At 39.0% G+C, this 72,089-nt stretch overlaps 1 protein-coding gene across 1 annotated transcript; it reads right to left on the minus strand.

The window, feature by feature from the left end:
• Positions 1–17,470: 17,470 nt before the first annotated feature.
• OTOL1 (otolin 1) lies at positions 17,471–42,184 on the minus strand. The gene is made up of 6 exons (XM_007086238.2): positions 42,141–42,184; positions 39,176–39,260; positions 26,765–27,136; positions 23,475–23,564; positions 19,239–19,310; positions 17,471–18,626 (listed from the first exon to the last, which is right to left on the minus strand). The coding sequence occupies exons 3-6, from the start codon at positions 27,126–27,128 to the stop codon at positions 17,728–17,730; spliced, it is 1,425 nt and encodes a 474-aa protein (XP_007086300.1). The 5' UTR covers positions 27,129–27,136; positions 39,176–39,260; positions 42,141–42,184; the 3' UTR covers positions 17,471–17,727.
• Between the last annotated feature and the right edge of the window lie 29,905 nt (positions 42,185–72,089).

A 72,089-nucleotide genomic window follows, 5' to 3' on the forward strand; every position in this document is an offset into this window, starting at 1 on the left:
TGACAGATTGAGGCGAACTGAACCAAACAAACGTGACTTTTGTCCTGTTCAGTGCTGTATCAGCCTTACCTAGAGTGACAGCTGAGTGTTACCAATTGGTAACCAACATGTGATAGATATCAGATCAAAATGCAGATTTTACAGAGAAAATTTTGAAAACTGGTCCCCTGACTCTTGGATGAGTCAGCCAGGCTAAGAATTTAAAGAAAGAAAGAAAGAAAAAAAAAAAAGGTCAGAGAAAGGATTTTAGTTGAAGGATTCTTTTGGACAAAACCACAGTGTCACCTTCAAATACCCTTCACCTAACTGCTCCCTCACCTCAAGCCTAGTAACCAGGGACTTCAATGAGCTACTCAGAGAGCCCAGTCCATGTGACTTACATCCCTCCTATTGGGAGACAGAGTAGAGCGGAAGCTGACTCCTGACCTGGGAAATCCAAGGGGGTGCACACGAGTGACTGACTACCGTAGGGGAGAATTACTGACAAGAGCTGGAACTGGCCCATACTCCCAGAAATAAGCGAAGGAACAAACACAAAAGTGTTCCCATGTACCTGCACTGACTGTCCACAAGTAAGAGCCAACTTGAGGTCAACATGAGTCTGGTCCAGAAGGCAGGAAAAGACTCAAGCAACAAAAAGCGTATGTGGAGTCCAGACATCCTAGAGCTCACAAAGGCGCAAACATCCACCGACATTGATTTGCAACCCCTGCTCTTCCCAAGACAAAGTCAGGTGAGAAATCCCCAGCAATGGGAATCATAGGAAAGAACCCTAGACAGTGAACTTTAAGTACCTGCCTGAGCCAGCTCACAGCAGCACATTTCAGGGAGGAGCTATCTCACCCCCTGCCTCTCTCCTCTCCCCTCTCTCCTTTCTTCCCTGCTAGGAATAATAAGAAGCTGGGACTTGAGAGAAGAGGTAAGGAAGAAAGAAAAGAAGGACCATGATTCTCTCTCCCACACAGGGGGCCCAGCTGAGGGAAAGGAGAGGATGGGTGACAAATCAGTTATGAAATGTGGGTTATTGTGGAGAACCGAAGATTCTAATTTCTGAATTGTTTGTGACTTGAATCCATTGTGGGCATGTCTTTTACTTAGGTAAAGTTCACTGAACCTGCTCACATTTTTTTAGTGAAAAAGCCTCTTCCACTAAATAGAACTTTAGGGAGATCGGGGAGACAAAGACCAAATTGCATTTTGATCGTGTCTCTCAAATCATTTGTTCAATCTATATGTCCATTCAATCTATAGCATGAAAATTTAACAGCATTTAGGAGGTTGCAAACTCTTGGCATGCATGCTGATAAGCCTAGGAGATAAGTTTGTTTCACTGCCAAAACGATATTTTTAATCTAATGTGAATGCCTTTAGGCAAAATAGACATCCTCCAGTTCAATCTCTGTGTGGCTTACACCCCCTCCCACCTACCCTTCAGAGTCAGCCCTTGATGTGCCTGCCTAATCAGTGAAGGCATGTGAGTTTGACATAGGAGTGCCTCCACCTGAGAGTAGCAGAGATGGATTTTATTTGGATTCAAGCAATTGAGTCAAAATTCTAGCTCCATTATATACTGGCTTAGTGACCATGAACAAGACAGTTAATGTGTCTGAAAGTTCTGATCTATAACATATATCAAATGTATGTCTTACCAGATTCCTTCAAAGTTAAATAAGATACTGTGTGCAAGACATCTAGCACAGAGTGATGGCCCAGTGAATATTAGCTTCCTTCTTCCTCTTTATTTTTTATTGCTCAGTTCATTAGATGAGAAAATAGGGTTGTATAAATAACTGTTCATTACATATACTGCTAGCTTTTCTTTGAGCTGTTTTGAAGGCTTTAGCAAAATTACATTAAGGGAAAATTCTACCTAATTATAAATAATAACCAAAAATTGAGTTGGCCTCAATTAAAACAATTTCATCCAAGATTCTTCAAAACATTAAAGTTGAAATATGTGGCAACAGTGTAATTAAAAAGTCAAAAGTCTTGTAATTGCCTTGTTTTTGCAGTGAGTAAAGGTAAATGCATGAAATTTTTTAATTCTCTCCAAAGGACTGTGTTTACCTTTCACTTGGCCTCATCAATTTTTATTTGTTTTTTACTGTCATATTAAGGTCCTTTTCAATGACTACTTCAATAACTGTAACTTCAGGGTGATTAAGCTTCGTCTTTGAGTGAGCAGTTTTAACTGCTGGCTTTTCCAAGGAATTTCACATTCTGACTGGCATCAACGACTCACCAAGTGAAGAGTTAGAATGGCTTATTAATAGATCGAATTCTAAATGAAGGTTGTATTTATGTTGACATGACTATAAATTAAGACAGTCAAAGCATCTCAGAAGGAAGAGTAATCCAAGCAGTTACCTTGTCCAAACATATATTCTGGATAGGAGCCTCTCAATCATCTCTCTGATAAATGATTCTCCCCCTCTGCTTGGAAACCTCCAGTGAAACAACTCACCATGACCGGGAGCATCTAATTAAATTTTAGGGCAAGTACAATTTTTAGACAGTGTTGTTGTTTTTTGTTTTTTGTTTTTATCAGAAACTGAAATTGATGGCTCATTAGCAGAGATCCGTCCAGTTGCTATATCAGATCCCTCCATTCAGAGCCATTCAAATTTTGTCTGCTTAGAGTCCTGAACCTAATGTCATCTAACATGTTAAGCCAGCTGGCAGTTGTCTCTAAAGGCAAAAAATTTGATCTTTTTAAAGGTGTGTGTATGTGCTTAACTTCTTTATGAATGATTTCTAATATAAGCAAAGTTTCTGGTCAGTGTTACAGATGGATGCTATCTGGTAAAAGTGGAATCCTCAACTTACAAGAGAAATCCCTTTTTCCACATCACTGAATATTCTTCAAAATGAAGAAACAACTAGAAAAGAAGCTGAGGAACCCACATAACCTGCAGTGACTTTTGTGATTGTAGCTTTCCTATTTAGCAGACTCCATGCTGAATGCCTTATTCTTACATAAACCTCCAGTCACCCCAGGTAAGTACTATCATTGTTGCCTTTCATAGTAAGGAAACAGGGAGAGAGACCACGTGCACAATTGCGTGCACATGTGAGAAAGAGAGAGCAATTGTCCAAATTTACACAAGTAGGAGGCAGGCTTCTCACACTATCAGTTGGTTCCCAGAGCGCAGTATCTTCACCACTGTGCAATCAATGGCTTTATCAGCAGCCAGTTACCCAAAAAATTTAATGCGAAGTTCCTAACCTATATTCTGGGTTTTCTTCTTCAGAGACTACCTATGCAATCCATAATCTACTTAACTCCTTCAGTCATGTTTTTCATAAGTTATACACATTTTAAGGTCTGGGTCAGGAACATGTGAAATCCAGGAGAGTAGTTCAAGATGGTTTCCAGGAGTATAAATGGTGCCAATGCCAGGTAAAACTGCAAAATTCATCCCTTCTTCTCTCTGTCTAGATAACACTCTCCACCTTACTCTCATAAAGAAGTCAGGATAGTTAGAGCACTGGTGGGAAGTTGGTCAGTTGATGAGCTCTTAAACTATTTAGGCTGTTAACGGACTGATCAACTATTGGAGACCATTTCTTTTATATTCCTGAAGCCTGGTGGTACCAATTATAACTAACCCTCAGCTAACAAATCAAGTAAGCTTCTCTCAGATGACAAGATCTAGGAGAGCTTTGCCCACCCCACCCACATGTAACATGGATCACCCCCCTCAACACCCACATGCAAACATACAGGCACACAGGCATTCATTCACACATGTGAATAAATGAAGACCAAACATGCTAAATCTGAAATAACATCCAACATTTAGGCTATACTCTCCAACCCAGGTAATCTAAGAAGCAGAATGGCCCCAGGATTATAACAGTGGACTTAATTACTCAACTTTTATTTTCACAGACTACTATCTATTAGCTATACCAATGAGAGGAGACAGGCTTCTAATGTACCTTGCTGGACCAACTATCCCTCATGTCCTCGTAATAGAAGCCCCAACATGACCGAACCTCCAGTAACCCCATTAGGTTCCTACTCCAAGAGTGGGTCTGGAATAACCTTAACCAATCGTTGTAATCCTATCCCTCTTTGCCAATGATTAGTTCAGCAACCTAGGTTTAAGCCAATTAACACACTCCATAGGTTCCCATGAAGACCATTTCTGGCTTAGGGATGAGCACTTGACCAAAGCAGACAGAGAAAGCCTGAAGAGTGGACTTTATTCCACTTACCACTGATGGTAAGGACATCAGTTCAGGAAACTTATTCACAAAAACCTAAAGTAAAACCAATAGTTTATTATTCTATAAAATTCAAGCTTGTAAGGTAGCTGTCCCCCACAAAGCTGTCAAATGGCCCAGCCCCTTTCTTCTACCTTACCACTCTGCCTTTTTCCATACCAGACTTCCATCTCAAGGACTAAGCCCACCAACAAACCCTCAGTCCATTACATAGAAGAGGAGATTTATCATAGAGATTTACTTACATGATTATTGAGGCCGCAAAGTCCCACAATCTGCCATCTGCAAGCTGGAGAAAAATGGTTCAATTCAATGAAGTCCACAGTCCTAATAACCAGGGAAGTCGATGGTGTAAGTCCCATTACGAGTCCAAAAGTCAGAAAATGGAAGGAGTACAACTGAGTAAGTCCTGGTCTGAGTTTATAGTCTCAAAAACAAGAAGCACCAATAACTCAGGGTATCCCAGTTCAGGCAAGGAGCAAATTTGCCCTTCCTCCTCCTTTTTATTCTCTTCAGGCCCTCAGTAGATTGAATGATGGTCACCTGCATTAGTGAAGATGATTTGCTCAGTCTGCTGATTCAGTGCTAACCTCTTCCAGAAACATCCTCACAGACACCCAGAATAACATTTTACCAGCTATGTGGGCATCTCTTAGCCTAGACAAGTTGACACATAAAATTAACCATCCAGTACGTGACAAGGAAGAATAGATATTGGGTAAAAACTAAAGTGTCTGACATATTGGGGGAGCATTATTTCCTTTGGGACAAGATCAAGGACGCATGTTTCCTTGGATGTTGCTGGCAACCATGTCATTACAATGAAAGATGCCAGCCTGAGAATAAAGGCAATGCACAGCAGAGCAAAGAGCCAAGAAAATAACAGAAATACAGTGAGTATCCTGGTCTCGTGGCTGGGGCCCACACTACCTCTTGACCACCTGTTAAGTGAGATAATAAATCTCTTTATTGGTTGAATTAGGTTTCCCATTAGTAACAGCTGAAAGGACCCAACCACATAATGTGATAAAAGGAGAAGGAGAGAAGCAATTGGACCCTAATTATCTCATAACAATTTAATGAGGGCTTTAATTTCTCTCTTTAGATGCAAGATCAAATTTCTCTACTAGTTTCTACTCTATCCCCTTAATACATTTTCTGTGGCTTCAAGAATACTAGCAAGCAGTTTTCTACAGGAATGTTTTACATCATCTATATTTAAAAACAGAACTAGGGGCACGTGGGTGGCTCAGTCGGTGAAGCGTCTGACTCTTTTGATCTCAGCTCAGGTTGATCTCATGGTTCCTGGGATCGATCCCCGTGTCGGGCTCTGCCCTGGCAGTGTGAAGCCTGCTTGGGATTCTCTCTCTCTCGCCGTCTCTCTCTGCCCCTTCCCTGCTTGAGCTCTCTAAATAAATAAACAAACAAACATTTAAAAACAGAACTAATTTGATGCACACAACAGTATGGGCTGCCTTGTACAGAATTGGGAGTCACTCTAAGCATGGTACACAATGATGCTTCTTAATTAGAGAGGTTCATTGTGATCTCTACATCTATTGAAATTACTCAATGGCTCAGTGTTAAGTAGTGGTCACTGAAGCTTCAGAAGTGTTAATAATAATCTACAATCATTATCGTTGCACGCTAAGAACAACATCTAATACCAGCATAAAATACAAAACTACCAGAAGGAATGGATAATGTGATGTTTTCATCACTCTATGAAATGTCCTCCAGTCACTTAAATATTTGCACAAAATACACTGCATTGAAGCTCTTCTAAGTTTTAATCCACAATACTATAACCAAGTTTAGCTCACAAGTTCATACCTCAGATGGAGATTTATAGTCACATAGCAAAGACCGATTTATGCTTTTTCCCACACACAGGGAAAATGACGACTTCTGTCACTTGTTAGAGCAGAAATTATGGCAATATACCACCTGGTTTTGCAGGGGAAAATTGGTTGGAAGGCACATTCCTCAACTAAATAAAACATAAAGACTCTTATCAGTAACATAGTAATTATATGTAGCTTAATCTACACGGCAAAACATTCACTATCTCTCCCACTCCATCCCAAGCTCCCCCGCTAAAAAAAAAATGTGTTGTCATGTTTGAAGACCTATGGGCCACTCTAATCCTGCCTGAAGAGCTAGCATTATCATATCAGATATAAATTAATGAATAACTGCACAGACATTTCTCACAAATGGATACCTCCAAATTCTGATAGCCTGAATTTGAATTTTTCCCACAGCAATCTCACCCCAACGCGAGCATTTCAGGTCATTACTATGTATCCACTTCTAACATCAACTTTTCTACTGTAACATGAAAGAAAATCTGAGAAAAGAACATTTCCTTTGAAATGTAGTATTTTCTAATGGCTTCTATCAGAACGCTTCTGAGAGACATTTCATTCAGTTTATCTGTAGAAATTATTTTACAAAACAAGTACATAAATACATACATGCATGCATATATACAAACATCGTGGTAGGCTGTTTTGAATAGCAAACATTCACCTACCATCTCCCACCCTTGCCCTATGGAAAAGTATACTTCTCAGCCCAGCTATGGGTTTGGTCAAATGACTTTCTTTGCAAATGGAATTTGAGTGAATATAATTTATACCATGTCCTACCAGAAACTTTTAGTGGAATTGCAAGTTTCGTCATTTGTTGAGCTTTAGCCCTCCACCATGAAGAAAACTTTTCCTAAGTAGCCGCTTCTTCCACTTAGGTCCCAGAATGAAAGGGTATATGGGACAGACTTAAACCCCGCCCATGACCATGACCTGGAGCCCAGACTAGCAGAGCTAAGCAGAGCTGAGAGAAGCTACAACCAACCTGTAAACACATGAGTGAGAAATAAAAGTTGCAAGCCATTGAGAAATGTGGGCGTTGTTTGTTACTGCAGAAAAAGCTCACTAATAGGAATATGATACTTACAGATTTGACCAGAAAACAGTCATCGGAAACCCAAAGGGAAATTTTCTTCCTGACACTTAAATAGGTTTGTCTTTTGTTTGATCTGACACTTCTCAGTAGAGCTGAATAGCCCAAAACTGCTACACAAGTCTTGGAACATCTGATGGTAAAGGATGGGAAATCCCTATTAAAAAGTGCAAAATTCTATAGTGATTATGATAGAATGAAGCCAAATTAACCGTGAGCCTAAACTCCTTCCATATTAATCCACCTCTCAATTTCTCTCACCTTAATATCATTTGGAAATGCCATTCCTATATTCTATTCTAAGAACTATTAAGGATAAGATAGGGACCCTATCTCCATTGTATCCCCCAGTGTTTGTAAGTACCATACACAGAATGGGTCTTACTTAACCTAAACAAGATGACAAATAGACAGATTGATTGATCTAGCTATTCCAGCCTATGGTAGATTTTACCTACAACATTTTGGGGAGAATCTACTTCACTAGATTCTCATCAAATGCGTTCCACATGGTTGCAGCCACCTGCTGCTATTTGCAGTTCTCCAAATTCACCGACCTCTTTCTAAACTCGGCAAATCTATCTCTCAGAGCCTCTGCCAGAAATGGCCTTCCTCTCTTTTTCACCAGAAAAGGACTTTGAAACATAGTTCAATGATATCTCCTCTGTCTTTCCCAATAAACTGTCAGCTCCATGAAGGCAAAAATGCATCTTTCTTGTTCAAAATTGTATCCTCAGCATCTAGCATAATGCCTGGCATGAGGTATTATTGCATGGAGAAATAAATTAATGCAAAAGCTCCCCTACTCCTCCCAGGTGACTTCAACCTCTTTTCTGTTCTGTTATAATTAATAAATTCTTTAATTAAAGAATTTGCAAGCTTGTATGATGATTATCAGAGCACCTGACAGTTACTGACCAATAAATATTTGAGGAGTGAACTATTGATGGTGGAAACAGACTGGATTCTCAAATCTGTGCCCCCATTCTGTTTTTAGCATACATAACTGAGAACTGGATCCATAAGGAGAGATTAAATAATTCAGTTTGCTTGGGTTGGACATCTCAGAACCATGCTTTCTTTTCCAGCATAATCTCACCTTGAGGATGGGCAGAGACTACTTGCGTCTGACCAAGCACACACAAACTTTTTTAAATTTCTTTCCACTGCTTTGGGTCCCTCTTTCTTATCACATAAATAGCCTTCATTGCTATTTATTTTTACCTTTTCTGGTCTTTTACCCTTATTTTCAAGTTCATCTTAAATCATTCTCCTCCCTATAAGATGTTAAACTCCACTTCCCAGTTTAATGTCACTAACTTCATAAGCATGCTTTGTAATCCCCTGGAAAATCGTTACTGCAATGTTAGCACTGGTTTCTAAGACAACAGTCTCCCTGGAAAACCACACTGTAAGGCTCCCAGGCTGTCAGTAAGCCACTGATGGTCAATCTTTGTTGAAAACAGTTCTGAAATCAGTGATCCAGGTATAACCCCATATTTTTTTATCCTTTTTTTTTGTGAAGCAATTATTTGTTGATAAATTTATTTTTCCTTTATCCAACATTTCTTAAAGCTATTTGGCCCAAATTCAAAGGAAACGTTTGGAAATGACAGCATTGTCGGACTTCAGAGACAAAAAAAAAAAATGTTTCCAATTGGTCATTCTTGCCCCCCAATCTCCTTCCAAAAAACTCCCCATCAACTTCCTAGTTTTTGAAATTCCAACATTAGCTATTCTGTTGGTAGGTTTCATTTCTTTTGAAGAGATAAATATCTAGAGGCTAAGGTAACAAACAAAGAACTTTTAATCATTTACATCTAAGCATTAATTTGCTTTTTTGGAAGAAATGTTAGTACTATAAAGATAGAGAACCATCAGGGGAGCTTACTTTTGAGAGTTTGGGAAACCTAAGAAGAGTGAACAAAAGAGAGGAGGGGGTTCAGGAAACAAATTGACTTAACTTGTAGAAAAAAAGAAGTCAGTTAAAACTCAAGAGTTTTGCATGTGGTCTAAAGAACTACTGATAACCCACTGAAATTTGGCAAAAAAAAAAAAAATTAACAAGCACTTCACAAAAGAGTATATACAAATGGCCAATCATCCTATGAAAATATGTTCAACATTTTAAGTACTACTTGTACACACAACAGCATGAATGATCTCCGAGAGAGACGGTTGAGGAGAAAAGCCAGAAATGAAAGATTACAAACTGCCTGATTTTATTTATATGAAGTTCGGGAACATACAAAATTAACCTATGATAATAGAAATTAGGGTAGTGGTTATGTTTGTGCAGTGAGGTGATTTGACTGGATGCAAGCACAAGGAAGCTTCCCAGGTACTGGAAATTTTCCGTATCATGACATGGTAGCGTTTTCTTAACTCACCATTTGTTTAAACTCCTCAAGCCATACATTCAACATTTGTGCGGTTTTCTACAGGCATATCATATCCCAATATTTTTTTCATGTTTTAAAAACAATCTGTGCATCCTTGGGTCACATGTTGAGAGTTACAGAATCCAGACTTCGGATTCTTTCCCTCAAGAGAAGCTGGTGAGGTGATTATTGAGATGCTTCCTAAGCTCAAGTGAATGCCTCTGCTATCTTTGTTTTTTGTTTGTTTGTTTTTTTACTTTTGTTAGGTCAACTTCTGATTTTCCCATAGAGTTCTTTAGTCCTCTCTTGCTTGTCAATCCAAGGTCTTAGAAACAAGATTTAGGATCCCACATGGTAACACCCAATTGTGAAAATGTTGTTCTTGGATTTTTTTTTTGTTTGTTTACATTTTTCACCTGCTGAGGCTGAACCTCTTGAAATAAATTGCTTACCTAGTACTCTGTGGGGTAGTTAAATAAGAACATCAATCAACCAACTGGCTGGATTAAGTGTTTTCTCAATTTCCCCTGTAATAGCCCTGGCATTTAGGTCCTTGGCCATCCCTGAGACAAAAAAGATGGAACATCCATTGTCCTCACTTAGTCGCCTCTTCCATTCGACTGTGACTTCCTTGAAGACAAGAAATTACCTCATTCATCTTTGGGTCCCTGGCACGGAGCCCAGTGCCTGGTACACAGTAGGTGCTCATTAATTTCTCTCGAATTAAAATGAATGAATAAGGCCTTCACAAACCTTTTGCCAGAGGCAATTTTAACTTGCATTCAACATCCAAGGAGAGTGGGCGTGCTGCTTTGGCAATAACTCTGACATTGAATAATCTGGATGTTCCAAATTTCTTGTTGCTCATTTATCCTCAAGAAAAAAAGAAGAAGAAGAAGAAGAAGAAGAAGCAGGGGAGGATCGTGTTTGTGGGCCTGGCAGACACATCTCAGACTCATCGCCCTGCAGGACGGATCAGATGAGGCAGCAGCAAGACCAAGGCCACCTGCCCTGCTACTGTCTTCTGACTGCTGATGCTGCTTTCATCACTGAGCCGATGCAATTTCCTGCCACTAACCCCGCTATGGTCCACTAGGAGGTCTCGTTTGTCACTGTCATTACCTTTCGTATCAGCAAAACATCCGTCTTTAGTTGGGCCCTCCTTCAGAGTTTTGTTCAGGTGTATAGGAAACTCCTGGTCAGCATGGCCCTCAAAAACAGTGGTTCCGGGTGCCAAAATATGAAGATGAATCCGTGCACTCTGGTATACTAGCTCTTTTAATACCAACTTCGACGAAAGGGTGAACCTCAACCTCATTTCAGAGGAAAAACATTTTATTTGTATGTATCCTTTATAAAACACACTTTTTTGGTATTGTTTGAAATAACTCTGATATTTCACAGGACGGCCTGGATTAAATGCATAGCTCCAATCCAACCAGCACTATCACCTCTGATATTACACTGAGCCTAAACCCATCCTGATTTCACCTCCCCTTCCACTCATAAGCCCATCAGCTGAAAAACTAATATGTATCTGACCCGAAAAAAGGAGTCTGAACTATACATAAAATGCATCCTCTCATATTTGACTTTAATAGAGCTGGTTTTCTTACTATGTGCCAGACACAGTTCTAAGAGTTTTCCAAAGATAAATTCATTTACAACATCAAAATCCCATTTTATAGATGAGAAAACCAAGGCACAGACTAAGTGTCTTGCCCAAGGTTGCGTGGCTAGTAAATGAAATTCTAACCCAGGACATCCAGTTCCTGAGTGCACGCACTTAATTACTACAGTCAGACCAGAACGTTCTTTGGACCTAAATGTCAGGCCCAAAGCTCCCAATAGTGCTCCACAATTAACTAATTAATTCTTCAGCCCTGGCCTAGAACAAAGGAAAAAAGTATGTAGGTGTGTGTATGTTCCTGTGCACGTAAGTGTGCAATGAACAAGTGGCCCACGAAATTCTGTCCTCTACCACTTTCTCTCACAGTTTATGTCTCATGGTCACCAGATGGGTCTCTAGAACCAGATGTTCAGAGAGAGTCTGAGGTGCAAGATGTTTATTGGGAATCAACCCCTGTGAAGGGAAGGAAAAGGAGGCAGAACTGGGCAGGGAAGAGCTGAACCACGATGAAGGCCCAGCAAAGCCTCAGTCACTGCGGAAAGTTCTGGAGTGAGGATAGCTAATCAGGGAGGCCATGAAGGACTCCCCACCTTGCTCGGTTACCAGATTTGGGCTGCCCTGAGAAAGGTATAACCTCAAAAGAGGCAGTTCTTGCAGCTCAGGCAGAGCCTGAGGGAGGTGAACTTAGTTCCCTTAGTGGGGCATCTAGTGTTTTCCTTGATGAGGATGGTGCACTTCTATGTCTGCCAAACTCAGAGTAAAAACTAACGCTTCACAATAGGCTAAAAGTCCTACACGATCTGTGACTCCATTACCTCTCTGACCTCACCCCCTACTTCCTGCAGTCCCAATGGCCTCCTCAGCAAGCAAGCTCCTACCTTAGGGATTTTGTTCTCTTACTCCCTCTGCTTCTCAGATATTCATAACTTGTTCTTTTGCCTTCTCTATATCTTAACTCAAATATTGCATCTCAGTGAGGTCTTTTCTGATGTCTATTTTAAATTCTTCTCACCCCTACCACCCAACTGTAATACTCACAACCTTCCATCCTGCCCCATTTTTCTCCATAGCATTTATCACCTTCTGATATACTATATAACTAATAGCTTGTCAGATTTTCACTCCTTCTCCTCATAAGCTCCATAAACACAGAGGGGTTTTCTCTCCCCGTCGGGCTCACTGACTCATCCTCAGTACCTCAGCCAGGAACACAGAAACCCGAAACAAATTAGTGACCCCACAGAGAGTGTGTGAGACTTCTGCCTCATCCGCTCCTTCTACAAGCTCAGGACAAGGCAGGTTTCCATGCATTTTCCTACCTCAAGGAAGGAATATGTACATCTCTCCTACTGTCTCTGTTAGAGGCAACATAATTCTTATAATTCAATCAACCATAAGTATGCTTTAATACTAGTTTCTAAAACAATGAAGCCCTCCTACTAAATTTTTCCACCAAATTCACATGGAGTAAACACTAGGCTGATCAGAACACCCAAGTACAGTCCCGATTATCAGTAAAGCCCTTGCATTCACCTGCAGTTTTACAAGAGGCCCACTCTTGCACCCCCTGCTGTGATATCAGTGGATTCTTGTCCCACTTCTCATTCCTTTTTCCACTTGGGGTGCTAGCCTTGAGAAACTAGGCTAGCACCATTCTTTTCCGCATTATACCAGGTTTCACTAGCCAAGCTTTTTAGAAAACTGTCCTGCTCCATTGGTTAAGAGTGGGTTCATGGCTCCCCCACCTAACAGATGGGTGTCCTTTAGGACTTGGGGTGATTAGGCCCCAAGGTATATAACGCTTAAGGCACTGTAGACACATAAAGCTCTGTGCTTGGTACATTGGTGGGACCTAGGAAACAGCAGTTATCATGACTCCGTAATTCCCAACATTTCTCTCTCCTGCCTGTCCCCATTCATCTTAACCATTGGCAGCTGCACTGCTCCCAGTTTTTCTTCTCCCTACATCCTTCCAGGTTTGATAGCATTCTTAAACCTTCAAGTTTATAGTCTTCTTGCCTCATTTGAAACCTTTTTGTAATTGGGTTTACAATTATAGAATATATTAATTCCCAGGACTCAAAACGGAGCTATTCGGGGCTGGAGTGGGAGATCGATTGGGCCCCCACTCAGAAGCAGGATCAAATCCAGATGACAGGAGACATGTTCCTCTTCCATAGTTGTAAGTCTCTCACAGCAGCCCCAGAGAACCCCTCAGAGTCCTATGTCCCAACCGGGAAAAAAAAAAACTGTGTAGCTCTCTGAGACATAAAACATAAAACATGGTATTTCGTGAAACCAGTTTCTTAATTATGAAATCAAAGTCACCATTTTATTTACTTTGCAACAGTTTGTTGCCTTTTAAGATGGAATCCTAAAGCAAAAATAATCTGTGAGCACCACCTTGTGGAAAGATCTACAACAACATCAATCTTTATTCATCGAACACCTATTTAATGTGCTGGTGCTGAGGATAGAGCAGGAACCGGACAAAAATCCCTGGCCTCGTGGAACTTAGTTTCCAGCGGGAAGACAGAAAATAAACAACATCAGTAAGTGAAACACATGATGTTTTAGAGGGTGCTGAGTGCTATGGAGAAAAATAAAGCACAGAAGAGGGACAGGGTATGCAAGGCCTTACTGAAAAGGTGATTTTGAACAAAGGCTTGAGAGAGAGAGAGGGAGGAGCCAGCCATGCAGTTACCTGCGATAAAAGCCATGTGGATAGAAAGGCACATGCAAAGCTGTAAGTGGAAATGTGCTTGGTGAATTTGAGGAATTAGCGTTGAAGGCACTGCCCAGAGCAAGTGTGGAGGAGATGGCAGGAAAGTGCGAGGGAAAGCAGGGACCACATCACATGGGCCCTTTCTGGTCATAGTAAGGATTCAGCATCTACTCCAGATGAGACAGGAGCCTTACGAGGCTGTGAGCAGAGAAGATGATACTTTTTTTTTTTTTTAAACAGGATTTCTTTGATTGAAGGAGTCAGGGGAAGAAATGGAGATACTGTTTTTGGACCCAAGCAAGAATGGCCCCTGCCCTGAGCTCCATGCTTTAGAGGGTTCTGCATAAAACAAACACACCGCATGTAAATTTATGATAGTACCCAAGGCATCTTTTCTAGAGATCAAGGCTCCATTCTAGCACAGCACAGCTTGCAGTCTTAAGTATTCCCATTACGATCAGTTTCAGGCCCTGGGGAAACTCGTCTCCACACCTCTTGCCTAATGTTCATCAAATAAAAGGTGATTGTCTCCAAATGCCATCAAGGGTAATGGGCGGTATTGCTGCACACATAGGAGATGGATACTCCTTTCGGGTGTGAAGAGGGTTTGAGCAATGAATGTGCTTAATTAAGAGAAATACAACTTATCAACTTCCTAAGATTGTATCTCAGGTGTGCTGAGCATCCATTTTCTTGCTCTCTTCATGTTCCTGTTCATCATTCTTGAAGTACTCATGACTTGCCCGATGTTTGCAACAGTTGCATGCTTAGTGGCTGGAAATATTAAACAATTCACATCTCTCTAAATTTGTATGTATGCAGGCCCACACAGAAAATTCAAGATGGATCTAGATTCTAGAATATTGTGTTAAGAGATGGTGGAAATGGCAGTAGAAGCGATCGTTTATATGATGAAATTTAAGTATTTGCAAAATTGTTTACCATCATGATAATGCATTATGCACAACCCTAATTACAATTTTTGAACATGGTATGTACTATTCATGGTTCATTTTTAAAACTTATTGTTAACCCAGCTAAGCAAATATTCTCCAAATTGAAATTAACGTTTAAAAATTAATTTTTTAGGGGCGCCTGGGTGGCTCATTGGTTAAGTGTCTCACTCTTGATTTCAACTCAGGTCATGATCTCACAGTTCGTGAGTTTGAGCCCCATGTCAGGCTCTGAGCTGACAGTGCAAAGCCTGCTTGGGATTCTCTCTGTCTCTCCATCTCTCTCTCTCAAAATAAAATAACTTTTAAAAAGTAATAATTTTTTTTCTATTTTTATATCTATTTTTATGTTAAATATAATTTATTGTCAAATTGGCTTACATACAACACCCAGTGCTCATCCCAACAGGTGCCCTCCTCAATGCCCCTCACCCACTTTCCCCTCTCACCACCCCCCATCAGCCCTCAGTTTGCTCTCAGTATTTAAGCGTCTCTTATGGTTTGCCTCCCTCCCTTTCTGTAGCTTTTTTTCCCCCTTTCCCTCCCCCATGGTTTTCTGTTGAGTTTCTCAGGATCCACATATGAGTGAAAACATGTGGTATCTTTCTCTGCCTGACTTATTTCACTTAGCATAACACCCTCCAGTTCCATCCACATTGCTACAAATGGCCAGATTTCATTCTTTCTCACTGCCGAGTAGTATTCCATTGTATATATAAACCACATCTTCTTTATCCATTCGTCAGTTGATGGACATTTAGGCTCTTTCCATAAGTTGGCTATTGTTGAAAGTGCTGCTATGAACATTGGGGTACAAGTGCCCCTATGCATCAGCACTCCTGTATCCCTTGGGTAGATTCCTAGCAGTGCTATTGCTGGGTCATAGGGCTGACAGTGCAAAGCCTGCTTGGGATTCTCTTTGTCTCTCTGCCTCTGTCTCTCTCTCAAAATAAAATATCTTTTAAAAAGTAATAATTTCGGGGGCGCCTGGGTGGCTCAGCTGGTTAGGCGTCCGACTTTAGCTCGGGTCATGATCTCACAGTTCTTGAGTTCAAGCCCCTCATGGGGCTCTGTACTGACAGCTCGGAGCCTGGAACCTGCTTCAGATTCTGTGTCTTCCTCTCTCTCTGCCCCTCCCCCACTCACTCTCTCTCAAAAATGAATAAATGTTAAATAAAATTTTTTAAAAAGTAATTTTTAAAAAATAACATGAATTATGTGGAAAACTTAATTATGAAAACATACACTTCGCTAAATTTAAGTTTTAAAAATAACATCTAGAGGATAAAAGTATAGTAATTCATTAACATCTTTCTCTGCTAGTCATCCAAATACCACCTGCCCATTAGTAGAACAGCCAGACACACACAATAGTAATTTAGTCATCTTTGATAGTTTGTTAACTGTCAGTCTTAAAAACCATAGCTTTTTTTTTCACTTTTTCAACATGAAAATATACACTAAAATAAGAGGATAGAATATATTTTCAATAAATATATTTTAAATATACATATAAATCTCAAAAGGGAATCACTTTTTTCAAAGTTTATTTGTCTGGAAGAGCGAGACCAGAGAGCTGCCTATCACCCACTTCCCAGTTTGACTCACTGAGGTTTTCAAATCGATGTGACTACACACCTTCATTGATCCAAATTTAATTTGGATTCAATAAATTAGTTTCTTTTAAAAATGAGGCTGCTAGGTTGTTATATATTCACAATTATTGAATATTCACATGGCAAGTGAATTCCCAAATACCCACCTGTTCAGTGAATAACCAGAATTAATTAGTATAGACATGATGATAATGAAGCCAAACAATTTATCCAAATTAAATGTTCTTCCATGAAGAAAGGAAGGGCTGAAATTTTAGATCAATAATGATTTAATTTTACTCTTGACTCTGTGGGGGACATTTAGTTTTTCTAAGCACTACAATTTGATGAATGGCTGGATCTTTGCTATGACTCAGCAATAGCTTTATCAACTTTCCTTTGTTTTTAAATGTTTATTTATTTTGAGAGAGAGAGAGAGAGAGCACGTGAACATGCATGTGTGGAAGAGGGGCAGAGAGAAAGGGAGAGAGAGAGTCCCAAGCAGGCTCTGTGCTGTCAGCAAAGAGCCCAATGAGGAGCTCGGTCCCACAAACCGCGAGATTATGACCTGAGCCGAAATCAAGAGTCCAATGCTTAACTGATTGAGCCACCCAGGAGCCCTTTTACAAACTTACTTTTTACCTTTTATCCAACACACATGGCCACCTAATACAGGATTTTTATGGGCAAACTTTTACATTGATTAATTTTGAAGATATTTTAGCTATTTTTTATCATTCTTTCTGTGCATTCTCCTTGAATTAAACTGGCAAGGGAATAGCTCCATTTTGTTGCAAGTCAATCCTAACAGTTTCTAAACTCTTGAGACATACCAGCCCATCATGTGTCACTTGTTAGCCTTACACTCACACAGAAAAGAGTTGCACACACCTATATGAGATATACAAGATATTTGGTAAGAATATATTTATTAATTACAGATGTCAATCATATTTTACATGCAGATATTATTTAAATGGCATGGGAAATGGCATTATAATGCTAAATGAAAAAAGCTAACTACAAAATTAATAGACACAAGTTTCCAATACATATAAATATATTTTTTAAAGGTGATGTCTTAAAATAGGCAGAGTAATTGACTTTAGGTTATACAATATTTTTCTTATTTTTTCTGTATTATTTTTATACTCATGAAAAACATAATGAAAGTTGTTCTTTTTAGTAACACTACCTGTGTTGCCTGACTTATTCCACTGAACCCAAACTACAGCGTTCAAGACACAGCTTATGGTGAAATTCCAGAATTTTCCTCTGGGTACAAAAGGAACCCAGTAAAAATGCTATCATCCTCAGGGCTGACATAGACCCCATTCCAATCTTTCGAAACTTCCAACCAAACTTGGTCCCCTGCACTTAATTTCAGGATGATAAGAAGAGACGCCTGGTCTATTTCATGGCCATAGAGCGTTTCTCTGGACTTGAACTGCTTCTTATTCCGGGCCACCAGGCTGATGCGAGCGGGTCTGCCCCTCACAGTGACATGGTAGGAAAATACATATGCGCCAGGAACACTACAGTTAAATTTGCCAGTGACAGGGCTGTAATTCCCTTGGTCATTATAGAGAACCTTGTCAAATTTGATTGGGATGTTCGGAGGAGGGAAAGGCTTCGATAAAGTGGCGCTGAAGGCTGACCGCAGCACTCTGGCCACCTCCCCCTTGGAGCCTTTGAAGCCCCGAGAGCCCTTCTTGCCAATAGATCCCCGGACCCCTTTGCTCCCAACCTCACCTTTTGGCCCCACAGGCCCCGCAAGACCAGGAGGACCTAACTCTCCCTTTTCTCCTTTAACTCCTGGATCCCCTGGGGCCCCAGGCAGGCCATCTGGGCCGCTTTTGCCTTCCGTTCCAGTATCTCCTTTGCTACCTTTTTCCCCTTTCAGACCCTCCTCACCTTTTTCTCCCTTCCCTCCCCTCTGCCCAGACTCCCCACAGCAGCCCTTTTCCCCCATCTCCCCTTTCTCTCCCTTGGCCCCAGGCTCTCCATTCAAGCCAGGTGAGCCCGCAGCCCCCTGGTCTCCTTTATCTCCTTGGGTACCATTTGCACACATGTCCCCTTTGGAGCCTTTTTGCCCCTTCACTCCTGTCAGTCCGATGTTTCCTCTCTCCCCCTTAGGACCAAGGCCACCTGAAACAGAAAGTTCAAATGACATTCAAGGATCACATTGAACAGAACGCTATTACCACAGAGCTCATGAAACAGAAATGACACCTACTGACTGAGACTGGAACCCCAACTCCTGTCTCAGCCACAGCTGTGCCATTTGGATCCTGCGGCTCTCTCACAGGGGGAGGAGTTAATGCCACCAATTAGTGACAACCTATATTTAAATCTCATAAATCTAGTTCTATTTTTTTTTTTGTACTTTTAAGATAAGAAACAGGATTTAGAACCACAGCGACCCATAGTAGTCCATTACCCTTTGTGTTTTGGCCCAACCCAAGTATTCCCCTACATCTCCACTAAGTCCATCCAAACCCAAAATCTCACAGGCAGAGAAGCTGAAGCTGTCTTTTTCCCCAAAGACAGCTAGACTGAGGACACGAGCTCAGAAGCTTTTATTTAGTCTCCAAACTACCTGACCAGCACTTGTTGCACTCTAGCAATCAGGACACTGAAGTATGAGAATAAAAGCAATTCGTATGTCCGTCTTACCTCCTGCATAAGTACAAACAGGAAGAAAATTAGGGGCTGTGCTGCACACATGACTGAACGCAATAGATACAGTTTACACTCTACCTGGTTCTCCGGGTTTTCCCGGGTATCCTGGGGCTCCACTTGTTCCTTGGTCCCCACGTTCCCCCTTAAGTCCTAAAATGATACCAAGATTAACTTTCTTCCAACTATATTAGTTATGGTATAACTAACATCCATTTTGCAACCATGTTACAATCCAACACTTCCTCTACCAAAATGGATAAAGGAAAAACGATACGGGAAAAAAATTTATCAAGCATGATTAGGAATATTTTGTTCCAGTTGATGGTGAACCATTTAAACAAGATTTGGGATAGTGCCAATCTCTTTGCACAAAATTCAGCTTTTCCCCCAGCATTCCCCTTGCTCTTCAAATCTCTCATGAAATTCATGATATTTTGTCTTGTTATTTATGTGTTTGTTTTTTCTTCTTATGAATCTTGAATAACAGTTAAAATATCCCCTTCTTTATGTTCCCCACAATGCCTAAAAAAGAGTGTCACCACCTTATAAACAGAGCACACGTTCTGCAATTAGCTAAAACTAATCATATCAAAAACCCTTCCCCGGGCACCTGGGTGGCTCAGTCGGTTAAGCTTCCGACTTTGGCTCAGGTCATGATCTCACGGTTTATGGGTTCGAGCCCCAGGTTGGGCTCTGTGCTGACAGCTCCGAGCCTGGAGCCTGCTTCAGATTCTGTGTCTCCCTCTCTCTCTGCCCCTCCCCCACTCATACTCTGTCTCTCAAAAATAAATAAAATATTAAAAAATTAAACAAAAAAAAAAACCCATCCAGGATAGTGAATATAAATACAAATATAAATATAAAATGCAAATATATAGTCCTTGACATAGAGCATTAGGGAAAAGCCAATTTTCATTGTGTTTGGAATTTTTTTCATATGCTCTTTGGACAAATCACAGAACTGTAAAAATTCATGTTTGAAAAGAAATCTAAAGATCTAGGTTTTGGGATATTTTCCCAGTGCCACAAAATGCATTTTTATACTGGACCTGCTAAAGGCCCCTCCTGTTACAGTACAACCACACTAAACTCATTTTTATTGAAAATGATAATAGCAGTAATAATAGTAGGAGGAATAATAGTTAACTTTTATTGATCATTTCCTTTGTGCCAAGTAATGTTCCAAGTTCTTAACAAGATTTTTAAAGAATTTAATCCAGGGGCACCTGGGAGGCTCAGTCAGTTAAGCATCTAACTCTTGATTTGAGCACAGGTCATGATCTCACAGTTTCTGAGTTCAAGCCCTGTGTTGGGCTCCACACTGAGAGTGTGGAAGCTGCTTGGGATTCTGTGTCTCCCTCTCTCTCTGCCCTTCCCTTGCTTTCTCTCTCTCTCTCAAAATAAATAAATAAACTGTAAAAAAAAATTAATCTGGTGGCACAGTCAGTTAAGGGGTCGACTCTTGATTTCCCATCAAGTTATGATCTCACTGTCATGAGATCCAGCCCAGAGTCAGGCTCTACATCCAGCATGGAGCCTGCTTGGTATTCTTTCTCTCCCACTCTCTCTGACCCTCCCCTGCTCGTGTGTGTGCATGTGCTCAAGTGCTCTCTCTCTCTTTCAAAAATAAAAAAATAAGTAAATAATTTTTAAAAATTAATCCAACCTTTTCAATTCAAAATTAATTCTCATTTGATATTAACATAGCCCCTTGGATAACAGGGAGACTCATATAACAGAGCACATTTCATCAATGGGAACATTTTTCATTTACAGAAGTTTATAGCATCTCCCCTCAAGAAAGGTAAAGCAGATATTTTTACCACTTTTTATCACAGAAGAAACTGAAGTATGAAAGTTTACAAATTCGCATACAGTCAAACATGACTGTATGTAACATTGGTTGGCATCAGTTTGCCAACCATATTATTTATGATACAACTAATATTTTTTTTACTTTTTTAATTTATTAATTTTTATTTATTTGGTTTTATAGATATAACTCCTTTCTTATGTGCTGAAAATTTTTAAATTTTACTTTCTTTTTTTTTTTTAATTTAAACCCAAGTTAGTTAACATATAGAGTAGTAATGATTTCAGGAGTAGAATTTAGTGATCCATCATTTATGTACAACGCCCAGTGCTCATCCCAACAAGTGCCCTCCTTAATGCCCATCACCCATTTAGCCCATCCCCCCACCCAATATCCTTCCAGTAAGCTTCAGTTTGTTCTCTGTATTTAAGAGTCTCTTATGGTTTGCCTCCCTTCTTATCTTATTTTTACTTCCCTTCCCCTATGTTCATCAGTTTTGTTTCTTAAATTCCACATATGAGTGAAATTATGTGATATTTGTCTTTCTTTGACTTACTTTGTTTTTTTGTTTTATTTTTGTTAGGGTAAAAGAAATCCCATGTCAAATTACAAATAATGAGAAGAGACTCCCCCCACCACCAAATTTCACAAGACCAGCTAGAGAAATCCCACATAAACTGCTCAGTAGTTTTCTAAGTAGCTGACCCCCTTCCATTACCATTCCACATAAAATTTACAATTTGGAAATTAACCCATAGGCCATCAGGAGAATATCTGTATCCCTTTGGAGAGAACCCAACTCTGAATGGAAGTGAAGGACTATTCTAACCCCTGTCCTTTCCAATACTCATATACCAGCCTTACTGCACAGTTATTCTGGTTCTCAATTTCAATTTAACTGCTTACATTGAGTTTACTTAATCAGGTTGTGATGAACCAGAATGCAGTCATTCAACTCATTTATTATTTTAACTTTCAATCTTAACCAAGAGTCCAAGCTAAGTCTGGAAATAAAAAGAAAGTAGAGTTGCCCCTTTATAGAGACTGGCTGAATGAATTTCTACTTTTGATCTTTCATCAAAGTGTAATCTTAAGAACCTTATCTTATCATACTTCCCTGTTTTTTTCTTCTACTTCCAGAAGTCTGGCTTCCAAAATGTATGAATCACTGGGGAGGTTCATCACTCATCTTTATTTCACAGGGCTTTCCGCTAACATAATTCAGCCACAAAAGGATTAAATGTTTCCGAGAATGAAAATCGCATAACTGACAACTGTGAAGGAGCTCTTTCTTACCTTAGCATCTTTTTGGAGTAATTACTTCACTGAATATTCTACTAGAAATGAGTTAGACAGTTCCTCAGCCATGTGGAAGGTGATGTATAGATGATATTAGGTCTTTTGACATGTGACACTGAGGCTAAAACATTTAACTTGATGGATAGATGGTATTTCTACAGGCTGGTAGTATTCACTGCGGAATTTTTAAATGTCCCGGTGAATCTATAACCTTCCCTCAATGTCTTGAAGCACTTAGAGAACCAGGGATTTCCCCTGGCTGATAGATCTATGGAATTACAGAATTTCTGAGCCGGAAAAGATCTATGAAAGCACACATAACCACAAATCTTCTTTGATAGTAAATAGGATATAAATAAATACCTAGTCTATTCCCCATTGATTTCCAGATGAGGTAAAGTGACTGGTACAAGGTCATCGCTACAAGCTTGATTTCTTCCATTTTAATTCAGTGCTCTTTCCACTCCTGATTGGAGTGAGCCAAAAAGGCATGTCATATTCTCCTTAGTAAGGATGCTATCCATCTAAACAGAATAATTCTATAGGGTTATAGCCTGCTCTAGTTAGTTTTATCTAATACAAAATTAATGTGTATCATGAGGAAGAGCTCACTCAGGAGTATACCGGAAAGGATCCTTCCCCAGAGACTATACCCTGTGGTTCCCAGTCACTAGGTCAGCTGTGTGGCCAACAAGACAGAAAAGATGTGTGAGGGGTGCCTGGGTAGCTCAGTCAGTTAGGCGTCCAGCTCTTAATTTCTGCTCAGGCTATGACCTCATGTTCATGAGATTGAGCCCCACATCAGGCTCTGGGTGGGTGTGGAGTCTGCTTAAGATTCTTTCTTTCCCTCTCCCTCTGCCCCTCCCCTGCTCTCACGTGCCTGTGCTCGCTCTCTCTCTCTCTCTCTCTTAAAAAGAAGAAAAGACAAGATGTGTGAGAGCCTACATGTGTGGAAGGGAAGGAGGGAGGGTGGAGAGAAAGAGAGAAACATTACCAGAAAACTTTAAAGTCCCTCAATAGACTATTTATAAAGTTAACATTTTTATATCAAATATAACTTGCAATATGCCTTACCAAGTTTTTTACATTTTTAAAAATTGATCCACCTGCAAGAATATGGTATTTACTTAGCAGATTGCTCTCCTGAAAAATGATACAGAACATGTCTTGAGTTTTGACACGAAATGGATATAAGTACCTACCCTTCTCTCCTTTCTGGCCTTTTGGACCTGGGGGTCCAACAATTCCTGGTGGCCCTGGGATCCCCATTCCACCAGCCTCTCCCTTAAGACCTGGAAATGAGATTTAAAACCATCAGGATAAAAAAAAATTCTCTTTTGAAATTCATTAGTTCTGGAAAAAAAAATTTTTTTAGGCGTCATTTCATTGAGACCAATAACTGTCAGAGTCTTAATAATAAAATCCGGGTAAGACTAAAACAACTACATAATCCTAAGGACAATATTTTTGTCTGATTTATAATTTTGTGCCACCTGAATAGATAAATTGAGCCCATTAGTCCCTGTCACTGGATTCATGGCAGCAGTGAAAGGATTCAGGGAAGCACTGCCATATCAAACAACAAGGACAAAATGATTATCTGGCTCTTAACCTCACGTGGACCACACTCTCTAATTGGAAGTAAAACCCAATACCTAGCATTTCTGGTTTTCTCATTCATTCACTTATGCATTTTTTCAGGAAGTATTGCTGAGGCCTCCTAGACACCAAGCACCATACGAGGTGTTAAGAATCAGCTATCAACATCCCAGCTGCTCTTTCCCTGGTGGAGCTGAGAGCCTGGGAGAGATAAACACTGAACAATAACCACACCAATAAGTAGAAATTATCACATTGCAGCTAGTGAGGCAAAGGAAAACAGGAAAGTCCCATTATAGATTGTGCTAAAAGAACCTAATTTATGCTATCAGAGGAGACATCCCTGGGAAAATGACAAATGAACGAATTAGGATTTTCTGAAACACAAAAAAAAAAAAAAAAAAAAAAAGAAGAAGAAAAAAGAAAAAAAAACAACCCCAAAATACATAGATGAGCATTTCGGGAAAAGACCATGGTGTTTTTAAGAAACTGAAAGACGAGCACAGTGGGTGGGGCGCCTGGGTGGCTCAGTTAGTTAAGTGTCTGACTCTTGGTTTCAGCTCAGGTCATGATCTCAAGGTTTGTGAGTTCGAGCCCCGCATTGGGCTCTGCGCTGGGGGTGCAGAGCCTGCTTGGGATTCTCTCTCTCCCTCTCTCTCTGCCTCTCCCACACACTTTCTCTCAAAATAAATAAAGTTTACAAAAATGATAATAAAATAAAATAGTTGGGTTTGAGAGGGTTTATTGTCATTTTCCAGTTTGTTTAATGTCCCTCTTATGCTAGATTTCTAACTTTTTAACCAAACAGCGTCTTTGAAACACTGAAACAGTAGAATAAATATCTATGAATCTCAGAAACAAGACCCTATTAGGCTGAGAAGAGGAAAAGACTCCTACTACAGCTAACTGGAAAAACAAACACAATTTATTGAGCACTTATTCTATCAGGTACCACAGTGAGTCTTTACGTGTATTACCTCATTCTGTCTCTTGATGACCCCATGAAGTTGGTACTATTCTTATCCCATTTTACTACTCTCTTTATTGTCTATTTATTTTTGAGAGAGAGAGAGAAAAAAAAGAGAGAAGCAGCAGGCGAGGGGCAGAGAGAGGGAGACACAGAATCCAAAGCGGGCTCCAGGCTCTGAGCTGTCAGCACAGAGCTGGGTGCAGGGCTCGAACTCAAGAACCATGAGATCATGACCTTAGCCGAAGTCGGACGCTTAACTGAGCCACCCAGGCACCCCTTAATTTTTTTTTTTTTCATTTATTTTTGAGACAGAGAGAGAGAGAAAGAGAGCACAAGTGTAAGCAGGGGAGGGGCACAGAAAGAGAGGGAGACACAGAATCGAAAACAGGCTCCAGGCTCTGAGCTGTCAGCACAGAGCCCAACACGAGGCTCAAACTTATGAACCACGAGATCATGACCTGAGCCCAAGTCCAATGCTTAACCAACTGAGCCACCCACTCACCCCCCACTTCTATTTTGTAAACTGAGACTTAGGTAATGACGCTTCCCAAAGGTAGGACCATGATAGACAAGACATTCTGAGCTCTTGAACACTCTGCTCTGTGCTGACTTGGTCAGACTAAAACATATGAGCACCCCAGGCAGGCAAATAATTTGGCATACGTCCAAAATGTTTGTCCTATGTATTTAGAGGAGAGACTGAGCTCTGAGAACTGTCCAGCTAATCTACCAAAGGGTAAAACAAAAGCTCTCATGTGACAGACCTACAGCCTTAGAAGACAGTTTAGCAACCAGCTGTGTTTACTTGACCAGGTCCTTGGAGGTCTTCACCCTCAAGCAGCTCACCAGCCAGATATGATACTAAGAGGAATTCTGGTAAATGTAATTTTCTCGGTATCATTGCATTTCCAATAATGTTTCAGCAATCCAGAAATCTTCATGCCCTGACCACTGCCCAGCAACTCTACCTTTTAATTCCAGCTCTGCATGAATATTGATCACATTTCCCAAAAGGTTCCTACTATAGGATGAAATGAATGAAAAGCTTAATGAGGGTGCACAATTTCTGCTTTTATAACTTTAAGTTCTGCAGGCAAGACATAACAAATATATATATGTCATTTTTTTTAGGGAATAGTGAATTTTAAACTGACACTCCTATCTCAATTTTACCTGAGTTCTCTGCTATATGACATGTAAAAGCTGAAATGTATTACAGTAAAACTCAGTATATGCATAATGTATATATTAAAGATATCTTAAATTTTGAAATATGTAACCATGATGTTCAATGGAGAACATTGTTGGGCAAGGATACAGTGTTGCCTTGGAATCTCAATGAAGAGCAAACTGAATCCTACCCCTTATTCTCCCCGTCCCAGACATGCCATTTCTAATCCTAACTACAAATAGCACTCCAGAAATCCATCAGTCAAGACACATTCTAACTAGCCAGCAGAATTTTCATTTACCCTTTTTACATCAGCCATTAACGAGAAGACTGTACTGGCAGTAAGTTTGTAATGTGAAGAACTGTGTGCCAGGGCTGGGGTCGGGAGCCTGGTTTCTGCTCTAGCCAGCGCTGTCCAATAGAACTTTCTGCACTGATGAAAATGCTCTGTATCTGTACCGCCCAATACAGTAGTCTTTGGCCACGTGTGGCCATTGAGCATTGGAAATGTGGCTAGTGTCATTGAGGAACTGAATTTTTAATATTAATGTTTATGTTTATTTTTATTAATAGCCACACGTGTGGCTGGTGGGCAACACAGCACCCATTTGCATTTGTCACAGTGTTACACCTAGACCCTGTCACCATTTGCAGGACAATGTAGAAACCTTTGGGACAATTCTACCTCCAATCCACCTCTCAACTCCAAGAATATCCAGGTAGGAAATATGGCTTCATGCACTTTCAAATACCTGGCTTTCCAGTCTCTCCAGGTTCTCCTTTTTGCCCTGGGACAGATGAACAACAATCACAGCAATTCAGAAAAAAATCAGCCGTGTCAAGAGTGAAGTTTTCAAAGGGGAAGAGAGTGGCAGTACCGAAGGCAGAATCTAGGGCTGGGGGGTTGGGGGTCGGTTCCACCATTTCAGCCACTTCTGTGAAAGGAATTTCCTCTTCTTCTGGAGGTGGGCCACTGGACGGCTTTAGACCCTTCGGCATCTCTTTTCCGTCAGATTTCTTCGTAAATTTGGGATGTGGTGTGGTCTTTGCTACTGTGTCCATACCAGCAAAAGCCAAAATAATTAAAATCGCACACAGCCAAGAAAACATCCACATAGTTGAGGCTGGAAGAAAGATATAATGGGAATATATATACACATATGACATGAGATCCAAATGTAATGATTAAGTGATATAAATATATAAGAAGGAAATATATAAATGCATATGAACCATAAGAATAAACAGTATGCATAATATTGAATGGTATTTTAAATGCATTTTAATGCAAATATGTACTTGAATCACAACAGGATATTTTGTTTACTTAAAATATTTATCATAAGGAAGATTTTGCTTCAATTCTCCTTTCTGGTTGTTTTCCTGGTGCTACATGTTCTAAAATATTGTTTTCAATCATTCAAATTATCTTGCCAACTAGCGAACATGATCTATAATAAATGCAACATGACTTAATAGCTCATATACCCTGTGGAAAACAAATATGTATAATTTCCTGACTGACCTCACTCAGATTTATAGGAATCAAATACATTTGTATTAGAGGGAGATGAAAAATATTGAGCTGAGTAGTTTATTCCAGCAAACTCAATTATTTCAAGAAAAAATACTGGTGAAAGGGTCCTTAAATCTACTAGGGATAATGGTCCTGTTGTGAGAGCAATTTTTTAGAATCTATTGTAATAAATGGAGAGAGAGGGAATAAAAAGATCATAAACTTGAATATATGCTATATCTTCCGATTCTTCACATGTCATTTAACTCTCCAATTCTTCACTTCATCATTTGAGGAGTTTTCCTGAAAACTCACATTTATCCTTGCATGATTTTAATGGGGCAGAGGGTGGTTATTCTTATTAAGGCTTTTATTAATCAGAGTGATATGAGACAAAGTTCCCAATGAAGTGAAATTGTGAAGTGCGGTCCCCAGCAACTCACAGCCGTTCAGATGCTGCCAACAGATGGCCAGGGGTAGAAATGCATGTTTTCTGGTTGGAAAAAGGAGCAGTATGAGGGTAAAGAGAATGGGTTAAGGATCATAATAACACCTACTATTTATAGAGCTCCTACTATGAGCAGCTGCCTTACATTCACCCATCTAATCAGTTCTCAAAACTGCTCTGCCAGGTAGGAGACACTATTCATCTTCACGAATGAGGACACAGGAACCAAGGGGTTCTACGCCTCATTCAAGATCATGCAATCAGAAAGTTATGAATTCAGAGCTGAAATCCAAGTCTGTTTAATTTCAAAGCCTCAGAGCACCGGGCTGGCTCAGTCGGTTAAGCGTCCGACTTCGGCTCAGGTCATGATCTCACAGCTCGTGACTTCGAGCCCCACGTTGGGCTCTGTGCTGACAGCTCAGAGCCTGGAGCCTGCTTCAGATTCTGTGTCTCCCTCTCTCTCTGTCCTTCCACTGCTCATGCTCTGTCTCTCTTTCTCTCAAAAGTAAATAAACATTTTTAAAAAATGCTTTTTTAATTTCAAAGCCTCAATCCTTTCCCACAAATCACATGGCATTTGTAAGGATGACACTAAAGAACAAGAAATCCAAGGGCAGGATCAGTGGAAGAATAAATCAGAGGAGATGAGAAAGGGCTCAGATAAGATGCTGCATTTCTAAAATCATATAAAAATCCCAAAATGCTAACTTTCCTTCAAGTTGTCTTCATTGCCATATTCACCCTCTCAACCAGTATTTACTGAAAATCAACAATGCCACAAACACTGAGAAAGCAAACGTGAGCCATGGTGTGTTTGTCCTTAAGGAGTGTACAGTCTGCTAGGAAAGATGAAAAACAGCAAAAGCAAAGAGGAAAGTGTGAAGGGTAAGTGATCGCACTGCATTTTCCCAAATATAGACCTGATGCCCCACTCTCCTCCAACCCCTGCAAAAGTGAGTGCATAAACCAGAGTTACTAAGCATCAATCAGCTAAATTCAGGCCCAGCAAAAACCAGACAACAGAAGTATTCCATTTACATATAAAATAGTTCAAGTTTCATCAATTCACACAATCGCTGTCAGTAAAACATTCATTTATTTGTTCAACAAACATTTATTTGAGCATCTCTGAAGTGCCAGGTCCCGTGCTGGGTCACAGAACATAAAGACAAGTAAAACCCAGCCCCATCCCTAAGGATCTTGTCTGCGCTGAACATCCGAACACAGCAAATATCCAAAGTGCAAAGTATCCAAAGTGAAATATTGGTAACTTCTAATTCTCTCGCCACTTTGCCATAAGAACTCAACTTTGCAGAATGCTGAGTATAAATGCTCTAAGACATTGCTTATGCTCTCTTAAACAAATGAAATCATATGGAAAAATAACCCTTTTTTTCCTCACTAAAACATGTCTGTGTTTTACCATGCATACAAAGTATTTCTGACCCTGAAAACATGTTATGATAGCCCCTCGGTAAGCCAATCCTAAGGTGGCCAATAAGAGAGAAGCTGATATAGTAAGAGATAAGCTGTTGGGATTGGGAGGAGAAGGGATCTAACACCAGGAACATGACAGGCATTGTCCAGGCACTTTATAATTATTATTTCAATTACATCACACATGAACCATGCAAGATAAGATTTACTATGCCCATATAATGGATTATAAAACTCAGGCACAACAAAAATAGACACAAAGATCAATAGGACAAAATAGGAAACCCAGAAATAAACCTACAATTATATGGTCAATTAATCTTCAACAAAGCAGGAAAGAATATCCAATTGGAAAAGACAGTCTCTTCCACAAATGGTAATGGAACAACTTTCCAGGAACATGGAAAAGAATAAAGTGGACCACTTTCTTACACCATACACAAAAATAAATTCAAAATGGATGAAAGACCTAGATGTGAAACCGTAAAAATCCTAGAAGAAAACACAGGCAGTAACTTCTTTGACATCAGCTGTAGCCACTTCTTTCTAGATATGTCTCCTGAGACAAGGGAAGCAAAAGCAAAAATGAACTATTAGGATTACATCAAAATAAAAACCTTCTGCACGGTGAAGGAAACAATCAACAAAACTAAAAGGCAACTGAAGGAATGGGAGAAGATATTTGCAAATGACATATCAGATAAAGGGTTAGTATCCAAAATATACTAAGAACATATAAAACTCAACACCAAAAAACAGATAACCCATTCAAAAAATGAGCAGAAGACATGAGTAGACATTTTTCCAAAGAAGACATACAGATGGCCAACAGGCACATGAAAAGATGCTCAACATCACTAATCATCAGGGAAATAAAAATCAAAACTACAATGAAATATCACCTCACACCTGTCAGAATGGCTAAAATTAACAACATAAGAAATAGCAGGTGCTGGTGAGGATGTGGAGAGAGGGGAACCCTCTTGCACTGTTGGTAGTAATGTAAACTGGTACAGCCACTTTGCAAAACAGTATGGAGGTTCCTCAAAAAGTTAAAAATAGAACTACCCTAGTACCCAGCAAATGCACTGCTATTTACTCAAAGGATACAAAATTACTAATTCAAAGGTATATATGCACCCTGATGTTTATAGTAGCATTATCTACAATAGCCAAACTATGGAAACAGCCCAAGTGTATATCGATCGAAAAATAGATAAAGAAGATGTGATAGTGATATGTATATATACACATACATGGTATGTTACTCAGCCATAAAAAAAGATTGAAATCTTGCCATTTGCAATGACATGGATGAAGCTAGAGAGTATTATGCTAAATGAAATAAATCAGTCAGAGAAAGACAAATGTCATATGATTTCACTCATATGTGGAATTTAAGAGGCAAAACAAATGAGCAAAGGGTGAAAAAAGAGAGAGAGAGAGATAAACCACGAAATAGATTCTTAACTATAGAGAACAAACTGATGGTTTCCAGAGGAGAGGTGGATGGAAGGATGGGTTAAATAGGTGATGGGGATAAGGGAGTGCACTTGTGATGAGCACCAGGTGATATATGGAGGTATATATCATATACTATATATATAATTCTCTGTATTATATATAGTACTGTATTATACACCTGAAACTAATATCACACTATATGTAAATTAACTGGAATTTAATTAAAAATTCCCATCAATGGATGAATGGATAAAGATGTGGTATATATATACAATGGAGTATTACTCAGCAATCAAAAAGAATGAAATCTTGCATTTGCAACTATGTGGATGGAACTGGAGGGTATTATGCTAAGTGAAATAGTCAGAGGAAGACAAGTATCACAAGACTTCACTCATATGAGGACTTTAGACACAAAACAGATGACCATAAGGGAAGGGAAGAAAAATCATATAAAAACAGGGAGGGGAACAAAACATAAGAGACTCGTAAATATGGAGAACAAACAGAGGGTTACTGGAGGGGTTGTAGGAGGGGGAATGGGCTAAATGGGTAAGGGGCATTAAGAAATCTACTCCTGAAATCATTGTTGCACTATATGCTAACTAATTTGGATGTAAATTAAAAAAATAAAATTAAAAAGAAAAAATACTTTAAAATTCAGGCACAGAAAGTTAAGTAGCCTGCCTGAGATCACAGTTTAGTAAGCAGTAGAGCTAGGATTAAAACCTAGGCCCATTTGACTCCAAAGTCAGCCCATGCACTTTCCACTGTCCCATGTTGCCTGGGGATTAATGAGTGACCATTGATGCTGCAGAAGGCATTAAGCTGAACCCTTCATGGAGCTCAGCTCTAGGCCTTTCAGTGGAAGAAAGATATTTCCCACTGAGAAGAAACAGGAACTTAATGGGAGACATGAAGAAGAGAGATGAGAAGTCTGGCTCTGATGGTGGAACATACTAGTGTGGAGCAAAGTTACAGAGGGAAACAAAGCACATCCAGCCAGAAACCAAAGAGCTACAGAAAAGAATGAGCAGAGCCACAAATGTAAGGAAGGTGCTTGGTGACCATATTTGGAAGTGTGAATTGTCCTCATATGTTTTCCTTGCATTGTGGCTTCCTGCTTCCCAATTTAAGTCCAGATGTTAAAGGATAATGTAGTTGGTACATTAAGACTATGATGAGGCTCCCCAAGAATTTGTACATGAGGAAAACATAGGCCCTTTGAAAACCAACAGAGGAAGGGTTGATAGCAAGCTGACAGTACATATATGTAATTTCTTTTCAATTGAAATTTTTTCATGTTGATGAAAAAACATAAAAACCTAACCGAACACAACTTCCACGAGTTAAGCAAGTAAGGGCTTCTAATCAAATTTTAAGTCACTGAAATAATAAAACATGACTCAGATGCTAACGCTGAAGTTTAATGCAGGTGTAAATCTTAACACAGTGATTAGAAGTAAAAATTCTAAATATTGCCTGGAACATAAATGTTTCAAGAGCAAAAAGTTAGGTATCTTTTGTTTCTATGTTCCCAGTGCCTAGCATAATGTTTGCGAATAATATGTATCCTATTGATGTTTGCTGTACTGAAATGAAGTAAATGTAATAGATTGCATTATTTTCTCCAATTTCCCATTCCACCCTGTATTCACGCTGTTTGAGATATGAATTTTGCACAAAAGAAATGAGGTCTGTACTCCAAACCCTTGACTTTGAGTTCAGCCATGTGATTTTGGCCAATAGAATGAGATGGCAGTGACAGGGTGCCATATCCAAGCCTAGGTTCCAAGAGCCCTTATGTGCTTCCACTCGGTCTCTTGCAGTTTGGCCATTTCCCTAGAATATGCATGGACAAGTTTGCTTGTCACAGAGAAGGATGAGAGACACGTGGAGCAGAGTTCAGGTAAGCTGCCCTAGTCAAGTACAATCTAGAGAGTCCCTAGCTGATCTTCAGACATACGAGTGAGCCCAGATGAGACCGGTTAAGGCCAGTCTAGACCAAACAACCCTCACGAATCCCACAGAACATGCTAGTTATCTACTCTTGTGCAAAAAAGACCTCAAACTCAGAAACTGAAAATAACTTTTATCGTAGCTCACAATTTCATGGTCAGGAATCTGGGCCTGGATCAGTTATGCGATTCTTCTGCTCCATGAGACATACTTAGGGTCACTTAGCAGTATTCAGCCATTGCATGGGATAGTCTGGAAAGGCCTCACTGCAAGTCCAATGCCTTGTTAGAAATGGAAGAAAAGTGGGCTCTCCAATCACCTGGCCTCTCTAGCGTGCCAGTTTCAAGATTGTCAGGTTTCTTCAATCATGCCTTGGGGCTCCCAAAGAGAGAATTCCAAGAACATGGAAGCTGCCAATCCATTTAGGCTATACCTAAGAATGGCACAACATCTGTGTTAAGTTTCATTAGTCATGGCAGTCACAGAGGCCAGCCAGACTCAAAGGGAAGGGGCATAGCCTCTACTTCTCAGTGAGAGGAGTGCCAAATAATCTCTGGCCATCTTGAATCCACCATAGACACTCAAGCTATAATTTGTAAGTCATGGAATTTTGACAGGATCAGCAGCAAAAGCTAACTAATATCAATAGCTCCAACCTCTAGCCTAACACCATATTTGCCATCGTTGAGACAGAACTGAGCGGCCCCCAGGCAGCACCATCTTATCTTCAACCAGCAGCAGACATCCTGTGTGCTCCCCCAACTCGTCAATCTGCCCCCATAGTCCTGGAAGTTGCACCCATTGACAGTTCCTAAACAGAAGTTGAGCCAACCTTTGTCGAAATGCTATCAGAAGGGATCTTGAAGATTCTTCAAACGTGAATGCCCCTTCCAACCTTGAGAGTCTATGATGTGGTCTTATAACAGTAGATACTTTGACAATAAGTGAAAATCTGTTCATAACATAAAATTTCACTCTAAGTGTAGGGGACACTACATTTCCTCTACTGATATACTTTTCTCTCTCATTAAGACAGTGCCCATGCTTGGGAGGACATCCTGTGAAGATTCATTAGTTCTTTTCTCAACTTAGAAGTAAGGTATTTATATTGATTTAATAGTCTACGTTTGTAAAATGACTTGACGAGTTTCACGTGGAGGCTAGGGCCATGGATTACAAAGAAATTTAATAACTGACTAGCAAGTACTCTACTATAAGGACTAAAAGGGATTGGCTTTGTAGCCGGCCAGTCATGAGTAGGGTTGAGCTCTTCCACTTACGAGTTGCTTCATTTGGAACAGGTTAGCGTACCTCTCTAAGTCTTGGTTCCTCGATTCTAAAACGGAGACGGTAATAGTAGCTTCATTTTGTATGGTCGTGAAAGTTAATGAGATAATGCATGAATAGCTCTTAACACAGTGCCCTTAGTAACTGTTGGGCTATTATTTTAGTGAGGATTAGACCTAATGAAATTAACTAGCCAGAAATAGTATTTCAAAGCAGTGACAAGTGTTTCCTATTCTCATATTGTGTCAGACTGGCAGTTGGCCCATTTCTATCCTCTTTTATGTTCTCCTCTATATCTCAAGGGCTCAAAGCCTAAGAACTACTTTTCCCAGAATCTCTTGTCATCAGGTTCCAGTTTAGTTTCTGCCAGTGAGAGACACTTACACAGAAGACAGGAAAATAGCAAAAGCCATTTTTCTTCTGCTGGCAGCAGCTGGAATGCAGGGACTTCTGCAGAATTGAAGTTTGACACACCAACACGATTTCCTGCCTTGGTTCTGTGGGTGGCTGTGACCACTGACAGAAGTCTTCTGCAGGTCCTGCCCTGGGCATCAATAGCAAAATCCCAAACCTCTGAAGGTTAGAGGCAAACCTGACAGCTAGTGACAGCCCTGTACCTCTCCCGCCTTCAATGACTGCATCAGTACCCAATTACTCGTAATAAATTCCAGATTTAATCCTGTACTGCATCCTGAATCCTACATTATTATTCTTCTCCAATTACTTTATCTCCACTTCCTTTATCATAAACTCCCAGGCTGTCTTATATACTGTCTTATACCCAATCTTACATTCTTTTTCTTACCCTAACCACTCTTCATCCATCTATAACATCTTAATCTGTTAGAAACTAGCTGGATCCAATTATGTCCCAAGAAGTTTTGTCAGAAGATCCTCCCACAATGTTCTGAGCCTGCACATATGTAATCCACACCAATGTTGTATTCCAGGTGCATTCTTGAATGCTGATTTAAGTATAAATGTTGACTTTGAAATAATTTGAAGCATGTGGATAAGTATGGATCAGTTCTCCATCTGTGAAAGGGTTGACATTTGTTTTACTTTATATAGAGCAACCTTCACCCTGTGACCTTTGTATAGTTATATAAAATTATTAGATGAACTTTTGTGTGTTTCATATTCCTTTTCTATCTTAATAGTTACTTTTGGCTTCTCACATTTCATTATGACCGATATTCCATGCTGTGTTCCTTCTCATACCCAAGTTTCATGCTATTCTTTCCTTCTTTCAGTCAACAGGTGTTTATTAAACACCTATGCTGAGTCATACATTGTATTATATGCAGGAGTTAGAGGGAAAAAAAATATCTGCTGTCACAGAGCTTACATTCTAATGGCAGTGACAAATATCAGATGGTAAAAATAATCAATATTTCAGACTGTAATAAATGGTAGGGAGGAAATAAATAGGGGTATTTGATAAAGAGTGACAAGGAAAGATTGTTTCAGACAGGTTGCTAGAGAAAGCCTATCTGAGCAAGTAACACTTAAGCTGATAGCAAGGCCTGAGGAAAGAGCATTGATGAATCAGAAGGAGCTGGTCACGAGACAGGCAAGAAGAGTTTTCCAAGCAGCAGGAACTGGATGTGCCTTGGTACAGAGAGAGAAGGAAGGCCCAGAGGCCCTGGAGGCATGGAGAGAGAGGGAGCCTGGCATGGTCCCCCCACCCCGCCCCCCCGGGACACACTGTGTAACTGCTGTTGACCTTTGTAAGGATTCGGGGTTTGTTCTACAGGCTGTAAAAAGTCACTCAATGCTCAAGCAGGGGAGAGGCCCTGGCTGTTGTGTGGAGAATGGTTGCAGAGGGGACAAAACAAGAAGCAGTAAAAGCAGGTGGGAGCTGCTGTAGTCCAGGCAGTAAGAGACGAGAGAGGCTTACAAGTTTGTTGCCATTATTTTGCCAATTAAAAGATCACCCTTTCTGGAAAACAATCATCATTTTATTTAATTTCTATCTGAAAATTGCATATTCAACGCATTTAAATTAGAATTTAAGTTTACAGTTTGAGTTTAGAAGGTTTCTTAGGATTGTGGTTTAAATCTATATCACTTTGAGAAAACAAAGAGACCACAGTGAGTCTACATGTGGGAAAATTCTTGAAGAATACGATTAATAATTATTTTCCTTTAGAAACACAAGGTGAGGTTGAGTTGTTGGTCAAGGTTTTATTTTAAAATATACAATGAATCTGGGGTACCTGGGTGGCTCAATAGGCTGGGCATCCAACTCTTGATTTCAGCTCAGGTCATGATCTCATGATTGGTGACATCAAGCCCCACACTGGCCTCTGCACTGACAGTGTGGAGTCTGCTTAGGATTCTCTCTGCCTTTCTCCTGCTTGTGCGTGCTCTCTTTCTCTCAAAATAAATAAACATTTAAAATATACATATACATGGGGCGCCTGGGTGGCTCAATCTGTTGAGCGCCCGACTTCAGCTCAGGTCATGATCTCACAGTCCGTGAGTTCGAGCCCCGCGTCAGGCTCTGTGCTGATGGCTCGGAGCCTGGACCTTGCTTCAGATTCTGTGTCTCCCTCTCTCTCTGTCCCTCTCCTGCTCATGCTCTGTCTCTCTGTGTCTCAAAAATAATTAAAAACATTAAAAAATGTTTTTAATATACATATACATATATACATATAAGACATACACACACACACACACACACACACACTAAATCTGAGATAGTTTTGCACTAGGAAGTACAACCTAGGCACACAGATGTTTGCATAGAAATGATGCTTGGTCAATTTTGTCTCCCCAAGACCAGAATAATAAATCCCTAGTTTCCCTGAGTGGATTTTAGGAGATCTTAAAGTAAGATCTTAGCCCCAACTCCTGATGAAACAGCTTGAGTGGGACAGACTGGGTTGGGCTGAGAGGCTTTCCCTGTGCTGAGGTATGAAAGGAAAAGAGGTAGGGTTGTAAGAGGTCTGAACTTCAGTCAAGTAATGGGATGATTTCAGGGCTTGTTCATCCTGAAGGGATGCTGGCATCCCCGTGACTTCCCTGCCTAAATAAGTAACCTAAAGTGTAATGGAGAGTCGGGGACAGCAGCTACAAGGGCTCACTACCATCACAGCCACTTCCTGTGTGTTTACCCTCAGGAGGGAGGTCCCAAGACAAGGGCATGGTATAGAAGGGTGTGAGGAAAAGGAGATTGGGGAAGGACAGTTGCTACTGCTTCTTCCTTCTCTTGCCTTGAGAGCTACATCCATTGAATAATCCTCCTTTCTTTGTAAGGTGCCTCGTGTTGAGTTCTCAGTGCTAAGCCACCTTGGTGTGGAGGATTCCTGATAAGCTGTTTTCTCCTGCCCCATTTTTCCAACAAACTCACAGGCCTCCTAAAGCTCAGATTTTGAATTCATTTGCAAATGTAATGCCATGAAAAGGAAGAAGGAGAAATTTTGTAACTGCAGATTCCTATTTCCCACTTTATTTTTTAAGGGCAATTCCAGAGTGATTGTAATCAGCTCTGATAAGCTTTGCTCATCCCTTTGTGTTGATAGATGCAGCAAAAGCACCGCCATTTCTATTATCCAGTGGGAGACTATTTCTCCCAGAGTGTCTAAATAAGCGAATCCATTACAATTTTATTAAGCACATTGAATATAATATTACATTCCACCACATTAAATGCTTCTTGTATATAACAAGGGTGCAGTAAAATAGAAACATTCTCAGCATTTTTCTGTTAGATAAAAGGGATTGGCTTTAGTTCAGAATCTAACACTGTAAAAAAAAAAAAAGTCTAGAAGCAAACATGGATAGTTTGTTTGTTTGTTTGTTTGTTTTTCTCTATGCATGCCACCACTTTGTCACCTACTCCTCTTCCCCTGAACCCCGTCTTAAATCAAGGTGGTGGGACAGGAAGCAGAATGTTCCAAATGGCACATGAGGCCCATGGCACTGGATTAGGTGCAGAAAAAGAACTGCACTCAGGAGAGCTGGGAGCAATCAGAATAGGGCAGGACAAAGTAATAATTCAGGTGACCAGTTGGTGGAAAAGCAAACTCACCTACATGGATGAATAGACAGGTTAAAAATACACATTAAATTTAGACATGAAAACAAGCCCTCGTTCCACATCTCCAAAACCTAAAAGAAACCTTAAAGGATGGGATCAGGCAAAGACAAGAACAAAATTATTGCCTCTGTTTCATCTTTTTTTTTTTTTTTTTCCTTCTCAGGGATTTCAAGTTTGTCTGCCAGAGTGGTTTTCTGACTTTAGAGACAGGGAGAAAGGAGGCGGTGAGAGCATAGTATGAACGAGCCAGTGTGCCGCTGGACAGCATTTCAGGCTGAATTAGTCCACCGGTTATAAGAAAGCAGTGAGGCATAGAGTGTAAAGGTGGGCTAGGTGGGGAGATGGGTACTGTCTGTACTTCCTGCTCCGCTCATCTGTAAACCTAGAACTACTCTAAACAATAAAGTTCATTAATTAAAAAAGGAAGAAAAAAAAAGCAACAGAGCCTGAACATGATTGATTTGTGTACTATTTGTTTATTAGTTGGTCCCAGCAGCAATTAATCACCTATCAAAGTTGCTGTTGAAAAACTGAACTTAAAATTTACATGTGCTCCTAATACCTGTTTGTTAAGTTCGGGCATGTTAATAAAAATCAATGATGGGGCCAAACTGAGTTCTGTGGTAGAAACCTCCTCTAGGAAGCAGAGATCTCAATGAGATTTTCCTACTTCCTGGGTATAAATTATTTATATGCCCATTTAATAAGTATGCCCAAACCTAAGCAAACCACATTACCTTTTGGAGACCAAGAAGAATGCCTGTTGTAGGATATTCCTCTGTAGGGCTGGGAATCACTACGGAAAAGGACTAGAAGATCCTCACTCCCGCTTCATCCAGTCCATCTACAATTAGCCAGAGGTTCTCTGAAGGGGAGGTTCCGGGGAAGCGTCAGGATATAGAATCTAACAGATTGGAGGGTTTTAAGGAAAAGGAGTTTGTCTTTGAAGGAAAAGGTGGTTTTCTAATGATGTGATAGCTACAGAATCGTCATCACTAGCAGCTTACCTTCTGCTGATTACGCTGCTCCTCCGTGTGGAAAGACGTGTGTTGGTCCTTTCGTCAGCCCACTCACATGCTCAGATGCAGAGAACTCAAATATGAAGTAAAACTACTGCAGTTACAGCATGAAAGAAATGCTCTATCATACAAATATCTCCAATAGACAAATTTCCATTTGTCTTTAATTTCTGCCGTGTTTAAGATCCGTCCCCCTTTTTTCTCAATCTGGGGCTCTGAACCTACTACCCCAATGCTCCTCTTCTAAACAAACATTCAGAAAGTCAGAAGTTTGTCAACAGACACTGGGTACATCCCAAAGTGTATCAGTCCCTATCCTGCCCTTTGGAATCTGTACTAGTTCCATCAAATAACTTAAATTAACAAACTTAGAGCAGACACCCTAGAAACATTTTAATCAGGAGTTACCAAGAGAAATCGATCTAGGCCTATAGGTATTGGAGTTCATTCCTACCCTGTCTCTAGTTCTCAAAAAATTCTTTAAAAACCCTTAATCACTCCTAACCATTCATAAGGCCATTGTCAATGACCTGTACCATCATTTAGAAAAGGCAGAAACAGGGGCACCTGGGTGGGTCATTTGGTTAAGTATCTGACTCTAGATTTCAGCTCAGGTCATGATCTCATGGTTCATGGGATAAAGCCCTGCATTGAGCTCTGCACTGACAGCACAGAGCCTACTTGGATTTCTCTCTCTCTCTCTCTCTCTCTGCCCATCCCCCACTAACATTCTCTGTAGATAAATAAATAAACATTAAAAAAATTCTAAAAATAAAAAATAAAGGCAGAAAAATGGAAGGATATAGGCCACACTGTATTTATCTGGGTTGTGCTGACATGCTGATCCCAGCACCTCCCTGCTTGGCTCTAACTCTGTAATTTGACGTTAGGCTCTAAAACATTTTCGTGGATCTGGGTTCTGTTAACTCCATGAAAGGAAGCCCAGAGCCTGGGTCACTAGCAACTGCATGAGACCTGGGGTAAGTCACTCAGCCACTATGGTTCAATGTCCCTGTATTAAAAGCAGTCAGTTTGGACTAGGTGAGCCATAAATAAAGTCTTTTCTAATTCTAAAGTAGTAAGATTCTTGTCCCAACAAATTCTGACTAATCATAGCACTCAATAATTAAATATTGTTATATCTTCATTTTGTCACCTGCTCCGGGGCCTATTCCAGGATTTCCGCATCAGGTCACAGAAAGCTCTACCTGTGGCAATGGCTCTGGAAGACGCTTTAGAGGTCAAGGGCTCTCCCAGAGGGAATTGAGAATCCCAGAATAAGGGTGTCTCTGATAAGCATCAGGTTTGGTATCAGCCAAGAGAAGAACAAAGAACAGAGGGGGTCTGTCCCTGAAAAGAACTACGAAGACATTAAAGCTTCACATGAAAACCAGCAGTCACTTTCTCTTTCAGGACAGCCTTGCTATTTAATACCCCAAAAGACCAAGGACAAAGAATGGCATTGTATAAGCACTGTAACTCAAGCAATTAGCCAGGTAATGGTCTGTGGGGTTCATTATAGCAGAATGTCAATTAAAACACTTGGAAGGAGATTATGCAAAGCCCTGAGATTTCAAATCTTATAAACTACCCAGTAAGACTAAATTATAGTAAATGTCATATTACTACAGTGGGTATCACATAAATGAAAATAAAATTTTTCTAATATAGACTCTTGCTTAATATCTCATAAATCCCAGAAATTGAAAAGGGCGGCCAAGTGTCTAGTCTTGATTCAACAGTAAAGAAAATGAGATCAAGAATGTCATGTTTGAATTGAATATCTTCTTTCCCACCTTTGGCCTAATTACGGAATACTTTGTATATGTCTAGCTAATTGTTTTTTGAAGATTAAAAAATATAGCTATTAGTTTTAATTTGGATTTCTGCCAATGGACTTTAAGCAGGAAGATTAGAAAAGGAATGGATACAATGTGAATTTCAGAAAGAAAATTATTTCTCAGAAAGATCTTTAGATAAGATTTCTCTGTTTAATGACTTGTCTGACTTCATTCTCACGGAAGCATAGCATTTCTTTTTATATGTATGTGCAGATGTGTCATCAGAAAAATTGACTTCTTCAAAATCGACAATAAATGATAGAGTTCTTTATGAAATTTCAAAAATTGAAATAGCATTTGGCATCCAAATAGATGTCTATAATTATTTTTCCTAAACACTGGTAGAAAGAACACGATATATAAAAGTTTGTTTCTGTCCTAAACCCTTCCAGTCAGGTTGAAACCAGTAGTTAATTTTTATTCAGGAATTATAAGTCCTTTAGAGAAGGGAGTGAAAATAAAATAACGAATAGATCTAGAAATGTAATGTTCCACTAATTCTATCATAGAAAGCCAAATGCATGTTAAATTTGTGTCTTTATTTATAATTTTTCTGTAAAATACCACAGGCATATCAAATTTTTAAAGCAAAATGTCTTGTCTCCTTACCAGATAGTTGTTGTGATAGAAAACATATTTTTAATGCAACTGCCTACATCATCTTAACTGAAAATATACCACACTATTATAATCTAAACAAAACCTGATTTTTAAGACTTTCATTGCACATCGTCTCTGCAAGGGGATTAAATATTGCATGGAACCAAAAATACGTAGTTCTATCCCAGTAATCTCAATATATTACAGTCTCCCTTTAGAATTTAGTCATTCTGCTTATCTCACAGATATTCATAAACTTAGTGACTTTAAAATTAAAAATGATTCTATACTCCATACCACAACCTTCCACATTTCAAAAATCAATTCAAAAAATAGATTTAACACCACAGAGGAAAGACTGCTTTCTATCAATTGCATGCTTTTATCATTTCTATTCATATTCTTATTTCCTTGAGGCAAATTATATCAACAGGACTTTTGTAAGCCTGGGATCTTACTGCAAAAGACCTGATGGAAGATAAAATAAATCAATGTTTGTAATCATTGCCTACCTTATGGATGTTTCCTTATCAGGAATCCCTCTCCTGGAAGGCACATTGGAAAGTTCGATTTCATTTATCATGAGATAGGGGTCTGTTTTATTTCTTTCAAGATTTGCCCCTACCCAATGAGAGGTGAGTGCCCTTGATGAGGGGAGTGGTGACTTTTTCTGACTCTGAAGAAAGGCTCTGAAATCTGATGAAAGGCAAATGCCTCAGGAATACTGAAGTCTTAGCTGCTCACTGGCCTGACCTTGTCTGCCAATCCCCTCGGTTTAAGGAATTACCTTCATCCTAATACTTTCAGGTCATGACACCATAATGTCAAACAACTCTCCGGTTTGGGAAATACTATATTATTCTGAAGGATCTCCACTGGAATCTGTTATTCAGGCAGTATTTGGGTATATCTGTTTCCATTGCTGAGTGAACCCTCCCTGGAGGAGAACAACCACTTGGGTGACATTTGTGAACACACTCCCACCACCCTCTCTTTTACTGCACAGGCCTGCCACCCATTGAGAATTGATCAAGACTTGTAGATTCTTGGCCAGGTTCATTTCTAAGACAATATCCTTGTCATCTTATTTGGGACTACAATGAGATGTTCCCAAGAACTTATAAATTGCAAAAGCAGAGGTGCCTGGGTGGCTCAGTAGGTTGAGCACCCGATTCTTGATTTCTGCTCAGGTCATGATCCCAGAATGGTGGGATCAAGCCCCATACTGGACTCCACAGTCAGCATGGAGCCTGCTTGAGATTCTCTCTCTCTTTCTCTCTGCCCCTCTCCCCCCATTCTCTCTCTCACTGTCTCTCTCTCTCTCTCTCTCTCTCAAATAAAAAAATAATAACAAATAACAAAACCACTGTAGGCCTCTTGACAGATCATTCATTTAGCAAGTAAGCATGCAAACAAACGAGCATTCATGAGAACCTGACATGCGCCTGCTCTAGATGCTGGGCACAGAGCAGGAGAAAGATTGACAAGATTCCTACTTTCAGGAGTTTATATATTAATGGGAGAGACAACCAAAAACTAAAACAAAAAGATGCAAACAGTACATATCAGATACTACTAAGCGAATAAGCATTATGCTCAAACTAAAAATGAAGTCATGGAGAATGACTCAGTGACTTCTTTAAACTGGATGCTCAGGGAAGATCTTTCTAACAAGCTGATATTTAAACTGCTGCGATCTGAATGACAACCATGGAAGTGCAGGAAGTCAGAGGATAGACAAGAGCATCCCAAATAGAGAGACGCTGAGATGGCAACAAGTATTAGACTGGAAGAGCAACATAAAATGTATCAGAGCACAGACCCAAAGAAAACCAAATTAAATCCCAGACAAGCAAAATGGTATATGGATATGATTAAGTATATTTACAGATCTAAGACCGGACCTATGGAAGAGCACTGCTCAATCATCAAAACAGAGAAAAAGGAGTCTGCGAAGCACAGGAAGAATTAGAACCCATCCAGACAGTCCCAAGGAGCCTAAGCCAATGGGACTTACATATTACATTAGTAAGTTGATCCCCATTATGAACTGGATACAGCTGATTAGCTTAACCAGAAGCCATGAAGTATTTGATTAATGTAAATCCTCTCATTCTGATGCCACACTTACCAAGTGCTTCCTGATTCTGCCTCAGAGAGAAAATGCTGTCATAAGACTTCAAATAATTTGACACAGTGATTGCTCATGGTAAGTTACAAAGTGGGCTTCTAATTATCATTTGGCTTCCCTGTAGCTTGCTGGCATGGAGAAAATGCTATGGTCAGGCTGATACAAGTACAGTAGCCCATGTGGCTACATTTCTCATTGTACACTAATGAGCTTTATGAAACCTACCTGCCTTCTCCTCGGTTTAGTGTTTCTGGAGTCTTGATCACTGCTGAAACCTAAAAATGCAAAATTAATCAAGCCTCTACCTAGAGTGTCCCAGCCAAGCTCTAGCTGGTCTTTCCTTAGCAGCCACTCCCTCCTGATGCTGAGGAGATAGGCATATAAGCTATGGCTACCCCATCTTCATCTAAAATGCCTGGTAAGGTCAACTAGGCATGATGAAGAAAGCTAATGCCCTGGAACCAGCAACCAAGCTCACTGAAGTCTATCTTTGAGATTATCTTGCTATCTGAGATCCTTGGCAAACAAATATCAGTTTCCTCATCTGTAAAATGGGGGAGTTGGGCTAGGTCTTTTTTCATAGATGTTTAATGACACAAGTAATATGTAAATACATTTTCTCTGTAAATGCATAAGACATGACAGGGAACAACACCCCAATTACTGCCTCCTGCTTCTACTGTCCCAAGGTGAGCACTGTTATCACACATGAATCCTCCCAAACCTTTTTAAGCATTTATATATGTCTACACATCTATATCTACATATAAAATATAGATAGTAGCGTTCACTTTGTCTTGAATAAATGGTTCCACACTGCACATCCTGCTCTGTAACTTGTTTTCACTAAGCAACAGATCTTGGAGATTCTTCCACATCAGAACATACAGCTCCCCCCCTTCATGTCTTTCACTGTTGTGTAGTATAACATAGGTGACTACACCACACATCTGTTCACCATTCTTCAAATGGGGGCTAGTTAGACTTTTTCTCATGTTTATACTCCACGAAACGTTGCTGTAATACCCTTGTACATCCTTTATTGTACACATAAAGAGTAGCTAGAATAGCTCCAGAAAGAGGAACTACCAAATGATGGCAACTGAGTCTAAACTCAACTTATTATAGTCCACAGACCACCTGAATCATAGGAGAGTTTATTCAAAGTAAGTAAATACGTAAGAAAGTAGAAGGCAGCTTTCTTGGTTCCACCTCAGACCTTCTGAGCCAGAATTCACAGATGTGGGAACCGGAAGCAATGTTTTAAACACTTCGGGTGGTTTTCACAGTAAAGTGGGGGAACTACTAGACCAGGTGGCTCTGGTACTGTCTCTAAAAATGTACAAAAATGTTCACCTGCCAATCACCTCCATGTGCAAGGCACTGCATGAAGAGTTTCACACATATTTTCTGTTGAACTGTAACTCCCATAGTGCAGGACCAGAGCTGGGTTGCAATTAAATCTGGATTCCAATCCAGAGCTATGTCTAATAAAATATATGAGAACTCACGGACACAGCGCTTCACTCGCAAGTACACCCCCAGAAGAGTGTACCTTTCACCCCAACATCCCACCCCTGTGTCTATCCCTTCCAACCATGTCTGTTTCCCCGCCACTCCCTCCCAGGATGTGCTCTGATGAGGTCTGTCTCCCTAATGTGTGCCAGAGTGTTCTTGGCCTGCTTCCTCACAGTTTGGTTTTCCTCTTTTTTTCCCTCCATTACTACCAGATCTGCCTGAGAAGCCTTTCTCCTTAGACTACAGGAAGAGAAGCTAAATGAACAGAGATCCATATCCACTGTGTTTAGAAGATTACAGAGAAAGCCAGAAGAATATTAACTTATTAATACTTGTATTTAGTTAAGAATTTACCATTAAATGAAACCTTGTAAGGTAGGTAATATCATCTGCATTTATAGATGAGAAAAATGAGCACAGAAAAGTTAAGAAATTTACCCCAGATAACTAACCAGGGAAGGGTAGACCCAGCATTCAAACCCAGGTCTGATTAGTGCCAAAGCACAACTCATAAGTCTGTATGATGCTGTTTTGTCTCTAGTCTAAATGTATCTGTGATTTTTATCCTTCCCCCGTCCTGGGCATTTTATAGGACTTCATTGCTGAAGTATAAGAAACAACCTTGAGCGTGAAGTTTAAAGGAGTGTGGCCTACAGAAATCTTCATCACTTCATTTGAAAGTGCTCAGCAGGCATCACACATTATGCTGAGTCACATTAGGAATTCATGCCAGGCTATAATTCTTTACACTTTCTGGCATGCCAGCCCTGGATGGATTTATGTACCACTAAACTTAGATAGCTTAAAACACCTCATTGCCTAAGCCCTCAGTAATGTTTATAAAATATACGTAGCAGCACTTTTAAATCATTATTTTTACTTACATTTCAAAAATTGAAAATAATGTTTTCCAAGAAGTTGTTGGACAGTTGCAACTCACTATAGATGGGCTACAGTTGTTTTTTATGCCCTGTATCTCCATACTAGATCACCTTTTATGTCATTATTATGGACTGAATTATGTCCCACCCTCCCCCCAAATTCATATGTTGAAGCCCTAACCCCTAATGTGATGATATTTGGAAATTTGGGAGGTAATTAGACTTAGATGAGGTCACCTCACCTTAGATGAGGTGTGGCCTGCATGATGAAACTAGTCCCTGTATAAGAAAAGACACCAGGGAGCTCTCTGTCTATCATGTGAAGACACAGCAAAAAGGCATCCACCTGCAAGCCAGGAAAAGAGCTCTCACCAGAACCCTGCCATGTCCTGGCACCATGATCTCAGCCTTCCAACCTCCAGAACCGTAAAAAAAATAAATTTCTATTGTGTATTCCTCCCCACTCTATAATATTTTGTTATAGCAGCCCAAGTTGACTAAGACAATGGTATTATATCACTGTCTTGGTGATTTCTATGCATTTCTCTTAGGGTAAAATTAACACAATTTTTTATATTTATAACCTAGTTCAAACTTAGTTGAGTGAAAGAATGTACTTATTCTTAGAGCTAAAAGTTAAAGTATTTAGCTTTAGTGAAATATCATGATGCCTACAACTTATTCTCAATGGTCCCCAAAAACTCATGTATAGAGAGATAAAAATTCCAAAATGTTAACAATTATTAAATTTAAGTCAAGGGCATACAGGTACTCGCTCTATTCTTCTTTCATTTTTCTATAGGTTTCAAAGTTTGAAAAATGAAAAGTTGACAGTGTGTTAAGTCAGATTCTGCTATGATGATGTTGTATAACAAACATCCCTAAAATCTCAGCGGTTTACAACAAAAAGCATTCATTGATTTCTCATTCACAGCTTTACAGATTGGGTAAGCAGCTCAGCTTTAAAACGTAGGTCAGGTTTATTTCTGTTCAGCATATCCCCGTACTGATACCAGTAGCTACCCAGTGTATGCTCATCTTGTAGCAGATGATGGAGTCCAAGAGGTTAACAGAAACATACATCGTGGGGCACCTGTGTGGCTCAGCCTGTTAAGCGTCCAATTCTTGATCTCAGTCAGGTCTTGACCTCAGGGTCATGAGCTCAAGCCCCACATTGGGTTCTGTGCTGGCTGAAGTCTACCTAAAAAAAGAGAGAGACAGAAAGAGAGAAACATATTGTCTCTTCAGATTAAAATCAGAACAGTCATTTCTTCCTATATTCCACTAGTCATATCGAGACATGATCAAGTCCAACACTGATAGGTCTAGAAAGTATATTATATCCACATGAACATAGCAAGTATGGGGAGAGGGGAAGAATTGTTGACAAGCAATACAATCTATCACAGAAGAAGCATTTCTCAAATGCCAAAAGTCTCAATGGGGACAAACATCAAGAAGGAAGAGGATGAAGAGAGTATTTACAACATAAAGTTGTTATTTTTTTTAAGTCAATTTTAAAATATCAAAGGAAGCTTCACTGAAGAAGTCATGCTACAAAGCAAGGAGATGTCTTCTTGCAACTTTTAAAAAAATGTTTATTTTTGAGAGGGGGAGACGAGCAGAGAGAGGAACAGAGGATCCAAAGAGGCTTGGTGCTGACAGCAACGAGCCCAATGCTCGACTCACAAACTGTGAGACCATGACCCAAGCCGAAGTCAGACACTCAACCCACTAAGCCACCCAGGCGCCCCAAAGAGGTGCCTTTTTGAATACCTCCAGATTTCCAGCCATTCAAGATACCAGAGAATTGCCCAAGGCAGCTGCCCTAATTCACTATCCCTGCAGTCACGTATCCATGAGGAACTCTGGGATAAAATTCAATCTTCAGCTGTGCTTTTGACTTCTGACTTATTTCACAGTAAAGTGTGCTTTCCCTGTCACTGAGCAAATTACCCTGAAAATTAGCATTTTTTTGTACTAATGCAGGCTCTAAATACTAACTTTCCTTTAATGATCATTATAATCACTTAAGAGAGTCTTTTCTGTATATTAAATTTTGAAATAGAAATATGTCATGTGTCAAGGTGAAACGCAAATTATGAGCAGTATAAAATCAAATGAAGTATGAATATACACACATACACATGAACACACACACTACCAAATTAATTCATAAAATGTTTTGTGTTCCCTTCAGGGTAGCATTTGTACTCAACTTATTAAGAGGAAAACAATGAAGGCTCAGAATAAAGCTCTTTTTATTAAAAAAAAAAAAAAAAAAACAACTACATCACCAAGCAGATTACATTCCTCACCCTGAATTGAAGAAGTTTGTCAGCTTTCTTTCCAAGGACATCAGCCCTGTCAGGCTTCAGTCCAGAAAGCTTCTCTTTTAGCTCACTTTATCTCTTACTGACCTTTACTCCCCAGATGTGTATCTCATGTAACAGGTCTGTACACTTGACCCTGACCACTTTGATCAAACACAGAAGAGAAAGGAGTTAAAGGAGAAAGCTTCCCTTTCTAAGCAAACAGCAAAAAATCTTCATGTTTCAGAGCCTTCTGTTTCTAATAATATAATTTTCTCTGAAACATACCTATTTAAAACTCAGTTTCACCAGTAGCATGGAGTTCGGAAAGTTCCAAACAGTTTGAAATTAATTTTATACTTTATACGATTTTAATTGCTATGATGTTTTAGTTCATCCTTCCTCTTATTGAAAATCTAATTGCAAAAATATTCATTTGTTTTCAGCTCTGGTACAATCATAAACCTTACAGTAGATAATTTAAATGGGAGAGAGCTTCCTTCTATTTTGTAATTTAATGTGTAAATAAAGTCAAATTTTAACAGCTAGATGTTGTACTATGCTTGTTCATCTTTCAAATTGACTACCAGAAGAAAAGAAAGATTATCTTTTTGGCTGCTTCAAACCTTTTTCTAAAACCATTTAGCTTTGTTCTCATTGATTCAAGCAATAAGAGACCTAATGTTCCTTGAACAACTTGTATTTGAAAATGCTTTTTGCTTCCTGAAAATATTCAAGTTTTATAACATTGGGATTTTTTTCAATAAAGTGGAGTTCAAGAATATAAGCAAATCTCTCACCAGGGACCTTTGAAATATTGCAATATATCAGCAATTCAATTGAAACACTAAAAATAGTTCCTTTTATATCATACATTTTCTTAAGGTCTGATAGATTTATACTTCCCTCTATGAAACCAATTAATTTTTGCTAATAGGCATCCATCACTAGTATACATTAATATCTAAGTGTTTGTTTTAAATACATGGTAAGGTGCCAATTATAATGAAATCCTTTTCCAATTATTCAAATCCTGTCAGAGCAGTGACTCTATGCATTTGGGAACAGTCCTGGTTAGCCACAAAACAACCCCGACAATATATTGATTAAACCTGAAATATGTGTATGACTTGATTTTTCTCCAAGTTCCGGGTCACCTAAAAAGTAATCACTCAAATTTTACTTACTTTTTCATCTATGTCCTAAGACCCTCCCCTAAGTATTTCTAGGATTCCCCATGGGTGTGGCCCCACAAGCCCTGCATGGTCCACTGTGCCCCACTTCTCCTCAAGCCTCTGCAGGACTCTACCTCTGCTCCTTCTCCAGCAATAGAGGGTGACAGTACATTATGAAGTTGGGGAGACACCTCTTGTATATGCCTACTTGAATGTTTGCTTTTTCTCTTGATGTCTTAGAGAAATTTAAATGAAAATCATTTCCTATTTCTCCTGGTCCACATAGATCTCAAATATAAGACCAAAGAGGGCTAGCCTGAGACATAAATATAAATAAAATGGATGGTTTCATTAGAATTCCCCTTTCCAGGTGGCAAACGTATACGGCAAGAATGAAATCCTCTCCCAGGAAGAGTTCTCAGTTCTTATGCTTATCAGCTTTCTCATTCCTTAATGCTAACCCAACATTTCCACATGACTCCAGAAATATCTGGATCCCATTTTAAATACAAGACCCGTGGTCCAGGTAATTACCTGCATTTAAATTAACATGTAGATATAACTAAAACATTTTCAAAACTACTTCTATTTGCACAGTAAAATAAAAACTTTCAACTCCCATAGCTTAACTTTGGAGATACGTGTTGTGATAGACATTTGTGGTTTTTCTGACTGAAAGCCTTCCTTTTTTGTTTGGCAAATTTTTAAGCTTCAGAGTCCTGCATCTTCAAGGTAGAAGCCAGGAAACTCAGCCTCCCTTGTAGCTAGGACTCGAACATATGACCTAGACTTTACCCATATGGTGTTCACAATGAGTCTTTGATTTGGAAGTGAGCAGCTTGAGAAAAGAGGCTCTGCATACAACCCAACATGTTGGGAAGGCTTCCAGCAGAACTGCCCAGCTTCCTCAGAGACTTCACCTATGCAGGGATCTATGACAAAGTGAGAGACAGTCTTTTTTTTTCTGTTTGCCTTTGTTAACAGGATTCCAGAAAGGCTGTGAGAAATGTGGGAAGAGCTGTTTCAGTGAAAGCTTCTCACAGACTTTCTGAATTACACAGGACTCAAACATGAGCCCAACAGTGACTACACTCTATTCGTAGTATGTCTTCCTGACTGATGACTAACCTTTTTTCACTGGGTATTTTCAGCAAAATTGGCTTATTCTTCTTCCCCAAGTAAGTTTCCTCAAGCCTCTTACATATATGTGGTGGCCTAATCCGTAATTTCACTCTAGTCACACTCAAACACCACTTAGACTCAAGCTGGAGTCCCTACTTTATTAATCTCTTAAATGATTAAGTTATCAAAGAATGAGCATGTTCTAATAAATTGAAACGTGTTTAAGTAAATAATCAAGTAATCAAAATGTTCCATCTCAATATTTTAGAGTAACAAAAATCTACTAGTACAATTCCAAGCCCCCACTCTACAATTGCAAGAGGCCCCATCTTTTCCCAGGGTTCTTCTGAGATTCCCAAGGACCTTTAGTATTGTTTACTTAATTTAAAGAGTTAATTACAGTGTGCCTGGGTGGCTCAGTCAGTTAAGCATCGGACTCTTGGCTTCACCTTAGACCACGATCTCACAGTTCATGAGTTCGAGTCCTGAATTGGGCTCCACACTGCAGGTGACGAGCCTGCTTGGGATGCTGTCTCAAAATAAATAAATAAACTTAAAAAACAAAATAAAGAGTTAATTCCCATATATAATTATCTGAGCCTCATCAGACAGCCCAAAAGCCCCAGTACTTTTCTTCCAATGGCACTCTGAGCCACCCAGACAAATGCCCCATTTGCTGTTGCTATTGTAGTTCTGTTGGTACTGGGCCACAGACATTCAAGTATGAGCCACACTTTTGTGCCCAGAGAAGTCTCCGTCTTTTTTTTTTTTTAAGTTTATTTATTTATTATGAGAGAGTAAGAGACCATGCAAGCAGTTGGGGGGGGAGGGTGTGTGGTGGTGGCAGGGAACAGGCAGACAGAGGAGAGAGGGAATCCCAAGCAGGCCTGTGCTGTCAGCATCGAGCCCCACTCAGGGCTTGATCTCATGAACCGTGAGATCATGACCTGAGCCAAAATCAAGAGTCAGATGCTTAACCAACTGAGCCACCCAGGCACCCCTAAAACCAGCCTCTCAGGATTGCTGTAAGCCTGGCCAGACTCACTCTCTTGACTTTTCAGAAGCATAAGTAAAAAAGCAAACTCTGTGCTCCTAAAGAGACCATCTCAAATTCTTAGTTATTCAATCCTTAACAAGCCCAAGAGAGGACACTAATAATCCTTATTGAATATCTTTTAGGAAAACTAATTCTGCACCCTCTTTGAGAAGCAAAATATGTACATCTAATTGACATTTACTAAATAGAACACAATATGTGCATTCTTAGATTCAAGGTAACCTCATACCTTTACCTAAGAGCAAGGGGTGGGTGTTTTCTGATCTTACTGACCCAGAATGAAAGAGCCTATTCTGAAGAATTTCCTTAACAAAAGTAGTTCCTTCCAAAGGCAAAGACATTTTTGCCTCTATAAAGCCAAATTGCCAGTCACCATGAAAAGAACAGTTTCTTCAGTAAATCTTTTAAAAGGTAAAGTCTTTCTGTGTAGTTTTTTTTTTTAATCTAAAAACAACTCATGCTTTCTTACCTAAAAGAAAAAAAAAACCATTTAAGAGCTTTTTAAATCAAATTTGATACACGTGTTTTTTAAATAAGTACTACCTGCAGATGGTACAAAATTCAAATTTTACAAAGTATATTTCTCTCTCATCCCATTTACATTCTCAAAAATAACCATTCTGTGCAATATTTCATACTTCCTTCAAGAGATTGTGAAAGAATCAATGCCAGCATAATGACATAATACTTCTTTGGAAGCCTCCTGAGTCAACTACTTATTTTGCAACTTTCCCCATGTTGACGTTCTATCGTGTTCCAGTTTCTGTATTTTTTTCTGGTCCCTATAATTATTTTGAACTGCTACCTTCACATCAAATAGGCTTCACTTTTCTTCTTTTTCCCCAATACAAGATAGTGAGGTAGTGGCTATTTTACCCCTTTACTGGTAACTTTGTTCTGAAGAGTGAGGAAGTTATAATTTTGGTTAGATTTTGCTTATTGTTTTTCTTACCCAGTATAGTTGATTACTTATTCTGATATTTTAAGCTTTCCTGATATTATAAATTTAAGTGGAAAAAAAAACATGTATAGCATGTCAAGAACTGAGAAGGGTCTGAAATTTTAACTTACTTGCAAATAAAACTTAGCCTCTCACATTCTGATAGATGCTGGCAGAAGACATGAGACTCCTGAGTCAGAGACAAAGGATGGTTTATTACTCATAGCAATAGCCAGAGTCCTATCATTTGTGACAGTTCCCCAAACCTCAATTCCCACAGTGTGACATCAAGAAGATGAAAACATACCTACGTATGAAGTACAGTGAATTACAGGAGAAGAAACCTCAGTATAATGATCCCAAACCACTTATAATGGGAAGTAAAGTTGTCTGACTTCTGCCCCAAAAAAGAGACATCTTTATTATACTGGTCAGAAAGCAAACCTGCCCGCTGTTTTCCAGGGAGATACTATCTCTATCTTCCAAGGCTGTTTACTATACAAACATCCTTGAAAAGATAGTTCATAATAAACATAATCAGTTCCACTGCTCACACGATGTACAGATGTGAGAGATTAGAATTACCTCTAAACATTCAGTGCCTACAATCTGCTAGGTACTGGTAAGAATTTCAATTCCTTCCTTCTGCAAGTTTTTATTGAGCACTTACTTTTTCCAGGGGCCATGACCAGTGTCCATTAAAGAAAATAATGTATGTGGAGGAATTTTTTGAACCGTGGGAGACAAACGTGAGTTATTTTTCCTATTACCATAGTCGAACTATCTTTTTAGTATTTGCCAATAGTAGAGATGACATATATGTCCATTTTTTTTGCAGGTTATCTTCCAACGTCTATATTGGTCTTTAATTCCACAACAGGGGTTTATCTAAGGAGACAGAGTCCTAAAGCCTCAGAGCCCTGGCTTCTTCTGCACAGAACAGGGTTCTCTCTATTCATAGCCAGTTTTCCTGGGGCATTCAGTCCCCTCCATTCATAAAAGGATGAAGACAGAAACTTATTAGCTTGGAACTCAAAACTGCAAAAATTCTCAGTTATGAAATCACACAATATTGAAGCACAGTTAAAAATGTTAAGCCAAAGATTGTTCCACTTGAGTGCTTTCTAATTTGAGTTAATCCATTTTGCTTATTCAGAATTTGGCATGGTGTATATTTAATTATGGTGTGTTATGTAATGAATAAGAAAGTATTGGTTACTCTGAATACTTTTTATATTCATGAAACAAAATTTTCAAGATAAAGAAATCAACTGTTTTGCAAATTAATATACAATATATAGTTTATATAACACCAAAAAAAAAACCACTTTAGGTAAGAGAGTGTAAATTTCTGGGGTCTTTTGTTGTTGTTGTTTATTTATTTATTTATCTCACAACTCTTTGAAATATAATTGGCATGCAGAAAACTGCACACAGTTAAAGTGTACAACTTGAAGAGTTTTAACATATGGATATATCCATAATATCACCACAGTCAAGATAACAAACATTCACCCCAAAAGTTTTCAGGTGCCCCTGTGTAATTCTGCCTCCAGCAGAGTGAAAAGACAACCTATGGAATCGGAGATAATATTTGCAAATCAATATCTGATAAAGGGTTAATAGCCAAAATACATAAGGAACTCCTAAAACCCAATAGCAATAATAAATAAATAAATAAATAAATAAATAAACAAATTTAAAAATAGGCAAAGGACTCAAATAGGTATTTCTCCAAACAAGACATAAAATGGCCAACAAGTGTATGCAACTTCACCGATCATCAAGAAAATGCAAATCAAAAGTACCATGAGATATCACCTCATATCTGTTAGAATGACCATTATCAAAAAAAAAAAAAAAAAAAAATCCAAATAACAAGTGATGCAGAGGACGTGGAGAAATTTAAATCCTTGGGTACTGTTGATGGGAATATAAAATGGAGCAACTGCTATAGAAGACACTATGCAGGTTCCCCCCAAAATTATAAAATAGAATTACCATATGATCCAGAAATCCCACTTCTGGGTACTTATCCTATTGAACTGAAATCAGAATCTCAAAGAGATATTTGCATACTCATATTCATGACAGCATTATTCAATAGCCAATATGTAGAAGCAACCTAAATGTGCATCAACAGATTAATAAATAAAATGTGGTGGGGTACCTGGGTGGCTGAGTTGGTTAAGCGTCCAACTCTTGACTTCAGCTGAGCTCATGATTTCACAGTGTGTGCTGACAGCACAGAGCCTGCTTGAGATTCTCTCTCTCCCTCTCTCTTCTCCTCCCTTGCTCGTGCTCTTTCTCTCTCTTAAGATAAATAAACATTAAAAAATTTTTAAAAAAGAAGATATGTGGTATATATGTATACACACACAATGGAAAACTATTCAACCATAAAAAGAGGAAAGAAATCCTGTTATATGCTGCAAGAATGAACCTCAAGGACATAATTTTACTATGCCAAATGAAATAAGCCAGTAACAAAAGGACAAATGCTGTAAGATTCTACTGAGGTTTCTAAAGTAGTCAAACTCACAGAAACAGAGAAGCAGAAGAATGGTTGTCAAGGGCTGAGGGGAGGGGGAAATGGGGAGGTGTTGTTCATTGGGTAGAGTTACAGTCATGCAGGATAAAAAAGTTCTAGAGGTCTGCTGCACAAACACTGTGTTTCTAGTTAATGACATTGTGCTGTATACTTAAAATTTTTGAAAAGGGAAGATTTCATGTGATTTTTTTACTACAATAAAAAAAATTTAGCAGGGAGGGACAATTACCAAATAAATATCTGAAATGTCTAGCAAGGATGAATTCTATGAAGAAAAATAAAACCCAGGGTAAAAGGATAAAGCAAAAAAATCCACTGTATACATATGGATGGGTCTATTTCTGGACTCTCTAGTCTGTTCCCTTGATCCAGATGTGTATCTATCATTATGCCAATATGACACTGTCCTTCTTTTGAAGTATTTTATTGAGGGAGGTATGACTGACATACAAAAATATGTACATATTTTATTTTAATATTTTTTGATTTTTAATGTTTACTTTTGAGAGAGAGGGAAAGAGAGAGCACGAGCAGGGGAGGAACAGAGAGAGAGAGACACAGAATCTGAAGCAGGCACCAGGCTCTGAGCTGTCAGCACAGAGCCCAACACAGGGCTCAAACTGTGAAATCACGACCTGAGCCGAAGTCAGACACTTAACTGACTGAGCCACCCAGGAGCCCCAGTACTTACTATACTTTAAATATCTTACAGCTTTATTTATGTTTTTACGAGTTTTTATGTTTGTTTGTTTGTTTATTTATTTATTTATTTTGTCAATTATACCTCAATAAACCTGGGAGTAAAACCATAATTGGAGAATTCCGTGAAAAATAAAAGAAAGGTTGGTGTTTGGGAAAGAAAGTCGGTACATATTTAATGCACACAAATTGAAAATTTTGGATGTAAGTATACATCCATGAAACCATAACCACAATCTAGGCTTTAAACATATCCATCTATAATTTTTTTTAATTTGTCACCTACAAAGTTTCCTCTTGCCTTCTTTATTTATTGTGTGTGTGTGATCTTAACATAAGATCTATCCTCTCAGCAGTTTTAAGTATACAAGACAATATTATTAATGATGAATCTAAAATAGTACAACTCACGGAAGCAGAGAATAGATTAATGGCTGCCAGGGCCTGGGAGGAGGGGGAAACAAGAGGATTAGTCAAGGAATACAAAGTTTCAGCTATTCTAGATGAATAAATCCTGGAGATTTACTGTATAGAATAGTTAACAAGACAGTATTGGACACTATGGGATTACTGAAGCCATATAAAAACTCTTGAAATCTAGTAGCATTAAAAAAAAAGCTTTATTTGTTTTCACAATTGTTTTGGCTATCTGGGTCCATCGCATTTTAGAATTTTAGAATCGGCTTATCAATTTCTACTAAAAATTTCTTCAAAGATTTTGACTGGGATTAAGTTAAATATCATTTTCTTTGTGTAGAATTGACATTTTAACAATATTGACACTTCTAATCTGTGTACCTGGAAAATCCCTCCACTTATTTATCTTTTTTATAATTTTCTCAACGTTTTATGGTATTTAGTATATAGGTCTTGATATACTTGTCAAATATATCCCTAAATATTTCATACGCTGGTGCTAATGTAAAGAATATTTTTTATTTAATTTAAATTCTTTTATTATGTATATTGATTTAGTATCCTACAATTTGCTAACACTTATCACTTCTAGTTGCTTTTTATAGACTCACTGGGATTTTCTGCATAAACTATTATATTTTCTGTGAATAAAGACAGTTTTACTTTACTTTTCCCAGTCTGTATGACTTTTATTTTTCTTGCCTTATTTTGCTGGCCAGGGCATTTATTCTAATGCTAACCATAAGCAGTGAAAGTAAACATTCTTGATGCCAAAGTTAAAAGGAAATTATCAGTCGTTAATCATTAAATATGATGTTAGCTGTAAGTTTTTCATAGCTACTCTTTTTCAGGTTGGGGAAATTCCCTTGTATTCTTATTTTTCTGAGTTTCTACCAGGAAGCTAAGCTGAATCTCGTCAAATGCTTTTTCTATATGCTTTTCCTTCTTTGTTAATATTTTACATTACATTATTGATTTTTAAGATGTTAAACCAATCTTGCATTCCTGGGATAAATCCTATTTGGTCATAATATATTATCCTCTTACTATATTGCCAGAATCAAATTGGTAATTTTTTAAATGAATTTCTGCATTCATGTTTATAAGAGATACTGATCTCCAGTTTTATGGGCATGTCCTTACCTAGTTTTGGTATCAGGGTTATGCCGACATCATAAAATAAGTTGGAGCTTTTTCTCTCCTCTTCTATTTTCTGGGGAAAAAAAGCGTAAAACTGGTATTTCTTCCTCAAATATGTGATAGAATTCACATGAAATCTTCTGCACCAGAATTTTTCTTTGTGAGAAGACTTTTAGCTACAAATTCTTTTCCTTTCTTTCTTTCTTTCTTTCTTTCTTTCTTTCTTTCTTTGTAAAGTTTATTTATTTATTTTGAGAGAGACACAGAGAGTATGATTGGATGAGGGCCAGAAAGAGGGAAAAGAGAGAATCCGAAGCAAGCTCCCCACTACCAGCACAGAGCCTGATGCAGGGCTCAAACTCATGATACCATAAAATCATGACCCGAGTCAAAACCAAGAGTCAGAGCTTAACCAATTAAGCCATCCAGACTCCCCCAAATTCAATTTATTTAATAGATACAGGACTACACAGCTTATCTCTTTCTCTTATTTGATTGAGCTACAGTATTTTGTATCTTTCAAGGAATTGATCTACTCGACAAAGTTGTTGAATTAATTAGTATAAAATTGTTCCTGATATACATCTTTTTAATATCTGTAGGATTCACTAACCCCTGCTCTAGGAGCACAGTATGTATGAGCTGTTACAGTCTACCTTCAACTAATATTATACTACTTTACATATACCAATAGAACTCTTTAACAATCTACTTCCATTTCCCCCATCCTGGACCTTGTAGTACTATTGCAGTCTACCTCTGTATATGTTATAAATTATTAAATACATTGTTACTAGTTTTGCTTTAAACAATTATCCTTTAAAGGGATTTTTAAGTAAGAAAAAAACTCTTACATTTACACAAATATTTTTTTACCTCCACTTCTCTTTATTTCTTTGAATAAATACAAATTTCCATCTGACATCACTTTTCTTTTTCTGGAAAAACTTTCTATGACACTTCTTATAGTACTGCTCTGCTGGTAATAAATTCTATCAACTTTTATATGTCTGGAAAATACTTTTATGGCACCTCCATTTTTAAATATATTTCAGTTGAGTATAGATGTCTAAAATAATAGGGATTATGGGGGTACCTGGGTGGCTCAGTCGGTTAAGCATCCAACTTTGGCTCAGGTCATGATCTCTCAGTTTGTGACACTGAGCCGCCCGTCAGGCTCTGTGCTGACAGCTCAGAGCCTGGAGCCTGCTTTGGATTTTGTGTCTCCCACTCTCTCTGTCTCTCTCTCTCTCTCTCAAAAATAAATGAACATTAAGTTCTTTTAAATAAAAAATAAAATAAAATAATAGAGATTATGTCATTTGGTACTTTAAATTTGATACCCTACTATTTTCTGATTTGCATTCTTTCTGTGTCATATGGATTTCTGTTTTTCTGTATGTGCCATTTTCCTTTGACTGATTTAATTATTTTTTCTATTCCTGCTTTTAAGCAATTTAGTCATCTGCCTTGTGATTTTCTTCATGTGTCTTCTGATCAAGGTTTGTTGAGCTTTTTATATCTATGGGGTTTACAGTCTTCTCAAATTTGGCAACATTTCAGCCATTATTTCTTCAGACATTTTTGCTGCCTTCCTCCCATCTCTTTTCTCCTTCAGAGACTCCAATGGCAAGTATATGACGATACTGAAGGTCCCCAACAGTTTGGGCTCCGTTCATTTTTCTGTGTCTTTTTTCTTGCAGTGTTCATTTAGGATAGTTTCCATTACTGTGTCTTCAAATTCACTAATTTTTCCTTCTATAGTGTATAATCAATCACCTGTTTAATTCCATTCAGTGCATTTTAATCTCAAAGACCATATGTTTCATCTCTAGAAATTCAATTTAGGTCTTTTTGTATCTTTTGTTTCTCTCTTCATCATGCTTATGTTTTTCTCTGACTTTTTCAACATACGGAATATATTTATAATAATGGATTTATTGTCCTTTTTTACTAATTCTATCATCTAATTCCACCATTTATGTTTCTATTGACTTTTTTCTATTACTTGATTTTTGTCTTCATTATGGATTATAATTTACTATATCTCTGAATGCCTAGCAATTTTTTATTAGATGCCAGACATTGTGGTTTTTACATTGTCAGGTACTGGATGTTTTGTATTCCTTTAAATATTTTTGGACATTTTTCAGGGATGCAGAAAATTTCTTGGAAATGGATACTACTTTTTTTTGTTTACATATTTTTAGACTCTGTTCTAAGACGTAGTTAATTTACTTGGAGAAAGATATTTTGACATTTGCTTTTAAGCTTTATTAGGCAGGTTTGGAACAGCCATTAATCTAGGGTAGGGCTCAGCAAACTTGTTTTTGTAAAGGACAACATAGTTAACAGCTAGGCTTTATGGACCACATATAACCTGTTGCATACTCTTCTTTATTTGCCTTTAACAACTTTTTAAAAAAATAAAACCCCAGGGGAGGGGTGCCTGGGTGTCTCAGTCAGTTAAGCATCCAACTTCAGCTCAGGTCATGATCTCATGGTTTGTGAGTTTGAGTCCCACTGACAGCACAGAGCTTGCTTGGGATTCTCTCTCTCTCTCTCTCTCCATCTCCCTCTGCCCCTCCCCCATTCTCTCTCTTCTCTCAAAATAAATAAATAAGCTTAAAAAAAAAAGTAAAGCCGGGGAAGTGGGGGCAGGTGTTAAATAGGTGATAGGGATTAAGGATGCACTTGCTGTGATGAGCAGCCCATGTTATTAAGTGTTGAATCACTAAACTGTATGCCTGAAACTAATATTATGTTGTATGTTAACTAACTAGAATTTAAATACAAACTTTAAAAAATAAAATAAAAACAACAAAGTAGACAGGGGCACCTGGGTGGCTGAGTTGGTTGAGCCAACTCTTGACTTCAGTTCAGGTCATGATGGACGAGTCATGGGATCAAGTCCCACTTCAGGCTCCACACTGAGGATGGAGACTTCTTAGGATTCTCTCTCTCTCTCTCTCTCTCTCTCTCTCTCTCTCTCTCTCTCCCCCCCCCCTCAGCCCCTCCCCCTCTTGCATGCTCGCTTGCTCTCTCTCTCTCATTAAAAAAAAAAAAAAGTAAAACCATTCCTAGTTTGTGGGTTGGACAAAAAAGGCCAGATTTCAGCTGCTCGCCATAGTTTTCTACCCTTCATCTGGGGCTAAGTTGACTCTCTACTCAATTCCTTGGGAATAAAGAGGCTTTTCCACTCTGGTAGAAGCACAAACTATTCCTGGCACCATGTGAGCTCCACTGGCTATTCCACCTGATCCTTTCTGAAGAAATATCTGAGAGCCAGGTCTCCAAAACTCTCTCCCTATGCCCTCTCTCCTCTCCAGTACTCTGCCCTTTCCACTGTAAGTGCCTTGGCCTCCATGAATTCTGCCCTTTGTCTCCTCAACTAAAGGAGAGTGCCAGGTCCTGGTTGTGCTCTCCTCCCTGCACTGAAGCCTGGAGACTCCCGTTAGCCTGTAGCTTGGGCAATCGTAAGGCTCACCTGGTTTGTGACCTTCTCTCACAGATCACTTTCCTGAGGCACCTAGGTGGCTCAGCCAATTAAGAGACTTCCACTCAGGTCATGATCTCACAGCTTGTGAGTTCGAGCCCTGTGTCAGGCTCTGTGCTTGACAGCTCAGAGCTGGATCCTGTTTCAGATTCTGCATTTCCCTCTCTCTCTCTGCCCCTCCCCTGCTCACACTCTCTCTCTCTCTCCTTCAAAAATAAATAAACATTAAAAAACAAAGATCATTTTCCTATACTGCCTGTTGCCCAATATCTGAAAACCATTGTTTCATATCTTTTGTCTTGTTATTTAGTTGTTTAAGATAAATCTTGTCCATGGTTAAATTCATCATGAACAAAAATGGCAGTCAAGAATATAATTTTTAAATATTTACATAAAATTGAATATTAATTTAAGCTCAAACAAAAGCATCACAGTTTTTTCCTATAACTTATGTAAATAAAATTATGCTTATATATTACACAAACCACATGAAGAAAATACTTTCTCAGGACAGCATTTTTGGAAAAGACATTTTACATATGAATAAAAATAAGGAAATACTATAAAGATGACAAATTTTTTATTTAATTGTACTATTTCCTGAGAATGAGATAGTTGTTAAAAATTACCATTAGCTAAAAAGAGCAAGCTATAGGATACGCATCACCTAGATGTTGTAACTAAGACATAATCATAGTTAAAAATTTTGGAAAATGGGCCTGACGTCATATTTGATATGTCTAGCAATAGATATTTTTAGGGTTCTAAGCAACTTGGGTTTTAGAAAAAATAAAAGAGTTTCACTTACTTATTTAAAAACTAGGACAGCAATTATAGTGTTATATATTTAAAGCCTTTAAATGTATAGAGTAAATAAATCCAGTTACATGAGTCTTTTAAGAATCAGCTAATTGCTCTGAATACCTCTAATGACTTCTTTCAGATTTTGTTTAGAATGCCAATTATTCTAAATGACATGTTCACTATAATTTTAAGTCTTCCTCTATTTTAAAAACTATTTCAACTTGTGGTGATATTGCTTTCCAGCAATTAAGCTAAAACTGTGCCTTAAATATTCAACGTTAGAACCTAAATTACATGGGCAATAACATCTCATCCATGAATTTCCAGGAAAAACATTTTTTAGAATTTAACTGACTAACCATACTTCTTACACTAACTGAAAAAAATAGTAATACTCCCCAGAAGAGCTTACATTAAAATGCCACTTCTAACATAGGATAAACTGACAGAAAACAAGTCTATCTTCATTAGAAGATACTAAGGTCGTTCTAGGTTATAATCAAATAATTCAATTTCATGTTCTTATTTATCAATGAAGCATATCTTTTTTACAGAAATGAACTTAACTCATGCTAGACTTTGTGGAAAGCAAGGAAGTATAATATGCATGTTTCCTGTCCTCAGGTAACTGACCATCTGGTTGCAAGGCAAGGCATATAAACATAGGAAATTAAATAATGCAGGCGATTTAATAAGCACTTTGTGATTTAGTTAAAAATGATGCCATTTATTAAAATTCTAAAATGTCAGCAATTTTACACATAATCTATCTAATCCTCTCAAAAATTATTTAAGATGGGCATATGAAACAGAACTCTTTGGTTGCAAGTAACATCTCTCCCTTCCTTCCCCATTCTCTGTCTCTGTCTCTCTCTCTCCCTCTCTTTCACTCACATTTTTCCTTCTCCTTTTACGTTGGCTTCATTCTCTAAAGATCAATGGCTACCCAAACCTGAAATTCTGACCAGAGTCTCTCCTACACCAGAGAGAAAAGATAGCTTTTCTCCCCCAGCTTTACTTTGAAAAAAAAAAATCTGAGGGAAAATTTCTAACTGGTCTTAGATCAAATGTTCATGTCTTGGAGAGATGATTGTTGCCATAGGGACAAAGAATTACAATTGGTCCTGACAGAGTTTCCTTTACCACTAAGAAAAAGGGAAGCACAGTAAAGTCCCTGGAAGATACATTGTAATTCCAGAGTGTTCTTTTCAATACACCCACGCTTCCTGTTTATTACTCATTCAAGAAACATGCAACATGAGATCAAAAAGAAAGAATTTATGGGAAAAGTAGAATTTGAGCCTTCTTTAAGCCATCAGTGTTTTTTTGCAAAAACTTAGTCATTTGTCTCGTTTTCTGGGTTTGGGTGATTTAAGGTGTTTCTATAACCACCAAGTTTCCTATAAAATCTTGTGGCACAGTGTGGCTTGTGGGCCAGATATGACCTGCTACTTGCTTCGGGGGAAAAAAAAATTAGTGGGGCAAAGCCATACAATTCATTTACATATTGTCTTCACCTTCTGTGCTACAACAGGAATGTTGAGAAGTTGTGACAGAGATTGTGTGGTCCACAAAGACTAAAATATTTACTGCCTGGCCCTTAATGGAAAAAGTTTAAAGGCTCTTCATCTAGATGCTTGATTACATTCAGATTCAATTGTTTAGACCAGAATGCTTTATAGGTATGTTGTAAAATTATTTTGTGTCACATTATGAGGGGCATAATACTTGATTGTCCTACTCTCACTGATAAGATGTAATCGCCTTAAGAAGTTAAACATAAGTTACCATATGGCCCAGCAATTTCATTCGAGGTATACACAAGAGAACTGAAAACCTATGTTCAAAGGCTTGTACACAAATGCTCTTAGCAGCATGATTCACAATGGCCAAAAAAAGGAAACAACCCAATGTCCATCAACTAATGAATGCATAAACAAAATGTGGTATATCCATATAATAGAGTATTATTCAACCATTAAAAGAATGAATGCTAGGGCACCTGAGTGGCTCAGTCAGTTAAGCATCCAACTCTTGATTTCAGCTCAGGTCATTATCTCACAGTTCGTGAGTTCAAGCCCCGCATTAGGCTACATGCTGACAGCACAGAGCCTGCTTGGGATTCTCTCTCTCCCTCTCGCCCTCTCTCTCTCTGTCCTCCCTCCACTCATGCTATCTCTCTCTCAAAATAAATACACTTAAAAAAAAAAAAAGAATGAATGCTGTTATATACTACAATGTAGATGAACATAAAAACATTATGGTAAATGAAAGAAGCCATATTACATTATTCTGTTTAAATGAAATGTCCAGAATAAGCAAATCTATGGAAAGAGAAAGTAGATTAGTGGTTTCCAAAGGCAGGTAGGAAGAAGAAATAGAGAACTATTGCTAATAGCCATGGGGATTCTTTTAGAAGTGAAGAAACTTGTTCTGGAATTAGACAGTGGTGATGGTTGTACCACTCTATACTAAGTGACTATACTAAGAACCACTGAATTGTACACTTTTAGGGTGAACTTTATTATATGTAAATTATTTCTCAATAAAGCTATTTTTTTAATATGAAATCAGAGAGTTCAGGTTGTATCAGCCGGATCCCTCCACTACAAAATTCCCCATCACAATCTACCTCATGCTTTTATCATTTATCCATACTTGTTGCCTAAAAGCATTATTTTGTTAGAAGTTGCAAAACTGTGATTTTCTAGTTCTACCATTCTTTCTGCATCTATTAACTGTACTTCTTCTATAAAGAAGAATTTTCCCTCATCAGCTATGCAGTTACATAAATATACAATTCATAGAGGCAACACAGGATGTGCTTAGCTCTTTCCCTTTTTCAGAGCAATGATTGGTGCTCTGGCAACCTCCAGTGGTGAATGGTGAGACATTTTATTTTGTTTTGTTTTGTTGTCATTACAAACTCACTGGCTTTTGTATATATGCTGTGTTTCAATTCAATGTAGTCAGTCTTCTTGATGTTACCGCCCCATGCATGGGGAGATCCTTTGCACCGGCTCCTATGCCCCGTTGACATGATTTCATATTAGACTTTTTTTTAAACATCTTTGTTAAGTATAACCCACATATTATGCAATTCACCCTTTTAAGGTATACAATTCCATTTTTATTATATCCACAGAATTGTACAACTATCACCACAATGAATTTTAGAACATCTTCATTCCCCTAAAAAGAAATCCCACACCCATCAGCAGTAACTCCCCAATTCGCCCACCCCCTGCCCTAGGCAACTACTAGTCTACTTTCTGTCTCTATTGATTTATCTATTAAGGACATTTCATATAAATGGAATCATGCAATAGGCAGTCTTTTCTGTCTGCCTTCTTTCACTTAGCATGTTGCCTTTTTTTTTTATTATTTTGTTTTAAAGTTTATTAATTTTTGAGAGACAGAGCACAAGCAGGGGAGGGGCAGAGAGAGAGGGAGACACAGAATCTAAAGCAGGCTCTAGGCTCTGAGCTGTCAGCACAGAGCCTGACACAGGACTCGAACCCATGAACCACAAGATCATGACCCGAGCTAAGGTCAGATGCTTAAACAACTAAGCCACCCAGGCACCTCATCACTTAGTATGTTTTCAAGGTTCATCCCTATTAAACACATATGAGTACTTCATTCCTTTTAATGGCTGAATAATATTCCATTCTATGGATATACCACACTTGTTGCTCAGATGATGAACATTTGATTCCAGTTTGGGGATATTATGAAATAATGCTGCCATGAACATTTGTGGACAAGTTTTTATGTGAATATATGTTTTCAATTCTCATGGGTAGAGCTCTATTCCTTCTTTCCCTTTTTTTGCCTATAATCATTATATGTACTACATCTATATATGTTACAAACCCAACAAAACATGTTCTAATCATTACTTTATAAAATGTTGTCGTTTAAAGAAAAGAATAAAGAAGAGCAAGTATATATCTAGAGCTTGTTAAATTAATATCTTTATTTTTCATTTCTGGTTCTCTTCCTTTGTTCCCATAGATTCAAGTTACCATCTGGTGTCATTTCCTTACTCCAACACAGCTTTGTTCCCACCCACTTCCTTTGTGCTGTTTTTGTCAAATATATTATATTCCTATGTGTTATAGGACCAATAATTCAGTTCTATACATAGTTTCATAGAATTGCTTTAAAAAAATTTTTTTTTAATGTTTCTTTACTTTGGAGAGAGAGACAGAGTGTGAGCAGGCAAGGTGCAGAGAGAGGGAGACACAGAATCTGAAGCAGCCTCCAGGCCCTGACATGGGGCTTGGAGCTCACAAACAGCGAGGTCATGACCTGAGCCAAAGTCGGACACTCAACAGAGTTAGCCATGCAGGTGCCCCATATAATTGTTTTTAAATTGTAGTTAAGAGAAGAAATGTGCATTTATATTATCTTTTAATAATTACATACTTACCTTTACCAGTCCTTTCTGTTTTCTAGCGTACAAATGAGTTAAGGTCTGGGATCACTTGGCTTCAGCCGGAAGAACTTCCATTGGCATTTCAGGTAAGGTGGATCTCCTGGCAACTAATTCTCTCAGTTTTTGTTTATCTGGTAATGCCTTTACTTCATCTTTTCTGTGGAATGTAAGGTTCTTAGTTGGCAAAATTTTCCTTTAAGCTTTGAATAGGTCAATCCACACTGTATCCCAGCCTACATTGTTTCTGATGAGAACTCATCTATTAATCTTCCTGGAGTTCCCCTGTATGTGAAGAGTCATTTTTCTCTCACTTGTTTCGAGATATTTTTTTGATCTGGCTTTCATCATTTTTACTAAGATGTGTCTGGGTGTGGACCTCTTTGTGTTTATGCTACTTGGATGGGACATAATCTGCCCCACTAGTAAGGAAGAGTCATAATACTGAGCTTTAAAGTATCTTTAAATAATTCATTTATGCATGTGATTATGCTACCAAACTAATATGCATACAGCTAGATTTATTTATTTCTACTAGTTTTTAATGTTCAAGGGTTCCTTTTTATTATTCAATTTTCTTTTAAATTATGTAAACCAATGTGGCAAACTCAAAAAATAGAACAAGGTACATTCACAAAAGACTCTTATCAGTTCTGTCTCCTCCTCATCCCCTGAGGTCCCCTCTAAATAACCATTTTTGCTTACTGTGGTTAATCACTTCACCATTTTTTAAAATATAAGAATTCGTATATAAGCAAACAGAATCTAGGGCACCTGGGTGGCTCATTCAGTTAAGTGTCTGACTCTTGGTTTCAGTTCAGGTCATGATCTTGTGGTTCATGAGATTTAGCCCCATGTTGGGCTCTGCACTGACAGCACAGGGCCTGCTTGGGATTCTCTGTTTCCCTCTCTCTCTCTGCAGTGTTCTCTCTCTCTCTCTTTCTCTCTCTCTCTGTCTCTCAAAAATAAATAAACTTTGGGGTGCCTGGGTGGCTCAGTCAGTTAAGCGTCCAACTTCAGCTCAGGTCATGCTCTCACAGTCTGTGAGCTCGAGCCCCGCGTCGGGCTCTGCGCTAACAGCTCAGAGCCTGGAGCCTGCTTTAGATTCTGTGTCTCCCTCTCGCTCTGCCCCTCCCCTGCTCATGCTGTCTCTCTCTGCCTCAAAAATAAATAAAAACATTAAAATAAATAAACTTTTAAAAGTTAATTAATTAATTAAATACCTGAGTGTTTTGCACAGTGAAGGAACCATCAACAAAAGGAAAAGCCAACCTACTGAATAGAAGATATTTGCAAATAATATACCCAATATAGATCCAAAATCTATAAAGAACTCATACAATGTAACACCGATAACAATTATCCAATTAAAAGTGAGAAGACCTGAATAGACATTTTTCCAAAGAAGATACACAGATGACCATAAAACACATGAAAAGATGTTCAACATCACTAGTCACCAAAGAAATGCAAATCAAAACCACAATGGGGTATCACCTCACACCAGTCAGAATGGCTAGTAGCACAAAGACAAGAAATTACAAGTGTTGGTGAGGATATGAAGAAAGGGAAACCCCGTGCACTGTTGGTGGGAGTGTAAATGGGTGCAGCCACCATGAAAAACAGTATGGAGTTTCCTCAAAAAATTAAAAATAGAAATACTGTATTTCCCAGTAATTCCATTTCTGGGTATTTACCCAAAGAGAATGAGAACATTAACCCAAAAAGATATATGGTACCCTATATTTATTGCAGCATTATTCAGAATAGCCAAGACGTTAAAGCAACCTAAGTGTCCGTTATAGAAGAATGGATAAAGGAGAGGTCGTATATACAGTAGACCCTTGAACAACACAGAGGTTGGAAGATTGACACTCGTACAGTCTAGAATCCACATATAACTTTTGACTCCTCCAAAAACTGAACTACTAACAGCCTACTCTTCACCAGAAGCCTTCCTGATGATATAAACAATGAACACATATTTTGTATGTTAGACATATTATCTACTGTATTTATATAGTACAGTAAGCTGGAGAAAAGAAAATTGTTTTAAGAAAGTCATAAAAAAGAAAATACATTTATAGTACTACACTGTATTCGCTGAAAAAAAATTAACTTATAACTGAACACATGCAGTTCAAATCCACATTGCTCAAGGATCAATGCTATATACAACAGAGTATTACTCAGCTATAAAAAAGAATGAGATCTTGCCATTTGAGACAACATGGATGGACCTAGGGGGTATTTTATGCTAAGTGAAATAAGTCAGACAAAGACAAATACCATATGATTTCACTTATATGTGGAATCTAAGAAGCAAAACAAAATGGAAATAGACTCTTTAATACAGATTTTTTTTTAACGTTTATTTATTTTTGAGACAGAGAGAGACAGAGCATGAATGCGGGAGGGTCAGAGAGAGAGAGGGAGACACAGAATCCGAAACAGGCTCCAGGCTCTGCACTGTCATCACAGAGCCCGACGCGGGGCTCGAGCTCACGGACGTGAGATCATGACCCCGGGCCGAAGTCGGACGCCCAACCGACTGAGCCACCCAGGCACCCCTAATACAGATTTAAAAAACGATGGTTGCCAGAGGAAAGGGGGTGGAAGGATGGGCAAAAGAAGTGAAGGGGCTTAAAAGTTACAAGCTTTTAATTATAAAAGAAATAAGTCACAGGGATGAAAAGCACAGCATAGAGAATATAGTCACTAATACCGTAATAACTTTGCACAGTGACAGATGGTAACTACACTTACCGCGGTGAGCGTTGCGTAACCTACCGAGTTGTCAAATCGCTGTGTTGTAAACCTGAAACTAATATAACATTGTATGTCAACTCTATCTCAATAAAACAAAACCCTGAGTTCATTTTTACTTACGATTTATATTACTGCTTTGAATGTTTATTACTTTCACACAGGTAACATAGAAAAAGACCCCATTTTTATAAAAAAAATCATTTTGACTTCCTGGCATATTATCCCCATATTAACCCCATTCACTGCTCAAACTTACTTCCCACCATGGGAGCCACAAAACCCAGAAGCCTGTTCCCCATCGCCTGTGACTTAGGACATGGACTACTGGCACAGGTCTGGTTACTTAAGTGCAGCCGCCTGGCATTCTCAACCCAGACAAAGAGGCAGGAGCGAGAGAGAATCCGTTATGATGTCAAGGGCAGTAGCAGCTAGGTGCAACGTCCAGTGCCTTCTGTGGCAGTGATAAAAACTGAGGCATCCCCGGCCCTGTAAAGGCAGCAGTGTACCTCCCTGAGTCTGGTTCTGTAGTACAATCTTGACCATGGCTCTGACTCCTAGTCTGCCACTGTTCCTTGTGGTTTCACGAGGCTTGTTTGCCAGCCCTCCTGGTAACTCTGGGAGCAATCCCATAGTCTTTCAGTAAAATCTTTTCGTGCTTTATCAGCCCTGGCTGGTAAACTTTCTTTTGTTTTCTTACTGAAATTAATGGCAACGTCCTGAAAAATGCGAAATGAGTTAAAATTGTTCAAAGGAAATGAAAATGATTTGATGACTGCTCAGAAATGAGAATTCTGAAGTTATTTGGCAAGAAGAAGAAGTCAAAATCACCGTGATCTTTGGCATATCACACTTGTCGGCTTTTGTAGTCAACTTATTTCCATTTTGCTTAATCACAAAGCTGTAAATTACGATAACCCTCAAGGCAGCTGGAGGCCTCACTGGCCCCTTGATCTCTAGGTAAAATGTCCTTTTAGTCAATAATTCTGCAGCTCGTGAAATCCAAACTCTCTCTCAAGGTTGCTGTTAATCCTGCTCCAACTGGCATCTGCCTGGCCTCACTTCTAAGCTCAGATGTCCTTATATTCTGCCTTATCTCACCCAACACTGACTCTGTCTGAGGCCCTTCTCACACACAAGCTTTTGTGACATTAATAGATTTGACTGAATCTTATTTTTGAGAGGGGCATGCAGAAAGGTCACATCAAGCAATGTTGTACTATTTTACTGACTCTAAATTTTTCTTTCTATCAGACAAAACAGTTATGGCCATTCTCTGAAGCTTTGAGACCCACTGATGTCCAGGCCCTAAGGGGGTTTCTCTTTTACCCAGTGATAATCTCTGTACCTTGTTTCTGTTATTTTTATACCACTTCTTTGTACTGACTCTTCCCAGTCTGTAACAGGCAACCAAGTTGCTGTGAAAATAATTAGAATCATAAAGGCAGGCATACAAAAAGCAAAAAATCCAATGGAGGGTTTCAATTTTTGGTGGATTTTTGGGTTCACCTTTTTTGATTCCTGTTTTATATCTTCAATGGGCTGTTAAGTGGGAAACAGGAGAGGTACCCGGGTGGCTCAGTCAGTCAAGCGTCTGACTTCGGCTCAGGTCATGATGTCACGGTTTCTGAGTTGGACCCCCATGTCCAGGTCAGAGCCTGGAGCCTGCTTCCAGTCCTGGGTCTCCCTCTCTCTCTGCCCCTCCCCCACTGGTGTTCTGTCTTTCTCTGTCTCTCAAAAATGAATAAATGTTAAAAAAAAAAATGTTAAGTGAGAAGCAGGAAAGCCTTGCGGGGAATCAGGACACGGAATTTATTTATAATCATTTATTAGAAAGAAAACCGAAGGAGGCAATTTTTCCCTCAAATCTCCGTGGGAACTAAATGAGGGTTGCCTGGGTAAAGAGGCGACAGGGACAAGCCCTGTACTAGCACATCACCTGACAGGAGGCGGGAGGAAGGGATGAATCACAAAGGGGATGGGGTTGGGGGCGGGGCAAAGCCACCACCAAGGGCAGCCAGATCTCTAAAGCACTGTCTACAGGGGGCCCAGTGGAAGCTGTGTGGATGCCCAACCACCACCTATGGCCATTCCAGTTGACAGTCACAGCCAGCTCAGTAACCACCCCAGAAGCTATGTTAGCTCTCCTCTCATGCTGATGGGGGAGGCTTGCCACCCATGGATCACCCACCAGCAGGACATCTACCTGAACTCTCCCCACCTCCAAAACATGTCATATAGATACTTTATTTTTCAAAAGCCCAGGATTTGCCAAAGTATGGAGGGGCAAGCCACCAGTTCAGCATCTGGGCAAAACTGAGTAGTGACAAAATCCAATCCCGGTTACACATTTATCAAAGTATGCTTCCCAACAGAGACAGTTCTAAAAGGAATTGGGAGGCAGCCCTTAATATTACACTATTTTCTCTGCAGTAAAGGAAGTCAAAACTACCATCACTTGGTTTGCCGAATGAAGATAATTGTGTCAAGCAACACCAGGATTCTCTCGGACTGTGAACTGACTAGAAGTCAAATTATCTCTTTTATCCTCACATCAATAAAGTCATCTATATTAGCCAAGGTTCTCCAGAGAAACAAAACCAAAAGGATATAGACACTGAGAGAGCAATAGAGATAGAGATAATAAGAAATTGGCTCAGGGGCACCTGGATGGCTCAGTCAGTTAAGCAGCTGACTCTTGATTTCAGCTCAGGTCATGATCTCATAGCTTGTGAGTTCAAGCCCTGCATCAGGCTTACTGCTAACAGTGAAGAGCCTTCTTGGGAGTCTCTCTCTCACACTCTCCCTCCCCCACTCATTCTCTCTCAATCTCTCTCTCTCTCTCTCAGAAGTAAATAAATATTAGGAAAGAAAGAAAGAAAGAAAGAAAGAAAGAAAGAAAGAAAGAAAGAAAGAAAGAAAGAAATTGGCTGACATGATCACAAAGACTGGCATGTCCCGGGAGGCCCAATGGTGTGGTTCCAATTCAAAGGCTAGCAGGTTTGAGACCCAGG

Source organism: Panthera tigris, chromosome C2 (genome assembly GCF_018350195.1).
Source record: "Panthera tigris isolate Pti1 chromosome C2, P.tigris_Pti1_mat1.1, whole genome shotgun sequence".
Taxonomy (NCBI): Eukaryota; Metazoa; Chordata; class Mammalia; order Carnivora; family Felidae; genus Panthera; species Panthera tigris.

Coding starts and splice junctions, on each gene's coding strand:
- OTOL1 (XM_007086238.2), bottom strand. CDS start 27,128: ATGTGGATGTTTTCTTGGCTGTGTGCGATTTTAATTATTTTGGCTTTT. Junction 19,311..23,474: donor AGGCCAGAAAGGAGAGAAGG/GTAGGTACTTAT, acceptor GTATCATTTTAG/GACTTAAGGGGGAACGTGGG. Junction 18,627..19,238: donor GGGAAAACCCGGAGAACCAG/GTAGAGTGTAAA, acceptor TTTCTGTTTCAG/GTGGCCTTGGTCCTAAGGGG.